The sequence below is a fragment of the Pteropus vampyrus genome, unplaced genomic scaffold (assembly GCF_000151845.1).
Source record: "Pteropus vampyrus isolate Shadow unplaced genomic scaffold, Pvam_2.0 Scaffold434, whole genome shotgun sequence".
Classification (NCBI taxonomy): domain Eukaryota; kingdom Metazoa; phylum Chordata; class Mammalia; order Chiroptera; family Pteropodidae; genus Pteropus; species Pteropus vampyrus.
In genome coordinates this window covers 1,275,490-1,347,578 of record NW_011889215.1, presented here as the reverse complement: position 1 = coordinate 1,347,578, position 72,089 = coordinate 1,275,490, and the positions used below count along the sequence as shown (strand labels likewise).

Here is a 72,089-nt window from a genome sequence, read left to right as displayed (position 1 = left end):
GTCTAAGCACAGTCTTGAGGATATATTGACAGGATTTAGGTCTTCTGAGCTTCATCACTTTTAAAATAACAACCCCATTATCACTCGCTACTTTAATAATACACTCAAAGGGATTACTCTGAGGATAAAACAACTGTCTCTATATATACAAGCACACACACTCCCTCTAAATTAAAAACCATCATACAATCCTGAGGCATACACTGCTTTTTAAAAAGGGATAAGAGTCAGAAATGACTACCAAGTTTCAAGCAAAGGAATAATGGGGTGCCATTAAAAAATAGAGAAAAAAATGAAATAATTAAAAATGAACATGCCTGAGCAAGGTTAAAGATGATCTGTTTGTTTTTTTATTTAAGGTGTCAACACTGAGCTGAAGAACTTTTCAAATGAATGATCTAAATGCAAGTCATTAAATATTTAAGAAAATATATTCAATTATATATTAAATACAATCTTAGTGATATCAAAGATACATACATACAAACACACAGAGGATTTTTTTGTTTTCTACATTTTTCACGAAGTCAATAATTGTTTCTTTGAAAACAACTATCATACAAAAACCTATCTTTTCATAGAAAATTTAAAGAAAATGCATATAAACTTACGCTTCCGCAATGTAGAACAGTACCCTTTGAAATTTCTGCCCTTTCTTTCTCTTTTTCAATTTTCCAGGTACTAGAGAAAAATGGTAATGCACCATCTATATACCTTCTACTATCAGAATTACCTAAAATATAAGAAAAATAACGGAGCAATGTCAAAGTTTCAGTAATCTAATGTAATAACTGCTTCTTGCTATTCAAATTATTTTATGCAAACCTAATATTTAGTATTCTTGACAAATATACCAATTTGCATACAAGAGAAAATAACCATCAGTATGAGGCAACAGTAAACATGACAAACTGTTACTATACAGAGCACTCATTTCTAATTCTCAAATGTCTGATCAGAGCACAATCATTTGTAATATACAAATACAGATTATAATATTTCTAATAATACCAATGTACTCAGGTATTATTAAAAGCTGTTTTGAAACATTTTAGGCTTTTTCATGATTTGAGGGGATAGAAGGGTTAATACGTGTTAAATCATAAAAAGAATTTTTTTAAAAAAATGCAAAATTAAATAGAGTTTAAAAACAAAGGAATCATATTTCAATACATACTGGTCCCAGGTAGACAAACAACATGGTCTTCCTCAGACTCTCTGTGGGTTGTTTCAGAATTTCCCGAAGAGTGCGAGCCATGGGAAATCAGACAGTTCATATTTTCTGACTGAGATTTATAGTTTAAACTATAGTTTTCATTTGCCTGTCAAAAGAATATCTTGGCTTTATTAATTTTTTAAGTTAAAAACAAACATTTTGAGAGGGAAAACATGGAGAGCAGAGAAAGTCTTTTGTATAGAAGGATGCCAACTAGTTAATGTAGAAGGAAACGGACAAATCACCATTGTAACCACCAATGTGATCGTTATTTCTGGAAAGCCTCAGCAATGATACTAAACCCAGTTCATGAAAGGTTGCTGGAGAATCAGATGTTCACAGGACCTTGATGTATCATCCCACAGATGACTTACTGATAACAAAGGGGTAAAGAAAGGCACCTTTGCAATAAGATATCTGGCTGACACCATGTTAACCAAGATAATCAAACACACCATCACCAATAATGGGACAAACAGACTTATATGTCTCCAGACATGATGCAATGAGAAGTACACAACATCACCTACATTTAATCTGTTCATGAGAAAAATGTTTAAACTGAATTCTTGACCAAATGTTTAATCTAGCAGGAGGGAGAAAACTGATCAGCTATATCTAGCTTATGGGTCATTTTACAAAACAGGCCTAGATTTTATAAAAGGTTTAATGACATAAAAAAAACTACTCCAAACTGAAAGAATAAAGAGACATGACAACCAAATTCAAGTGTAATTCCTGATTAAATCATGAACCAAAAACAATAAAAGGACATTTTGGAGACAACTGGGTAAATCTGAATATGGATTGCATATTAATATGAATTAATGTGTCAAAGTTAGATAACAGAATTATGATTATGTAGGAAAATGTCCTTATTCACAGGAGATAAATACTGAAGTATCAGAGTAAAATGTCAAAATCTGCAACGCACTTTCAAATGTTTCAGGAATGAAGTACTCATGGAGGGACAAAGAAAATGCAAAGATGGCAAAATGTTAACAACTGGTCAATCTGGATGAGGGGTATACAGATGTTCATTATACTATTACTTAATTTTTCTGTAGGTGAGGAAAAGAGGAAGCAGGAAAGATCTTTCTCATCATTTTATATTAGGGAAAAAGAGTCCCAAGAAAGCCAAAAGCTTAAGTTTTATGTTACTATCCAATGAGACCAGTAATAATTTTTTTAATGTCAAATTTCTGAAAAACCGTAACAACTGGAACATACCTGACCAGTATCACTTGTAGGTAACTTAAAATCTTTTTCTGGGGGTTCCTGTCCTTCTAGGTCTTCATATATCATTCCTGGAATTGCCAGTTGCTCAAAATAAGCCTCCAAATGATCATCATAAAACTCTTCATCATCAATATCATCATCTATTGGTAAATAGAAAAAAATATAGAACAGGCTTTAAAGCAGCGACTGAACTATAATCAAAGGCTGATAAAACATAAAAGTCATGCAATTTTGTTTTAACATATGACATGAGAAAAATAATTTCAGTCTATAAATCATTATGAGTATTCCAATACAAATTAAATATGGAAATTAAAAAATTCTTTGATAGGACAGGACAAAAATAAATCTTGTTGTACATGGTAAGTTAGGATATAAGAAACATGGCATCAAAGATCAGTGGAAAAAATGGCAGATTATTCAGAAAATGGAGTGGCAAATGGTAACTTTCAAAAAAAAAGGATAGATAAACCCAACATAAAAGTAAAAATAAATTCTAGCGGAATTAGTAAATGTAAAATAAAACTTCAAATATCTGATCTTGAGAAAGAAGGAACTAAAGAAAAATGATATAACAAAGTTGAACACTGATAATTATGATTAAAAAATGTTCAACCTCCAAAACCAAAAAGTTACAAAAAAATAAACAACACTAGTAGTGGTTTTTAATGTTCTGACACCCAACCCAGCAGGGGCAAGCAAGATAAAACTAGAACTCTCAATCACTAGCAATGGTATTGTAAGTTATCACTGCCTTTTCAAGAGGATAATTTTGCTATCAATATTAAAAGCCTTAAAAATGCTCATAACCTTTGACTTAGCTATTTTGCCTCTAAGAATCTAGCCTACTAAAACAAAGATCTATATAAATTCAAATCAATAATTCCTTATCCATAATTCCACCATCAAAAAATATCTAAAACCTCTGGCAGCAAAACCTGTTCTGAATTTATTTATATTTATCCCACTCAGCCCAAGAGCCTGGCCTTCAAAGCCATGGAATATTTGCTACCTGCCTACTTCTGGGTTTGTTCCCCAATTCAGCCACCTACAGGTGCTGTAAACATGCAACACAAAACCACTGGCTATTTCCAAATCATGGTCTATACGCCACACAACACACCGCCATTAAAGACCTCTGCTGAAACTGTTTCTGTTTCCTGAAATGTACTTCTCTGCCCTTATCTATGTTAAGGCCTATCACAGGCCTTTTCAAGAAAGAGGACAAATTGTATCCTCTTTCAATAAAGCTTCACAGATAGCTTCCTCATTCAGAATTTGTCACCTTCCTATGATTCCTGCACAATTTGTTCTGTTAAGATATACTTAATACAGCTGAAGGTTTAGTTATACATCTTTTCTCACTTAGCAGGTCTTTTAGGGAGCAGAGGCTAAATATTTCATTGTCCCCCCAATTTCTTAACATAGTGCTTTATTCTGAGTGGAACCTAGGGTGACTACTTTGTACCCTTATGATACTAAACTAAGGGATGAGCATAATTATATCAAGATACATAGAAATAAGTTTTAAAAATTCTATCACTTAACAGAATTGGCCATTTGAGTGCTGGAAGGTAGGAGGTAAAGAAACAATAAGCTGGCGTATGAACTACTACAACCAAGAACAGAAAGTCGTGGAGTGGCAAGGTAAGGGCTAGGAAAACACAAGTTACTTTACTTTACAGTACCAGAAGAATCTTCCAAGCTTGTCAGTGACATAAGTTTCTCATTTTCTAGTAAACTAGTATGGCTTAAGTCATTGTTTAAATTCTTGTCTTCAAAATGTTTTCCAGCATCAGGAACAAAAATCTATGAGAAATATAATGCATGTAAGAGAAGCACACTCACTGCTTTGCAGACCATAGCACAATGCTGCAGAAAGGACTGCCAATGTGCTCTGTGTGTGTAATTCACAATTTAGGCAATGAAGTGCTAGTTGTTTTATATGTGTCAATAACTTTCTTCCTCTCTCGATGTCACCTCCCTCCCCTGACCCACCCAATGAGACATCCTTAAAATTTAAGGTCTCAAATTATACACACACTTGGAAGACCTAGCAATATAGATGGTATACTAATACATAACTGAATTTGAGCAACACAAAGCTTGTGGTAGGAAATGAAGATAATAGCAAAGTTGAGCTTGGCACCTCCATCGGAACAATTGGTTTCTCTGCTCCTCAACCCAGAACCATATAACCCTAAGAGCACACAGCAGTCTGCTAAGGACATTCTGGCCCTGAACACCACATTTCCTTCTAAATGTTGATCTTATATCAAACATTACCATCTTAACAATTAGACTGCAAAATGCACACTAATTTTTAAGATAAAAACCTGGGCTCTCAATGCAATTATATACTTGTAGAGGGCAGTGCTGAGTTATTCTCATAAAGATCTAATGTGCCAGAGTCTAATGTTGTGGAATATAAGCGCTGTGCATTGAAATTTTTCCTCATAAAAAACTGGGGGAAAATCTGTATGACAAAGAACAATATGTAAAACACCTCTGCCTTTTTGGTCACAAATGCTGAGAACTCCATTCATTCTGCTATGCTTGGTGCCTTACACATGAGCCAACTGAACTAGATACTGGAAAACATCTCTAGTCTGCTAAAGTGGTGTAGCTCTTACAGTTTAGATGCTGAGACCTAACAAAACATACTTCTTTCACTGTTTTGACTACTGAGACAAAGCCAAATTAAAAGTCAAATACAGTAGTAGCTGGCTCTGGTCTAAGTTTTTTAATACATTTATTTTCCTTCTGCTCTCATCCTCTTTTCCTCAAGTATCTCATGTTTCTATACTTGTTCTGTTGCTTTCCCGTTTTATGGTCCCTCTTCTTTTTAATCAATGATTTCTAATATTTTTCGGAAGTCAATTCTTCAACCTTCTTAAGAAAATAAATTACCTATCAAAGGGAAGAACTGTTCTCTCTCTTTAGAAACCACTTTTCTCTAAACAGTTGAAGAAATCATGCTTTCAAACTCAATTTCAATTTGACCATATCTGAACTTCCTATAAAAAGCACTTCTCACACTTGAAAGTTAATAGTGGTTATACCCAATGAGCAAGTTTATGGAGCAGGGGTCAACAAACATTTTCTGTAAAGGACCAGATAGTATATTTCAGGGTTTGCCAGCATAGCCTCCGTCACAACTTCTCAACTCAACTGTTGTAGCTATATACAACGTAGAAACAAATAAGCATGGCTGTGTTCCAATATAACTTTAAAAAAGCAGGCAGCAGGCTGGATTTGGACAATGAGCTACAGTTTGCCAACCCTTGGCATAGGGAAATAACTTAAATGCTTTTGTAACCGTTTTATAAAAATTATCTTTTAAGTTTTTATGAAAGTAAAACCAAAATCACATCTCCTTTTTATAAGTTCTAAAAATACTTAGTTTATATGTTTTAAACAAGTCTTACACATATGAGATTATAGGCCTAAAATCCCAGTTCACTGTTTATGCTAGACAAACTGTTTATCTGCTCAGCGTCCCTTCCTCTGAAGAACCCATCTTTTTATTTCATGTGGTCCTGGTGGGGTTGTCAGTCATATTGCTCGATCTGTGCATGTATAGACACAGATGCACATATACACACGTACACACACACACACATACAAAGTAAACATAAGATGCAACTCATAAATCAGTGTTTTATCCCAACTCATCCCTTGGCTCAGTGATTTGCATAGGGGAGGACATATGACCCAAGTGAGCTCATTAAACTTATTCTCCTTTTTTTTTTTTAAACTTATCCCAAGAAAAACCATGCTCTTCTTTTTTGATCACAAATGTGAAAGAGTGTAGGCTTGGGCTGCTTACAAATGAAAACAGCTTCTCTATCATTCAACAAATTACTGAGTATGTGCCAACTATGTGCCACTAAATGAAACAAAGAGAAACCCTTACCTTCACAGAGCCAACATTCTAGAGGCAGCCAGCACAGAGAGCAGCAGAGCAGAGGGGGCAGTCAGTTCTTCTTGACAGAAGCAGCCCAGGAATAGACAGCTCCTGGACCTGGACCAGCACTGCTCTCAACTTCCTATTTACTTGAAGCAGTATCTTATTTTTACTATTTATAAGTAGAAGATGTCTAGCAAATATCAGTTCTACTTAGCACCTCACTTACATATGTGAACTAGGAAATCTCACTCTAATAACTCTAGATATTGGTAACAAATATATCAATGATTACCTTATTCTCATTATTCATCCATGATTGTAAATAAAAATCAATAGGTGAGTCTGTTTAAGAAAACAAAAACAAAAACTGAGACCAAATTATTTTATCTAAATACTCAATAATATCTAAAAATAGCAAATCAATGAACTAAAAACTTTTCCCTTTGAACAGAACACAACACTTTTAAATGATGCTCTGGAACTCATCAGTGGTCAGTTAAATTAAAAAACTGTTGGGGTGGGTAAGCATAAAAAATGACACACATGCCAAAAACACTTGAATATGAATATAATCAAAACTTTAAAACTAGCTTCTGCTTGACAGAGGATATGGGGAAGAGAGAAATAACACCATGAGTAAGCAAACAGACGAATCCAAACAGTGGGACAATCTACAGGGTGACTGATCTGGCCTATCTCAGTAAGGCACTGACTTAAGAGATACGATAAATGTGCCATAACATAACCTTTCTTAGACCCAAAATCAAGCAAACCAGCTGAGATAAGTAGTAACTGAATATGGACTAGACTACTACTTATTAGCGGTCTTAATAGCACTTAGTAGTTATGTAAGAAAATGTCCATATTTTCAGAGATGCATACTGAAATATACAGGAACAAAATGACGCCTGGAATTTTTTAAAAAAAAAAATAATAATAATAAAAAATGAGAAGAGATGGAGCAACTATGACAAAATCTTATACTAACTGAAACTGTGGGATAGGTGTATAGGAGTTTTTTTTTTAACTGATACAAAATTTGTATATCATAAAATCACCCTCTTAAAGTGTAAAAGTCTGTGGCTTTTAGTATATTCACAAGATTCTGCAACCTTATTCACTTTCTAGTTCCAAAATATTGTCATTACTTCAGAAAAGAACACTGTACCCATTAGCAGTCACTCCCCATTCTCCCCTCCCCCCAAAGCCCTAACAACCACTAATCTACATTCTGCCTCTATTCTTTTTGCCTATTAAGTATCTATACATTTACCTATGGATAAATAGAATCATACAGCATGTGGCCTTTTGTGTCTATCTCCTTTCACTTAACGTGTTTTCAAGGTTCATTCATATCAAAGCACTTATCAATACTTCACTCCTTTTTACGGCTGAATACTATTCCATTATATGGACATACATTACATTTTGTTTATACATTCACCAGTTGACTGAGATTTAAGTGTTTCCACTTTTTAGCTATTCTGACTAATGCTGCTCTGAACATTCATGTACAAGTTTTTATGGACATATGTTTTCATTTCTCTTGGGTATACACTTAGAACTGGAATTGCTGAATCACATGGTAATGCTGTGTTTAACATTTGAAAGAACTGTCAAACTATTTTCACAGTTGTGCCATTTCATATACCCACGAGCAATAGATGAGGATTTCAATTTCTCCATATCCTCGCCAACACTTGCTATTTTCCATCTTTTTGATTATAGCTATTCTAGTAGGTATGAAGTACTATCTCTTGGTTTTGATTTGCATTTCCCTGAGGACTAAAGAAGTTGAGCATCTTTTCATGTGTTTATTGGCCATGTGTACAACTTCTTTAGAGAAATGTTTATTAAAATCCTTTGCCCATTTACATGTAGTATTGGATTATCTTTTTTTTTAATGAGTTGTAAGATTTTATATACTCAGAATGCTAGTATCATATACAAGATTTTCAAATATTTTCTCCCAACTTCTGGTTGCCTTTTTGCTGTCATGATAGTGTCTTTTGAAGCACAAAGTTTTCAATTTTTGTGAAGTCCAATTTCTTTCTTTCTTTTATTGCTTGTGAGTATAAGGAGTTAATGCTATTCTACATTCATACATATTTTTTTCATCAAGAGAAATACAAACAACCCTTAAATTTTTTAACTTAAACATATAAATGTGCATTCATTCATCTATCTTATAACATGGGCTCAAGTAAGGCCTTTTGAGTATTGAACCACAGTATGGAGTTACACGTTATCTTTGCTACATAAGCTTATATTACACAGTTTTCAATTTCTAGTCTTGATTTCTCTGGAGAACATAAAGTATTTAAAGCAATCTGACAGAAATTTGTAAATTTATTATTTTAAAAATTTCCCCTCATTTTTGTAGTTTCTTTCCCAGATCTAATTTGGTAGCAATTTTTCATACTACTCAAAAGTGTTCGACTTGATTTTCTTAGGAAAAATAATTTAAGAATTTATAATTCTTATAAAAAGTTTAGGAACAAAAAAGACTTAATAAGAATATAAATTAACTGGTGGGGAGAAATATGAAAGGTATATTAGAAACAGTTTCCTCGTCTTGAATATAAAGTGTGCTGTTGCCAACAGACAGCATGGTTTCCAAAGGAAAGATTTCGGCTTAATCAGGAAAGAAAATTAAGAGACCAATGAAGAGACCTTTTCCTATAAAAGTATTATAAACATGATATTAATAGCTAAATGCCAAACCAAAGCATTTTCAGTTGACAGTATCACAGCTTAAGATCAATACCCGTCCAAAGACAGAGAAATGAGAAAGGAAATTAAAATATATACATTAAAAAACAATTTCTTATACTTCAGTACCTTGCACTTGTTCCAGTGGTAAAATCCTAACACAAGGATCTTGGCTCTGAAAGGATTCTACAGTTGTAGCCTCCTCCTCTTCTGTTTTTGCTAGATTGCTAGGAAAAGCTGATTCTCTGAGGACAGCATCTGACAAATGTTGGCCTTCTATATGGATCTTTTTCCTAGAGACAGAACTTTTTTTATTAGGAAACAGAATGATGATGGAATGTTAGTTGCGTAGGGTAAATCTCTAAAATATCCATTAATCAGTTATGTATTTTATCTCTCAAAAAGAAAAAAGTGGATACAGTGAAAAGAAACATTTCTGGGACTAGCCAGAAATCACAACTGGTAACATCCTAAGGACTGCACAATTATTTTGGATCCAGTGATGGACAGTCTACCAAAATCAAATACATTATCATACTGCTACTGTGCCTCTCAACTGATAAGGTTTTTTCCCCCCAAATAACTATCTCTGAAACCATCACTTCTAGAGAAAAAGTCAGTTTTCTAAATAGGACAGACTTAAAGGATACTTGTATATTTGCCAAATAGCTAATTGTCTGAATTGCTAAATGCTATAAAAGTTTTACTGTTAGTCCTTGCTACTGTTCTTGTCCCTATCTTTCTATCTACCTCTGTTATTATGTATGGATGAAAATGTTTTTCCTTAAAAGTAATTTTCCTCCCAAACTACTGGGTCTATTGCAACTCAATGAGCCATTTCACCAGCAAGAGGGGTAGGCGATTGAACTGCAGAAAAAAAGATTCTAAATGCAAATTTATCATTTGACAAACTGACACCTAGACCCAAACTCAGATCTAGCCAATATGGATGAAAAGAAATTAGCCTTTCCATAATTTACAAATTCTAATCCTTTGTGTCTAAGGCAAATCTCGAACCCTAATTTACTTCCCAGCTTCTCCAGTTCTTTATTGGGGATGTAATACATAAAAAGCCATTAGCTTAAACCAAAGGTGCATTCACAGATAAGTATACAAAAGTTTACACCAAATAGAAGCTGAGTAAAAGAGAGGATAGGAGTAGGTGGAAAGACTATAAATGGATACGAAGTCATGTGGCAGAGAAAAAAAAGAAAAAGGGGGGAGGGGCAAGATGGTGACATGAAATAAAGAACAAGTCAGGACATTCAGGTTCATTTTCAAATTTTAAAGCCCTCCCCTATGAAAAGCATATAATGTGATCATTAGAACTTTAGGATAACAGACAGTTAAGGGCACTCTAACCATCGGCACCACCAAAATCTACTTCCTCAAACCTATAGGTATCCCTTTTTATTAGGCCATCAATATTTCTCAAATTAAGGCATAAGCTTCAAGTAAAAATGTCAAAGCAACTTCCAGGAGCACATTAAAATACCAGTAAGCCCACCTATAAAAGTGAAGCAATCTGGATAGGAGCCACCAGTCCTAGCACAAGCTTACCTCAGACTCTAGAATCTGAAAAGCAGATAGGCAAAGCAGGAGAAAAGAAAGATGGTCCAGAATGAGAACACAAGGGCCCAGAAGCAAATCTGCCTGAAAGAACCACGGTAACGTTTCCTGACAACAGTCGGAAGGAGGGCAGAAGACTAGAGCAAAAGAAAGGGGCTGACTGAGACTCTGTCAACCATGCCAGGCAGTACTCCACTCCTGCTCCCCAACCCATACAAACTAAACAGCAGTGTCAACATGTCACTAAACACCCAGGAATAAGGCTCTTCTCCAGACGAGTCACAGGAAACATCCATGCAGAATAAAGCTATGGTAGTAACAGCAGCCTAGAATAAAGCATTTAACACTCAGCATGAATTTAAGACATACTCCCCCACCCCAGCCTGCTCACCATAACGTGAAGCTGGCCAGGACCACTGCCCCACTCACACAGAGGTCTAATGGAAATGAGACCTAAACACCCATCAGCTGAGGACGCCCACACTAGCAACCTAGAAGTAGCCACAAATCAGACATAGTTCGAAAAAGAACAGCTCAAGAGATAAAAAGATGAACAAACTACAACCCAGAGACAGGGAATAATTAATATAAGTTTTAAAAAAATCTCAATTAGAATACTCAGGAACATTTAAGTGGCTATTTCATACATCCACAAAAAGGAGCCATTATAAAAAAACAAAAGACCAGAAAAAAGAGCTCTCAAAATTATGATTGCCAAATAATTTAACAGAAAGATGAGAAAAAATTAGGAACTTATCTATTTTTTTTGCACTGAAAAAGAAAAAAATAGGAAAAACAATGGAAACAGATCAAAATAGTAGCTCCAGAAAAAGGGAGAAAAATAGAAAAGTGCCAAAACAATAATTATCTAGAACTAAAGCACAGAAATCTCTGGGTTGATGACAATTAGAATTTAGTGAGTGGGAGGAGAGGAAATCCCATCCAGCAGGCACTCTGAGAGGATTGTAAGTTTCCAGAGGGGAAAAAAATAGTTCAGATACAAAGGATCAAGTATCAAAATGACATCCAAGTTTCTCACACAATGAAGCAATCCCTTCAAAATTCTGCGAAAATTATTTCATCTTTAAATTCTATACTCATCTAAAGTATTAATTCCAAGGTTAGAATAAGGACATTTAAAACACACAAACTCTGTCCTCCCCCAGAAAGGGTCATGAAGCCATCCCTAACAAGGGGACTAAGCGCATGGCTCTACAGGCTGTGGACCCTTCATCACAGTAGCCACAGGAAGCCCTTGCTCTTAGACTAAACCCAGGTCTTCAGATTACTCAACAGAGGCAAGGGCTAGCCACAAAGCACTCTGCCCCACCACCCCAACAGAAGTCAAGAGTGAGGCCAGCAGGTTTCCTATCTTCTGTTAACATGGGTCAACGAGACTACTTCCTCATACCTCTGCACTTCTATCAGAGCGTCAAGAGATTACTTCCAATATTTCTCTCCCCTCTTCTCACATCTACTGTCTTATCATCAACATCAGCTCACTGAGACTAACTTCATGATGTTCTCTGTCCCTATTTATTCAGTCCCTACAAGTTCAGGACTCCTTACTGCTGGCATCCTAAGCTCCACAAGACTGCACATCCCCTCTTTCCTTCCCAACAAACCAACCCTTCCACGGTACCTTACAGTGCAGAATCAGCAAAATCTTGCTATTCCTGCACCCCTTTTCTAACATTCCTTTCACCTCGTTGCTTTAATGAAAGCCTGGATGTCCTATAAGGACTTTACTCTCCTTAAGCTCTGTCATAGGGGGACAGGACTGTTGTCTCTCCCACATTAGTATCACTGGGTGTGGAGATGAAATTCATGGTCCACTAACTATGCCCCTCAGTATCACTTCCAGATCACTCTCCCTAAAGCCTCTCAGCTTAGAACCACCTACTAAATCCTCATGTCATCTACCCTAATACTGCAACTCTATAATCTTTTAACCCCCTCAAGCCTCTAATCCATTCACACTACTACATTTCACTCTCCCTCACCCTTTTGATATCCTTTTCTCTTTCTTAACCTAAATCCCATGGCCAGTTATCATACACCTCAACTCCCTTGTCCCTCACCGTGTTCATCAAAATATAATCCCAGTTAATCCTAAATCTCTATTTATACCTTGCCAGCACACCTACAGCTTCATGTGGTTGGAGAAAACATCACAATCATACTGAGCAGTCTCACACTAAATTCGTGACTATAACCCTCAAGTGTCTGACAATCCTACTATTCCTTGTCCATTTACTTTCCGACATTCCCATAGGATTGTTTACATTTCTTTTCAAATCACCAATTCCTCCTCCTCCTCCTCTCTCACCAAGCTGATGGCCATGCCTCCTATTTCACTGAGAAACCTGAAGCACTGAAAAGACAACTTCCACAGACTCTTAATATAATATGTACCCACATATTCTGCCTCCCCATCTGTTAATACAGAGAAACTATCTATGGTCCAATCCCTCTAAAGTCATTCCCCACAATGGACATTAGATCCTAATCTCTTATTTACACAAAGACATGGCAACAGTCAGTCTCTTCTACATAATCAAATTTTCCCTTTCCAGATCATTCTCATTACCATCTAAGCATGCAGTAACTCATCCCATCACAAAAAGAGAAACTTGTCTTGACCCACCACCCCTACCAACTATCACAGTCCTATTTCTCTGCTCCCTTTTGCAGCAGAAGTCAGTGAGAGAAGAATTCAAGTTGTCTGCTCTCACTGACTCCAATACCAACTCTCCATTCTCTTAAATTCACTCTGTTGGGCCACTATGCCTCCCTGTACTTCCACCAAAACTACCTGTCAGGGTTACCAATGGTGATGTCTTAGACTTCATTTATTTGACACAACTGAATCACTCTTTTATAAATGTTCTTCACACGACTTCCGAGACACTTTGTTTTCTTTCTACTTCTGAAGACTAATTCTTAGTCACTAGGTCTCTTCCTTCTCTCCCCAGCTTTTAATATTACAGAACCTAAACATCAAGTCTTAATGCTCTTCTCTTCTCCAACTATCTCACTCCCTTGATAATCAAACTTCCTAAGTGATCTTCCTGCTTTTAGTCTTCCTCCCAACAGTCTATTCTCAACAGAGTAGCCAGAGTGAGACTTTTAAAACACAACTCACATGGAACCCAATGGTTTCCCATTTCAAAGTAAAAGTCTTTGCTCACCACTACAGCCTCTTTTCTGCCCTTTGAATATGTTGGGTGTGTTCCTACCTTAATGCATTTACGCTGGTTGCACCCTCCACCTGAAATCCTCTTCCTCCTAATGTCAACATGGCTAACGCCCTCCTTTAATGCCCTCCTTCAAGTCTTTGTTCTCATCTTATACCTCCTCAATGAGACTCACACTGACCATTCCCTTCAGCCTCCCTAATAATCATACTTACCATGTTCTATTTTTCTAGCACTTTTCCCTTCTAACATGCAATAAAATTGGTATATTTTAATTTTTAGTTTGTTGTGTTTAATGTCTGTTTTGTTCACTGCTATATCCTAGAAATATCTGGCACATAATAGGCAATCAGTCAAAAATACACACTGAGTGAATGAATATACAGAGTTAACTAACATTTTTGACATATAGTGCTTATATCTAAACATTATCAAGAACCAATTCGCAACAGAAATAAAATGAATAAACATTAAAGAATGTTCAACCCATAAATATTCAATTATGAATTCAAACAGAACACTTTTTTTAAGACTGCCTGTATTTCCACCATTTAGATAATCAAATAGATAACTACCATTTACACTGTGGTTTACAGACTTGCAGACTTGTCTATGCATTTATGCATGTGTATAAATTTTTTTACTTCTAAAATCAAAGATTAAAAATAATACCAGCAAATGCTGGGGAAAACTCAAAAGAAGGAGGCATTCTCAGCTACATTTTCTAGTGAAAGTGTAAAATGATACAAATCATCTAAAAAGCAACTTTTCTTAAAAGTAATTTTTAATTTTTCAAATACGGCTAACATAAAGTATTTTATGTTTCAGGAGTAGGACATGATGATTACACATTTGTATAACTTACAGTGATCACCCTGATAAATTCAGTACCTAAATGATACCCTACCTAGCTATTACAATACTACTGATCATATTCCCCATGCTACACCCTACATCTCCATGACTATTTTGTAACTACCAATTTATAACTCCTAATCCCCTCCCTTATTCTCTCATCCTATTCCCAATCTGGCAACCATGAGAATGCTCTCTGTATCTTTGAGCCTGTTTCTGTTTTGTCTGTTCATTTATCCTGTTCTCTAGATTCCAAATATAAGTGAAATCACATGACATTTGTCTTTCTCTGTCTGACTTATTCTCCTCAGCACAATACCCTCCAGCAGGTCCACTCATATTGTCGCAGATGGCAAGATTTCATTCTTTTATATGGCTGAGTAATATTCCATTGGATGTATGTAAACCTCTTGTTTATCTGTTCATCCACTGATGGAACAACCAGGTTGCCTCCATATCTTGGTGATAAACAGTGCTGCAATGAACATATGGATTCACATGTCCCTTCAAAGGCGTATTTTGGGTTTCTTCAGATAAATACCCAGAACTAAGATTATTAAGTCCTTTTTTATCTCATTTTAAAGTCTGTCTGATATAAGTATTGCTACCCAGTTTTTTGTTTTTTCCACTTCTATTTTCATGAGATATCGTTTTCCATCCCTTTACTTTCAGTCTGTCTCTTTCAATGTGAAGTAAGTCTCTTATAGGCAACATATGTAAGCATTTTTCACTTATCAAGACGCCTTATGTCTTTTGATTGCAGCATTTCATCCATTTACACTTAAAGTAACTGTTAACAGATGTGTAGTTCCTGCCATTATTCATATTTTTGATTTTTTTCTTCTTCTTAAAGAAGTCTCTAACATTTCTTGCAATACTGGTTTGGTGGTGATGAACTAATCCTTTAGCTTTTTCTTGTCTGGGAAGTTCTTTATCTGTCCTTTGATTCTAAATGATAGCTTTGCTGGGCAGAGTAATCTTGGTTGTTGGTCCTTGCTTTTTTTCCCTAAAAACATTTTATTTAAAGTACCAAATAAAAACCCACATTTTCAGACCATAGGATGGTTTTTTTAGTATATGTGCTGCCAAAGCAAGCACCACAGGATATTAATACAACTTATATTATCTTACACGATGAATTTATAGAGTAATAATCCAGATTCATTTGATTAGATGGTTGAAATACCCTTCCTAGGTTAGTTTACAAACATCACAAATCCCTTATAATAATGTTGAAAAACACCTTTCCCAAAAAGGTGAACTTGAGAACTTCAGTCCACTCTTTCAGGACTTGCATTTCTTCATAGACTTCCTGATGAGGAACTACTGCTTCTTGGTCACTAAAGAGACCTGGATCTTGATCTTGACCTCGACCAGGATTGGAAATACCTTCATCTTTTTATAAAACCAGACCTAGACCGTCTGAGTGAAACTGACTGTATTAAGAGACACAGATCTTAATCATCAAAGAAATGCTGATCCTAACCTCCTTCCCCTGTTCCTGCTTCATAAGTGAGAGTACTGCCTACATCTGAATCTCGAATATGATCTAGACAGTGACTTGCTTCTTCGCTGGCTATAGCGATGACAATCAAGCATAATGTCCCTTTTCACCATACTCATAGCATCTATTATTGGGATTAAAGGGATGTCGGGCAGGGGTCTATCGAAATAAGAACTCCAAGGCTTGCCTGTTGATAGTTCAACCCTTGCCCAGGAGCCACAAATCACTTTGCCATCCAGGCCTCGCACTGCATCTTCTACATCTCTAGGGTCTTCAAATTCTGCAAAGGCAAAACCTGGAGGATTTCTTGCAATCCACACAGTTCTAAGAGACCATAATAACTGATAGCCCCTTCTAACTCTGCTTTGCCAGCACCAGTTCCCAGGTTACCAAGATACACCATGGCTTCTCCTCTGTACTGCCCGTACCACAACACTGATGTGCTAACAGCAACCAAGGATCAACTACAACCGGAGGGTACCCACAACCCACACAAGAGACACACCTGGAGCACTTGGCTCAGTTGAGCAAGGAGCCTGCACAATTGGGTCTCGCAGGACACCTACCACATAAGACCACTCTGCCAAGACCGGGAGACACAGCAGTTCTTCCTACTACATACAAACACAGGGAGGCATCCAAAGTGAGGAAACAAACATATCTCGAACAAAAGAACAGAACAAAGCTCCAGAAAAAGAACTAAATAAAATGGGACAAGAATCTACCAGATACAGAGTGCAGAACACTAGTTATAAGGGTGCTCAGTGATTTCAGTGAGAACTTCAACAAAGAGATAGGAAATATAAAAAAAGAACCAGTCAGAAATAAAGACTACAATAACTGAAAAGAATACGTTAGAGGAAATCAATAGATTAAGTGAAGCAGAGGACTGAATCAGCAATTTGGAAGATAAGGTAGCAGAAAATACCCAATAAGAACAGCAGCAATAAAAAAGAACCAAGAAAATGAGGACAGTTTAAGGGGCCTCTGGGACAACATCAAGCATCCCAACATTTGCACCATAGAGGTACCAGAAGGAGGAGAGAGAGAGAAAGAAATTAAAAAGCTATTTAAAGAAATAATGATAGAAAACTTCCCTAACGTGGTGAAGGAAACACACAACCCCAGAATGTTCAGAATCCCAAACAAGATGAACCCAAAATGGCCTACACCAAGACACATCATAGTTAAAATGTCAAACATTAAATTCAAAGAGAGAATCTTAAAAGCAGCAAGAGGAAAGCCATTAGTTACATACAAGGGAATGCCCATAAGACTGACAGCTGATTTCTCAAAAGAAACTATGCAGGACAAGAACCGCTTGGCACAAAATACTAAAAGTGATGAAAACCCAGGACCTACAAACCAAGATTACTTTACTCAGCAAAGTTATTATTTAGAATATAAGGACAGATGAAGAGCTTCCCAGACAAGAAAAATCTAAAGGAGTTCACTACCACCAAGCCAGTATTACAGAAAATGGAAGAACTACTTTAAGAAGAAAAAAATATGTATCAAAAGCCTAAATGAAGAATGGCAATAACTACATGTCCATCAATGAGTACTTCAATGAAAAAGAATTAAATGCTCTAATCAAAAGATAGGGTGGCTGAATAGATAAGAAAACAAGACCCTTACATATGCTGCCTACAAGAGGCTCACTTCAGATTAAAAGACACATACTAAAAGTAAGGGGACAGAAAAAGATATTGCCTGATGGACCTAGAGGGTAGAGTGCTGAATGGAGTAAGTAAGAGGAAGACAAATGCCATATGATTGCATGGATGTGTGGAATCCAAAGAACAAAATAAGCAAACAGGAACAAACTCATAGATAGAGAACATTTTGAAGGTTACCAGATTGAGGGGGGAGGAGTTCGAGGAGTCAGTGAAAAAGGGAGAAGGGATTAAGAAATACAAATTGGTAGTTACAAACAGTCATGGAGATAGAAATTACAGCATAACGTATAGAGCCAATAATATTGTAATAACTATGTATGGTGTCAGAGGGGCACTAGATTTATTAAGGTGATGGATCACTTTGAGTTACACAAGTATCTAATCACTGTTACACACCTGAAACTAATATAGCATTATATGCAGACTATAACTAAAAAATAAAAAATTATTTTAAAAAGTGAATAGAGACTAAGAACACTGAAAATATTTACGGGTGAAGCAGATTAATAAAATGAAATAACAAGTCAAATTTAGAAACTCCTCTAATTTGAAGGAAAGATCCCAAAATACATGACTATAGTTTTTGTCCCTGCTATACAATAAGTGGCTGGAATCTACGAAATACTTTAGGAGTTATGAAAAAGTGACTTTATTTCTTCACACAAATTAAAATCCAGCAAATTATTCTTTAAAAAATAAGACTGGTTGATTTGTGTATCAGATGGCAGCATTTAAAAAAACCTACACATACAACAGACAACTGAAGAATGGCTAGTAATCATTCACTATGAGGGGCAAGGTGACAGGAAACATTACCATATAAAATGCAAAATAAATAAAGCACAGGTATTAAGAGGACTCTGCCCAGTCATTGCTATTTAAAGAAATAAAATGCAATTTCTCAACTAGCAAGTAAAAATTTGAGAGTAAAGGAATATTATATTAGGCAAAACTATCATAACCTCAAAAAACTGGAATTAATTTTTTTAGGAAAAAGAGACATGTTTATCATAAAAAAAAGGGAAAAAATAAAACTTTCTTTGATGGCTGTGGGTGTTTTTTTCTCTTGAAAGCAACATGTCAGAAATACCAATGCCTTTAACAAAAACCTTAAATTGTACACTATACAATCTACAAGAAGGAGGTCATACATCATATATGTTGAAAATTAACCCTGTGGTGAAGTTTTAAAATGTCATATTATAAGAAATAATTAAAAAACAAAAAACAAAAAAACCAGCCTCTGGGATTTCAAACTACAGAAAACTTATAATACAGAATGAGAAGCTGTGCTTGCTATAGACTCTTTTATATTTTATGAATCACATGTGCAATGTCATTTCTAGTGGCTGTTGAAAAAAATAAAAAATATAAAGAAAACTCTTAAAGATTTTTATGATTAGACTTAATCAGAGACACAATCGCATTTTCATTTTCTGCAAGGCTGAGAGTGACACACTTTTAACAGAGTAAAAGCAAAATGGAGATACAAACTTACTCATCACCCTGGAAGCTAAGCTGTAACTTCTTTCTTGGTTCAGCTTCACTCTGGCTACTGAGAGATGACTCAGATGGAACTGAAAACTTCTCTTCTACTAAATAAGATGCCTGAATATCAGAATACCTACACATGCACACACACAAAAAAAATCTGTTTAATTGTTAATAATTAAATTATAAACATTTAAAATTCACTGTGACATAGAATTGCATGACTGTGAACCACCAGGTGGTAAAACAAATAGAGCCCTAGCGTTCAAAACTATCATCCTATGTGCAGAGCACTGAAACGGATCAGCAATGGGGTGTGTATGTGTTAAATAAGAGTCACAGTAATCCTACAGGATTAATCTAACCCCTTCATTCCAAAACTAGGGATAATGCTCTTTAGCAAATGTTAGGTTGGGAGGATGAATAAGTGGTTAGATATTTAAGCATATGCAACTGTACACATACTTAGAGACATAATTCAAATTACCAGCCACCAATAAGGCAGAACTAATACAAAGCCAAAACAAAGGACAGAAAAAATAATTAGATCAAAAGATCATTGGTACCCAATCTCAAACCCACCCACCCAAAACTGATAGGGAAATGGAATAGGGAAAAAGACAGTTTTATCTTTTTCCACATTAATCTTACATATATGGCCAGATAAAGCAAAAACTCAAGCTTGAGTGAGAAATTTTACAGAAAAATTCAGTATATTGTAGGCTTTATGGATCTAAAATCATCATTTGTTCAAGCAATTCTTACCTGTTATCAGTGCTGTATCCATTTCTAGCAAGTGTTGAAACAGCAACAGGCAAGCCAAGATTTGAAGAAAGCGTGTCATTTTCCAAAATCCCACTATTACCAAGTAATGAATTGGTTAAAAAGTTCGGAAATGACTCTTCAGCTATACCTCGAAGATCTTCCATCTCACTGCAACAATAAGTTTTTATAAATCAAATATTATTATAAAACTTTTTTAAATGATTAACAGTATAAGATCGTAAATCTTAGAAAACTAATAAATCTTAGGAAAAATCGTATTTTTGGAATAGCACTAAGAGGGGATACTATTAGCAAGCATCCTGAGGTAATGAAAATCTCAAAATACTTTGCTACTTTATAGCTGAGAATATAAAAATCAAACTATCTTCTTGCAATTAACATAACAGTGAAATACAACACAGCTTTATTTACTTTTAGATTGCTGTAGGAAGTAATATGAATTACCACAAACTGACCCAGTCAAGAAGCAAGGAAGACACAACACTGATGACTTTAGGATGTAGTTAAAAGTTTACCAGTTGGGTGCTTATTCTAACCTAGAATAGGAAAAAAAAAAAAGAAAGAAAAAAAAAAAGAATTAGCAAAATCCGGCCCCTAATTTCAGAGATTATTATTAAGGATGAGTTAATGTTTTAAAAAGTGGGTCCATTCAAAGAAAAATTTTAAGTTAAATAAAGTATATTTGGCACATGGACAAGAGTAAGTCTGGAAAGCAATGTCCAAGAATCTGTACTACTGATAAAGAACCTCTGGCCCACATTGGCCATTGGTTCAACTTGACCTTGATCACAGTACTCAGAAGATGTTATTCAATCTCAAAAATATTTCAGAGTGCTTATCATGTAATGGCTGTGTGGATTTCAGTAAAGAAAACCATTACATCAGGAAAGTCTCAATAAATGAGAGGGTATTGGTCCTATACCTTGAAGATGAGGGAGCTTTAATTTATTTTTAACTTTTTTATTGGCTAAAACGAAAATTTATTTTCTCATAGTTCTGGATGTTAGAAGTCCAAGATAAAGGTTCTAGCACAGTTGGTTTCCAGTGAGAGCTTTCTTCCTAGCTTGTAGATGTCTGCCTTCTTGTTGTGTCCTTACATGGAGAGGAGCAAAAGAGAGAGTGGGGGGGGGGGCTTTTAAAGATGACATAAACATAAGCAAAGGTGAAAGAAAAGATTTCTTGCATATCTAATTCCTTAACTCGTATATCCCCATTTTACAAATGAAGAAACAAACTCACGGACTAAATTAAATTTACCCAAGGTTATATATGCAATTAGTAAGATTCGAACCTAGATCTAATTCCAAAATCCACTCTAAATACTTAGTATGTAGTGGCAATAGCAAGTGAATCAATGTATTTTGGCAATGGGTGTATAAAATAACATGGTGAATAAAACCATGGAGCCAGATCCTAAAAGCCTGAGTGGTATATTACGAAGCTGGGACTGTATTCTGCAGCCCATGAACCTACGGAGGAAGGGACAAGGCTTAAAGCCTGGAAGGATATTTAAAGAGCTATCACAATTGGTAAGATGGACAACAAAGAAGGACTGTGCAAGGACTAATTTAATTACTCTATAAAGCAGAAAAGGTTTTAGGACAACTAGAGAGCCTATAAAATTTATTTGATTATGGATGAAGTATCCATGTTCCTTTCAGAAGCCCATCTCTCCACTTTGCATTTAATCCCAACCCCTCTCACCAATGCAATGATAATCACTCTAGCAACTGGCCCTTCTCTTAAACATGTCACATCTTCTCTCTGTGCAGTCATTCCCACCTGCATGCTGTTAGTTCTCCCATTTTTTAAAAAAGACTTCCTCTATCTCATACCCTGCTATCCCTTGCAACTGCTGCTACCATATCTATCTGTGCTCCCTTCAGCACACACTCCTCCCAAAAGGAAGCACTGCTGGCCATCCAGTTCCGCTCCTGTCATCCTGAACCCACTCCAAGCTGGTTTTCATCCCACCACTCCACCAAAAGGCTTGTCAACATCACCACTGATACCCCTGTTGCCAAACTCCATAATCCCATAGTCAATTTTCAGTCCTTATTTTCTTTAACCTAACAGTATGGGATTCATATGCCCTCACAGAAATAAACTTTCTTCACTTGCTCTCCAAGACACAACTGTCTGGGTTCTCCAACTTTATCAGCTGCTTCTTTTCCTTCTCCTTGGCTGGTTCCTCCTTATCTCCTAGACCTCAGGGCTAGATCTGGTGACTGCCTTCAAAGTTTCAAATACCATATGAAATTATATCTCCAGCCTGGGCCTCTCCCCAGAATCTCAGATATTCAACTACTTACTTGACATTTTCACTTAGATATCTAACAGGCACCTAAACCTGAATCTTGATTCCATTTCATTCCAAGCTCCTCAAGAAAAGCCTGCTCTTCAATCTTCCCCACAAGAGAAAATGAGAACTCCATTCTCTAGTTGCTCAGACCAAAAAACCTTAATCATCAGTGACTGTTCCCCCCTCACTCCCACTCACACACACACACACACACACACACCCTTTATGCAATCCCTAAGCAAACCCCAATGGCTGTACTATAACAATATAACCAGAACCTGCCATTACTTAGTACTTCCACTTCGTCAAGCCATCACCTCCTCTCCCGCATGGATACTCATTGTAATAGCCTTCTATCTCCATGCCTCGACTCTTCCTTAGTCTATTCTCCACACACTAAAGTTATCCCTGTAAGATAGGTCAAATATCACTCCTCAGCTAAAGCCCTCCACTGGCTTCCCACCTCATTCAGAGTAATGTCAGTCCTTATAATGGCCAACAGGGACTAAATAATCTCTCACTTTGTTTCCTACCACTCTTCTCCCTTGATCATTCCATATCAGCCAATGACCTCACCACTGTCACCGAAACACACTAGGCTCCTGCATCAGAACCTTTGCCCTTGCTTTTACCTCAGCCTAGCACTGATGCCCCAAATAGCCTCACATCTTGTGCCTTTGCTTCTTTCAGATCTTTTTGTAAATGTCCACTGATCGGTCAGGTCTTCCCTCAGAGACCTACACAGTGTAGCATGGCACTCCAATCTCCTTGCCTTGTCTTTTTTTTTTTTTTTTTCCTTTAGAATGTAAGGTCCATGAGGGCAGGGACTTGGCCTGTTTTACCACTGAATTCCTATCTAGAGCAGTGCCTTGCACAGAGTAGACCCTCAATAAATTTGCTGAATGAATAAATGTTTTCGAACTATGACCAACTATCACATAAGCACTCTCCACTCAGATCATGCTCTAGCATTTCCTTCTCTTCAATTTCTAGTTCTTCTTCATTTCTAAAAATATGTTCAAAAGTCTTCAATTTTAGGATGGAGGAAGTGGAAAACTTGTTCCCATCCTTCATTTGCACTTCCTACCACCACCTCTCACCTTCCCTTCACAGCTAAGTGTCTTAGAAGAATCCAAAACTAATACTTCTACACCTCACCTTCTGTCCGCTCTGTATGTGAGTCATATCTGAGATTCTGACCTGGAATCTGACCTGCAATTTGTATCTTATACACCAGGAATCTCAAACTTGAATGCCTAAGGCATAAATACTATCAGATATCAGAACTCTAAGGGCTAAGATCAACTGAAAATAATAGGCCCCCTTGAACCCATTTAAATTCAATAAAAACCAATGGTGCCAAAAAAATCTACTAGTGGAGCCCATTCCTAAGGGTAAAACATGTCTAAAACATACCCTTAGTCATCTCACATCTTTCTGTCTCCCCTACTACCACCCTACCCTACTGAAAAGCCAACCAGTCTATTCGCTTCTCTTCTTTCTACTCCACAATCAATTCCTCACACAGCAGTCAAAGGGACCACTAAATATAAACCAGGTACCGTATACCCTTACTGAAAATTTCAGTGAGCCACATCATCTTCCACCCCACTTGGGCTCATTCACCATATACTCGCTTTTCTGTTCCTATAACATCCAAGCCCATCCTGACCTTGGAGCCTAGAATACTCTTCTAGATCTCTGCTCAAATGTAGCCCCGCAGTCTGTCATATTCGTTTTAATTTCTTCCAGCACTTATCACTGTCTATTTATTTTTGTATTTTTCTTCTTCTACTAAAAAGATTGCTCCATCATTTTCCTAATACCTATAACAATGCCTAGTACATAGTAGGTACTCAAATATTTATAAAATGAATAAATGACTGACAGTAAGTGACCTCATCTTTGACTTTAGACTATCAGTTTCTTGGGGACATGTCTATCTTATTTACCCATATATTCCTAGTACCTGATACAGAGCTGAAATATAAGCTGAAAAAAAAATAAGCTGAAATAATTTATGTCCCCTAGCTACCTCGCTGAGATATAGTGTCTACTCTATTATCAAGTAATGTGCTACATATTCTATATACATTTCTCTAATCTCTGCACCAAATTTGCAAGGTAGCCATTACTACTGAAAAACTGAGGCCAAGAAAAGGAATTGAGACTTTTCCAGGCCACACAGTACAAGAGGGAGCAGAGGATTCACACCCAGGCAAGTCTGGCCCCAGAGTATTCTTTCTTCTGTACTAATGCCACCTCCTTCATCTTTAAAATCACCTTCAGCCCAGACCTCTATCATGAAATCTAGATTCATATTTCCAAATGGCTCTTTGACATCTACCTTACCCTTGACTGCCTCCCAAGTAGTGCAAAGCCAACAGATATAAAACTAAACTCATTACCTTTCCCCCACGCACTGTTATCTTTAGTTTTGATTTATGTTATCCATATTCTCTTGCTATACAAGCCAGACACCTAGGACCATCTGATCCCTCTTGCTCTATTAGTTACCAAATTCTAATGCTTCTAATTCCAAATATATCTTTGGAGCTGAGACCCACTTCTGTATTCCCAACATCTGAAGCCCATCACTTTTTAATCTAAACTATTGCACAAGCCTTCCAACTAGCCTCTACATGTCTAGTCTTGTAATTACTAAATTATTTATTTACAGGTCTATAAACCACATTAAAATATATACCAAACTCTTTAAGGGTCACTCTTATTTAGAAGGAGTTGAATCCAAGAAAACTCAGATATTAAGCAAAGATCATTCATGCAACAATCATTATCAAACATAAACCACAAAAGACACTCTACTGGCATTGGGAATGCAAAAACAAGGCAGCTCCCCTCAGATTGCTGACAATCCCTATCAATTGTGATACACAGATTAGGTGCTCAGATAGAGCTTTGTTCTCAATGCAATGGTAATACAACCCCGTGGAAGATTCCCCAAGATGTAATCTAATATCTAGTATCTCATTTTCAGAAAGGATTACACTTGTTCTACACCATCCATAGACATACCACATTCCTATAGCTTTCCCAGAAGGGAAAATTCCCTAACTTTCCTCTATACTGCATTATCCACCCGTCTTCCGTCACCTAAAATGAAGAAGATATATTATCTTTCCTTTACTGTATTTGAACTAAGTAACCACCTCTGGGATTTCTCTTACTATTTCCTTAAAGCAGTGACCTCAAAATATTGCATTTGAGTTTACTACTATTTAATTGCTTTAGTTACATTTCTGAATATATAACATAACATCTACTGTAGTCATTAATTGGAGGTCTACGTGTACAATTAAACACATTTAAAAGTACATGCCGTGGAAATAAGACATAGTCAAGATTCCCCAATATTCATCATTTACTCTTGGCATTTTAAGGCATATCTTATAATTAGGTAGTCATTTAGTATACTACTTTTCAAAGCTTACCGCAAACTTTGCCAACAAAACTGAAATTCGGAGAAAAAGCTGATCTTGGAGCAGTAAAATTTTCAGTCGAATAACCTCAAAATGGTAACAAATAAAAATACTATCATAAAAACAGCTGTCCTCCAAACAACGACCTCGAAAGGGACCTAATGTTTTACTAAACAAAGTCGGAAATTAAGAGAAAGCAAAAGTAGAGTGACATTAAACATTCTTATTTCACGTTTTTTTAAAAAGGAAATCAGATACAAGGAATTTAGGAAAGGTATTAGGAGTAAATGTGAACGACGCCTAGAAGGAACCAAAACTAGTGAATAATGAGAGACACTGGCAGATCCCTCTGTATTAACAATGTGATTTCCTGGGTCAGAGTTTCAGACAAAGAGAACCAGAATCGCTCACCACGACACACCAGATGCACACACCGCGCGGGTCAGAGTCAACTTCCCACGCTTGGCCAAGAGCCTCGGGCACAAAAGCACAATTAAACTTACTAAGCGGGATTCGGCGTGGCGGCCGGACCGGTGCGAACGGCTGGACCCGGAGCTATGGCGCGACTCCGGCTCGCGTTTCGCTAACCACCAGCCCGGCCCCTGTCCAACCGGCACTGCCCCGCCGGCGCGGCAGCAGAAACGCCGGCCAAGTGGATTCGCCTGGCTCCCACCGAACCGCACACCAAGACACGGAGCGACCCTCCTCACCGAGCCCGGGACCCCAGCCTCAGGAGTCCCGCACACAAGCACACAACCAAAGGTCTGAGTCCGAGTCGCGGCGGAGCTGTAAATGCGCGTGCGCGTAGCCTCCGCACGCGCGGCCGCCCTAACCGACCGTACCGCGCACCGCCCACGTTTACGGCAGTTTGCGGCATGAGCCGAAGGTCGAGGACGGCTTTGAATTGGACGGCGCGAGGGATGGGGCGAGCAGGAGCCCGATGATTGGGTGAGAGCGGCGCGCCTCGGGTTTGAAGCGAGGAAGCCGCGGTCGGCAGGTCTGGAGGAGGAGTTCGGCATTGCCTGAGACCGGGCGGAGGCCTTCTTGCTACAGCCGAACCCAAGGTGCCGCGTGGAAAGCCTTGGCCAACTTGCAAATAATGCTTACCTTGAATCTGGGATTCCAAAGGGCCGTCACTCGCCATCTACATGAAGAAATATTTCTGGTGAACAAATCGTGTGGTACTACCACCAAGTTCGGTGTCGTTGCCGCTTTCTTGTCCTTACATGAGCGAATGCAGATCTTTTTTACTACCGTTTGGCAGATATTGAAATGCGTTGTGATTTGCCTTATGTTACACAGTGCTAATAAGCTCCAATTAGGAAATCATTCCTCGGGATCCAAGCTGCATGGTAAGTAGTTTGCTACACCTAATAGCCTTTGTGAAGTAAGCTTGGTCTGGTGTGGAAAGTGGTGAGGCGACGAGACATAATTCATCCCTAGCTAACTTCCTGCGTTTTCCTATCCTCAGCACAAATCCTATCACCCACAGCTACTCAGCACAAGGCCTTAACTATTACTTTACTGAAACCATATAGGTGATAGTTTCACACCTTTCACTCTCCTTTATGTCAAAATTTTTTCCATAGCGTTTCAGAGGGAACGGAGTCCCTCTTCTCCAAAGCTAACTCTAACTTCATTCATTCAACTATTATTCAATGTTTAAGATGCATGGTGCACCTGGGAGGAGAGAAAAGGAAAAACACAAAGTCCTACTCCTAATTTTAGCCTGGTGGGAAAAACATGTTCATTTGATCACTATCTCCTGCTCAACTATCATTCCTGGATACCCACTGGTTCCTGCCTTTAGAAACGCTGCATATCTCCATCCCAAAAAAAAAAAAAAAAAAAAACACACCCTTTTTTGATTATGTTCTATCATCGGAAGACCATTCTGTCTCTACCCTTACCTGCCTCCACTTTCACACCTTGTCACTCATTTCATGTTATCAGCTTGGTCCTGAGCACTTGTTTTATTAGGTCTTCTTGTCAAACTCAGTCATGTTTCCACAGTTCTCTGGACATCTCTTCTTGAAACCTTCCAGCCTTGCAAAGTGTAATTACCCCTATTCTACCTTTGACCACACTCAATGAACAGAGTGGAGAAAACTCAAGATTTTCTGAATCCTGAAAAATAAACCAAATACTTAACTGAAAGGATGCCATTTGAATATAATGAGCAACCCTTGCTTCACAGGGTATTTTAACTCCTCTATCTATATCATGGCCACATATAAGGGGTGAATTGCTGGAATGTATCTGTATGTTCCAGACTGTCATTCACCCTGTATCTCTTGTATCCAACTCAATAAATCTCCTTCATAAAAAAAAAAAATCAAGTGACCAAAGCTCTCTCCACCACACCCAGCAACCTGGCAGGACTTTAGGGAAAGGGATCTACAATCCAAAGTATCTGCAGGCAAGAGAGCCTAGACTCTAATGCCAGACTGCCTAGATCTCAATCCTGACTCCCTCCCTAGCTGTGCAGCCTTGGACAAATGACTTTAACCTGCCAGTTTCCTAATCTGTAAAATGAGGATAATTTGAAAACTTACCTCAGGTTTGCTGTCAGAATTAAACCAGTTAGTTTGCATAAGGTATCTAGAAAAGCACTGGCACATGGAAGTATTCAATATTAGCTATTATCTAATCTTACTTGCCAATTGAAAAGGAATCGAACTCCCTCCAAATCTCCTTAGACACTGAGTAGAGCTTGCAGAAGCCCCATGGCCAATGGTGCCTTCCCGGGAATTAGAAATGATGCATACCCAGTTAAGAAAAAGCAGACATCTCCCATAGCTCCCTTTACCAACTGCTTTAAGTGGTAACACTTCAGCTGCAACTGTCCAAAGCCTTCTACAATGTAACCACAGGTATGATTCCAGATTAATCTCTCACTAGCCCACCAAATGAACCTTTCTCTTTCATCAGACTAATCCTTCATTTTGTTGCCTGAACACACACGCTTGTCCTCTATCAACTCTAGACCATCACCCTAAACTCTTATCCTCCTGTTTCAATAACTCCACCTGTTGAAATCTCACATCCCTTCCAGCTCAAACAAATCACTTCTTTTTATGCCTACTATACTGTTTCAACCTTATTAAATTCTCATTATCTTTTGTAAATTCTGTAAATACCTTCTCACACTAAGTTTGTGTGCAGACTACCTATTTTTTACATATCCCAATGTTTAGTACAGTATCCTGCACACAGAAGATGCTCAATATTCACAAAATTGGAGTGAGAATCTGTCTCAATTCATTATCCCATTCTAACCTCAGACACCTCTATGACTGAAATCTCAAAGATGTAAATTCTTAATTTTGAGCTAGATTCGGCCCTTAGTTAGACCCATTGCTCTGAACCTAAGCAAGTCTACAAATCTACAAGTCCTTTAACAGAAGGAAGACCTTTTGAGAATTATTTGGAAAGGATTCTTTTTCTTACATTGGAAAGCTAAAGTGCTAACTTAACAGACAAAACATTTTAACGATTAGACACCAAAAAAACCTCAAATGTATCTTAAAATTAATACAATATATCTTATCAGCTGTTTATCCTTTGCATGTTAAGCTCTAGAGGTATGACACTATTCACAGGAAAGGAGTCTTTGAAAATTAGATTATAAATTATATGGTTATAGCAATATCTGATAAATACATTTGAAATGCTGCTCAAATTACATCTTTCTCTAGCCCCAAAGTCAAAATCCTTGACAATTCCTGAAAAAACTAAACTGAAGAGAACATTACTAGTTCATGATTTTAGTCATTTTACCATTATTTCCAAGTATATTATTTTCAAATTTTAAAAGTATCATTTTAGAAAGTAATCTAATGTTATCTAATTAGATTGAAAGTCAACAGCTGTCAGTTCTACATTTTAGTTTACATATTGACTTTCTACCTTTTAAATGTCATACCCATTCCTTATTTTTTGTTTGGATTTTTTTTTTTTTTTTTAGCAACATGATATTTAAGGAGATACAAGCTTTACCAACAATCAAACAATATATTCTGTTTTTATAAGACAACATATTCATATATTTTAAAATATATTTTATTAAATAATCTACTTGGAGAATAATTACAAAAGCTTTAAACAGTTATTTCAAGTAGTGAAAACAATTTCTTAAAAAAAAAAAGACCAAATACTCCATATTATGTTTTGCTGCTTTATACACAGGAATGATTTATTTTACAAACTTGTAAATTTCAACATTAGCCTGTAAAATTAAAAACATTTCTTAATATGTCTCAAAGGCAGAGTGAACTTTATAATGATATGCTTTCACATTAACCAGTATGACAAACTATAAGAAACTTAACACCATGGTAATAGTTCAAAATAAAATTTACAGAACAGGCACTTTGAAGCTCCTGGGTGTAACTCTCACAGTTAATGTAACATGTACATATCTTATTTCCTCAAAGGTTACCAACCAATAAAGAAAATGTTCCTTTGATGCAGAAGCACAAACATTTAGGTTCCAAACACTGTGTTCTGGTTGTAATACATGTAAGACAGGCCCTAAATCAGAAAAATCTTCTGAAAGAAAATGAAAAACAAAAAGCCAGGAATGAAAGCATCTACAAAGCACTGGAATAAGGCCTTTAAGTGTTAAGTCAGTTTTAAACCCCTTCGTTCTCAGGTAAGGGATTAAGAGGCCGAGAGAGAGATCGTCTGCGAGGGTGAGGATACTGGAGGTTGGCAGTGTCAGCATCGCAAGAGTGCTCTACCAGAGGAGGAGGAAGAGGAGGAGGAGGAGGAGGAGGAGGAAGGAGCTGGGCATAACTGGACCATCTCGATCCAGCCTGTGGGGAATCCAGAGGGGGAAAGAAATACCTGAAACAATGAAGACAGAAACAAAACACCAAAACAAAACAACAGATAACAAAAAAGAAAAAAAAACCACAGAAGAAAAAGAGAAAAGTAGTAAATACAAAGAGAACCAAAGAGGAGAAAACACATGCTGGAAAAAAAAAAAAAAAGCTTTAGTATATTCATGCCAAAACTAACAACATAATAGCAAAAATCAAGACCCTTACTCAAATCAAGCTTGCTTAAGCAAGCATAAAAATTTGAAAGAAAAAAATACAATCTGTTAAACTTAAAATGTTTAAAAAGTTACCAGTATGTTACAAAAAAGACATTAATTTTATAATTTAAGACATTTTTCTAACCTCTCCAAAACATTTGATAGTCCTGTAAATTTATAAATCTAATAAGCTTTTTCTTTATTCTAAGCAATGCTCGTTTGTAGCAGCAGCAGACGTACATTTTTTAGTGCAAACATGATACTAAGAACCAATTCAAATATACTTTTACATAGCATGGCCAGATATTGCAATATGCTTTTGAAGAAATACAGTCTTTGAATACTCTTAGCTATTTTTCTGCAAAACCTTAGAACAGAACAAAATTTTGATAACTAAAAAGGCTCAAAGAATATGTCCTATTATTATTCTACCATTTTATAACTTACCCGTAATACTTATGCATTTTAGTAAAGATTTAAAGCTTTGTTATCGAGGTCAGAGTTCTACAGGTTATGAACTAAATGAAGCAGCCAACTAAAGAAAATCCTGGGACATGGAATGTGGAAGTGAATGTGCATGCACAATTTCAGCAAAATTTTAACTGCTGCTCTTATAGTATGTTTCCAAATTTTGACCTGAAGGAAATCTTAAGCCATGGAATCACACCACAAAAACATATAAGCACATATTAGAAACATTTATCTCTTTAGTGAATATAAACTGAAAACTCCCAAAAGTATTTTCATTTTACTACCAAATTATAAATGAAGCAATACCAAATATTTAATTTGGCTACAAACTGTACAATTTAATTTTACTACTACTTCCCTCACTTCTGTTACTTTACTACTACTTCTCTCCATGACTAATACTTTTAAAATATTACAAAGAAATGACAGAGTTGTACTGAATATCATCTATAAACCAATTCTACAAAAGGTAAACTAGCACTCAAAACAATCTTTTTGAAAAATATTTAATCTTCAAATTAAAATTATAAAAATTCATCATTTTAGCCTGTTTTAGAAAACAAAATAAGCCTATATTCTCCAAATAGAATAAAGTGGTATTTTCCCTCCTCCCAACTACTTATAAGGATGGTAACAATTCTTTTAATCTTAAAACCCAGGTAAATTTCAGGAACATTTCAAAAAATTGTTTTGGTGACAATGTCTCAACAAAAAGCCTCTCCATTTATATTTTCAAAGGTTTCAAATAGTGTCAATAGACTGGCTAGTACAAAAAAATGATATACATTGTATTTTTAAAGGCCTTTTGGATTGCGTTTAGTAGTAAGCAGGCTGCTGGTGTATCTTGGGAGAGGTCAAATGGCGCTGGGGAAGGGGAAAAGGAGCTCGCTCTCCATTCCTGTGTGCATGCAACAAGCAGCAAAACAGCAAAGTTACTCCAGTTAGCTGGTACTCAGCTGTGCTTTCTGTTAAAGGACATAATACAAATGGAGAAGGGAAAATGCATCACAGATCTAACACACATGGTTACTGGCACAATAAGAATACAGATCAAAACTTCAAAGCTCTTTAGAAAATATGCAGTATAGGTAACAACCAAAAAACAGTTTTTTTTCTTTTTTAATAGTATCCTTTGCTTCATGGAACCATCTCTATAATCTGATATCTTCTATGGGAACCTGAAATAGTTTTCATGCAAATACTTAAACCTCAAAATCAAATAACAGGACTTCTTTATAAAAATATAACAATATAAAGACAGTTAAAAAAAATTTAAATACAATTCTTTTATTTAAGAGGACAGTAAGATAACCACAGGACAATTAAGGTTGTGCTTTGAAGTTTCCTGATCGTATTCCAAATTACTCACAAAGGTATGTTAAAATAATTTTATCTTACAAATTCACATATTTAAAATTTGAATATGAAATCAAAAGCATGACTTTTTAGAGCACATCAAACATTCTTTAAGTAAGAATTTAAAATGTTAAAAATTCTAAAAAATCAAGAGCTCAGAATTTTCCATTTCTTCTTATGATCTCCATTAGTTTTAAACAAAAAATAATAATTTAACTTGTTCTCTTCTACAAAGCCTTAACAAATGTATTTTATTTTAAATTTCAGTTTAACCCCATTCAAAGGCTACAATGCCAGCACTAACACATTAATAATCTGAAACTAAAATCCTCAATATTATCTCATATTTCCTCTTCATCTCATACATCAAAAGAAAGTAAAATCTTAAAATTATAAACATTTCTGATCACTAAATTTCAGAATATAATTTAGTTTGTTTAATGGCCTTATAATCTACCTGTAAATATGACTAAGTAAGGCAAACACAGAACTAACAAAGTGAATGTGAATTGAAAACTTTTTCTAGTGTCATAATTATGGGTGGAATTTCTTCATTCAATCTTAAAATCCATGAAATAACACAACTTTATTATGGTTACCAGAATGATCTAAAAAGGAAGATAATTTCTAGTTTTCCCATAAATCAGCCTACCTGCCAACAGAAGATCCATTTGATGAATTTTGAAGATTTGGGATATTTGAACCTAGGGAAGGATTTGAGTTTCCCTGCTGAGAACTCCCACTGACAGGGCTCCCATTACCTTTCAAAATACCAGTACACTTCCAATTGTCCATATAATTAGCTGAAAGGAAAATGGTCAAATACATTAACACGACTAATACCTATGGACTAATACCTATGGTCAAAGGCACTAATCTATGTTCATGTGCTTAAACGACAAAGAAACGAGACCTATAAGGTTACATTTCTTTCGAAATAAACGATAAAGACATTCATATATATATATATATATCTTAATTTTAATGGTTATTTTTTAAAGTCTGAAAAGAATTACTAATTTAAAAAACAAAGCTTTCACCATCCATTTCCCTTCCTTACGAGATATATATTAACAAATTCAATTCTCTAAGCCGTGGCATTATACTGTTCGTATCAAAATAAATTCTTTGTCTCCATTATAATGAAATTCAATTACTTGTATATGTAGAGTAATGGAGTTGTCTTCTTGGTTATGTAAGTATAAGTCATGTGGGTACCTAATGTCCTCAGAGATGGATATAGGTAACAAAACCTTTGGGTTTGAGTGGCTTATTCAACAAGGCCTAATTCTTTGAATGCAGAATTAATCACTGGAGACACTGAGCCCAGGAAACCCAAGTTATGGAACCTGCTAGGGTGGAACTGCATGGTTCACTAAAGCCCAGAGGCAGGAAAGGGCAGCAAAGCCCACGAAATCAAGTTACACTGAATGGAATCTGGGGCTGCTGCTAACACAGCCAAAAATTGACCAGGGTACTCCACCAAACTGCATCGTGGAAAATAATAACTGCTTAGGGTAAATAAACTAATCTATAATTTTGAATCCTAAGTATGGGATACACTGATTATTGTAGTGCACAAGGACACCTCTACCAGGTGGATAAACATCTGTGCAATATAGCAAACAGTTATCTTAAAGATACTGCATATTCTGTTAGTTTTAGTTTTAAAAGTTGCTTTGTTTGACATGGGAACTTGAAAAAATAACTCAACTGGTAATTAACTGCTGTGAACTAGGTAAAATGATGAAAGTTCAAAATAACATAAATTAATATAAGATATAATTTGGAAGTAACTGTGGAAAGATCATCTTTTTCAAAATACTTAGTTTACATTTCTGAGTGAAAATTCTAAAACAGCAATATAAGGCAATATATGTGAAATCTTACCTTTCCACAATCTTACACAGCCATCATCGCCTGAAGATGCTAGCACTGTTCCTGTTATATTCCAACTCACTCGCCAGACCTGAGAATTATGATTATCAAACTGAGCCACTATATGGATTTCAAATTTTGTTGGCCCACCAGAGGAAGTAAGTTCTTTCCTGTTAAAAAAATTTTCCTGAAGAATTCTGCGAAAAGGTTTACACACACACACACACACACACACACACACACACACACACACTCTCTCTCTCTCTCTCTCTCTCTCTCTCCCTCCCTTTCTCCCCCTCCCATTGAAACAAAAAACATATATATAAATGGTCTCACCTACTTATTATTTTATAGTAATATGCATATCCATACCACCACCCCCCATTAGCTCATTGGGCCATTTCATGTTCATTTGACTCCCCAGTACCTAACATGATCCTACCACTGAATAAAAGATAATCAGTGACTTTCATAGAAGAAAGCTACAAGAGGATTTTATTCCCCCAAAGCTGAGGAATAAAATAGATAATACATTTATTTAAAAAAAAAAAAAAAAGAAGAAGTAAGAAGGGAAGAAAAAAAGGAAAGAACTAAAACTCACAATTCCACAATTAAAGCTAAAAAGAATGTCTTTTTCACAAGACATTTCACAAGAATGTCTCTAATTTTCCCTTAGATTGCCACTTCTCATCCATTCAAACATGTATAGAGTACCAATTATATTGAGGATATAATTCATTGTTAGTATAAGTCTAAATAAAACACAATTAAGAAAATATGAATTTCTCTTTACTCAATTCCTCATGCCCAATAGTCATATATTTATAAATGAAATGTTCATTAACAAACCCATTCTTCAGATCAATTGCCTCTTCTACATTCTCCTCCACAAATGAAAATAATCAAGAGTTAAGAACACTTTCTAATTAGTAATTTTTGAAAACTCACCTCACAGGCTTTAATGTAAAAATTCTCACATCTTTGGTTGCTATGGCCAGAATATGGTAAGACCTTCCCAGGTTTGGAGCAAATGCAATATCATGGACAGGATCTGTAACTGTCATGAGGGTTTCAGCTTTTGCATATTTCCTAACAAAACAATTTACATTAAAAATTGCAGAAATAAAAAATTTTTAAATCCACATGTTGAGGTACTTCAACTTTTTTTATATTGCTCACAATGAAGTAGTGTTGACCTCTGCAGTATGTAGTATATCGAAATCCTAACATCTGAAACTGACCTAATTTGGAAAAAGGATCTTTTCAGATATAATTAAGACCTCAAACTGAGAACATCCCCTGGATTTTCAGTAGGCCCTAAATCCACTGTTGAGTGTCCTTATAAAAAACAAGAGGAGAAACAGAGACACAGAAAAGAAGGTCATAAGAAGACAGAAGTAGAGACTGGAATTAGCTGCCATACACCAAGGAACTCCTGGAGCCACCAGAAGCTTGAAGAGACAAGGTAGGATTTCAGAAGAAGCACAGCCCTAACAATACCCTGATTTCAGATTTCTGGCCTCTAGCAAGGTGAGAATAAATTTGTTTTAAGCCACCAATTTGCAGTGATTTGTTACCACAGCCCTAGGAAACCTATATAAGCAGCCAGGTTTCTTCGGCTGATTTTTTAAGTTTAGCTCAAAACACTTTAACAAAAACTAAATTAGAGTAAGATCTTGATTTATCTTTTTTAAGAAAAGGGTAACTGAATTTCCTGAGTATTTGAGTGTGAATAAAAAAGCAGGAACAGAGCTTTTTAGTGGTTAAAAAGTAATCTATACCAAAGTCTACTTTCATCATTACAATTCTATTTTTATATCTGCAAATAGAGAATAAGAAGACAATTGAGATAGCAAATCAGAGTTTTCCATTATGTCTTTCTATGTCTTCAAGTGACTATGTGGACAGAACTGAAGCGCTGCGTGTTGGAGAGGGGGTTAGAGAGATGTTCCTATCTCACCTTTCCACCATCCTCCTCCGAAATACTAGTGTTCCCAACATTCTCTACTTGGCCTTCCTTTCATCCCAACATTCTTTCTGAAGTATCTCCAAGCTAGTATGCACCTCGAGGCTCCCTTCTTGACCTCTTCTCATCCTATACATCACCCTGAACAATCTCATCTACACCCTGCTTCTACTATGTGGTCTTGACTCCTCTATTTGACCTTAGACTAGTCATTTTACCTTGCTGGTCTCACTTTCTTCATTTGTAAAATAGTGCTAATATAAAAGCTACCTACCCTACTCATGATTGTTAACATTCAAATTTCATAATATATGTGAAAATGCCCTGAAACCTACATAAATGCAGGGTACTTGTATCATTATCAAGTCGCCAACAAATAATATCCAATATTGGTTAATTTGACCAATGATTCCTGTGTATTAAAAGGTGTCACTACTTTCAAAAAGATCAATTAGTTATAACTGAATGCTTCATAGTCTACTATCACATATCTTCCACGTAACATGTTCAATCTGTTAAACAACTTACTTCAAAGAATCAGACCAAACAAAATCCAATAGGTGAACTCAAAAAGGTCTAATAACTTCCTAATCCCTCCCCACCACACACGCGTGCGCGCACGCACACACACACACACACACACACACACACAGTTACCTAACCAATGCCACTTCCCCGTCATTCTAGACTCAGAAAATGCCAGACGCATGCTGCCTGACTCCCTTCCAGCTAAAGCATGGGTAAGTGACCCAATTCTGGCAAGAAGGACCCAATGTAAAAGACTGCAAAGATGCATCTAGAAAAGTTTCTCTTCCTAATACAAAAAGATTTATGAAAGGCAATGTCCTTCTTTATATTTGCACGTGAAACCTGAAACTCTTGGATCCTAAGAAGGAACTGTTGCTAACACACTGGATGACAGCAAAAAAAATGGAAAACAGAAAGGCCCTTGATAACATCACTGAGCAACTGAGACACTTAACTAACCCCAGAACTTCTCTGGGCTCTTTGTTATATGAAATAGTACAGGGGATCCAGTCCCTAATCTAGATTTATTCTCCCAGCTCAAATACAACTTTAGATTATCTTTATCACTGGATTCTTTTAAGTATTTAGGTACTTTCTACCTGCCCTGTATTTTCTTCAGAACTAAATGCAAGTTCTTTATCCTTTCATTCAAATATTATTGATGAAATACTTTTTATTCTCCTATGTTGTTTTAGAAATGGTCCACCTTTTAAGTTTTAGATTTATGGCTCATTATTCACTCTGTTCGGCTAACGCTGAAAGAAATTAACAATAACAGCTCTTCATGAAGCCTCTTTAAAATGTGCTGGTAATGTGGTTCATAGCTTTGGTATCTTAAAAATAGTTACAGAGGAAGGTTTCTATATTCTAGAAATGTGCTGGCCAATATAGTATCCACTAGCCACATGTGCCTATTTAAAATTAAATTGATAAAAATTAACAAATTCAGTTTCTCGGTTGCAGTAGCCACATTTCAAGTTTCAATAACTGCATGTGGCTAATGGCCTCTGCATTAGATGTGCCAATATGGACCATTTCCATCATCACAGCAAGTTCTATTGGACAGCACCACTGTAGACAGAGCCTCTCTGAAAAATTCAAGAATCTAGGAAGGTAGAAGGCAAATATAAGAACCCCCTAAAAACCCAAGTAGTAACATTCTAAATTACAGAGCCTATGAGAATTATAATTCTCTTCTATTTCAGACCTCATCCAGTATCTGACAACTAGACCCAAGAATTTTGTCCAGCACATGTGAAGCCCACCCAGTCACCTGATAGGTGCTCTTTTCTCCCATAAGACTCTGAGTATACCTCTGACACAATGTTTATGTCTCTGAGGTGTTAAGAGATATCTTAACATGACCAAAATTAGATTTTCCCATGCTAATACACTCTACCCAAATCTACCCTCTTTCCAGTGTTCCTTATCTCAAGAAATTACACATTATCCATTAACTATTAAGCCAGATCCTTGGAAATCATCTGGATGGCTCGCCCCTTCTTCTTCACTTCCCAAATCATTAGACCCTACTGATACCACTTCTTAAATTATTCTCCAACTGTCTACTTCTCTCCATCCCCACTATCACTACTCTATTCCAAAGCCACTATAATCTCCCACCTGACTATTATCACAGCATTCTAGTCCTGAATCTACTCATGTTCCCTTCCAAAATACTTTCCACATCTATAGAAGAATTAAACTATCATTTGTCCCTGTTATTCTCCAACTTAAATATCTTTCAATGGCTTCATATTACACTTAAGGAAAAACCTAAACATTGAACACTAAGTCTTGCAGATATAAACTTTGTATATTTCTCATCACACTTCTTTTTGCCTGTTATGTTCCAACCACAGTAAGAAATATATTGGCTCTCTCTTATTCATGGACCTCATGCAGTTTTCTCCATCTGGAATGTTTTTACCCTCCTTGTCTGGCTAAATTCTACTCATCCTATAGGTCTTCCTTTGGGTGATCCTTCCCAGCCCCCTCCCCGCCAGGTATAAGCTGTTAACATCCCAATTCTCCTAGTTTATAAAATTTATCACCATTTTTCACTTTTTTGTATTTGTTTTTCTCACAAGATGGTACATATCAGGAAATCAACTACCTTGTCCTCTATATCGTTCAATTCTATATTATCACAGCCTATTACAGAATGTGGCATATCATAGAAAAATCAGATAATATGTAATGAATACTACATAATTCAGTTAATAAATAAAGCAATAACGTTTTTAAAAATTAAATGCAATTTGGAGCAATTTTAAAACCAAAGCAGTACTGACCTGGTGTTTTCATTATATTCGAAAATCTGAACCTTGGCCATTGCATTTGGACTACTATCATCACTTCCTACAGCTATCATGGGGGAATGAGCACGAGAGCTAGAAATAAAGAGTAAAAAATGTTTTACATAATGATTAAACTAATATACATTTAATTCAGAGAATTAAAAAAATACTGGCATTAAGCAGGTCTACAATCCGCAAGTCAGCAAGACACTACTAGTGTGATTAAATTCCGCCATACATCCAACACAGCAACACCTTGGGAGGGTGTATCCTTGAGAATGCTCAACATGGAGACTGAAGATACCATCCTTTTGCATTGTTTTTACCACACTTTCTTATAGTGGAGAAAGAAAGTAGCTTTTTTCACAAAAGATTTTTTTTAAAATAAATAACCCACCTATAAGGCCTTCAAATTTTTCTTCTGGAAAGATTTGATCATTAACCCTGGAATGAAAAGGTAACCCTACGGTGACCGAATTCAGGACAGAAAAGATTTTAAGTGCTTTGTACAAAAAAAAAAAGAGAGAGAGAGAAAGAGAGACTCTGATGAAAGAAACGTAGAAAAAGAACACTCCTCAGAGAGGCATGCTCCCCACATGCCATTCTCTTCTTTAGACTCATTTTTAAAAGGCAAAAGATAAGCAATAAGAAGATGAATTCTACTGAACTCTAGGTTAAATGATGTTTTTTGTTTCTATGCCTAATTACCTAGATATTGATTTCCTTTGCCTCCCTCATATAGATTAAGAAATATCTCTGATTATGACACCCTTGTTTAAGCTTTGACCTTCTTGGTACTGTGATCTGCCAACTTGTAAAGCTGAAAACAAAATATGGTAATGAAAAAAGAACTAGTTTAGTTCTTTATTACTAAAGCTTTATTACTAAAGCTTCTGATAATAAATCAAGTCACTGTGGGTGTTCAGAATGAGTCACCCCGAGATGCATCTCTGTGGTATGCAGACTGTTTTGAGCTAAAGGCAACTTTAGCCTCTGGCCTAAGAGAAACTTCTTCCCCAGCTACCTAGAAGAATGTGAATTTGAAGAGATAACTTCTTTTGATCTATCTACAGGCAGGGCAAACTTTTATTTACTATTTACTTCTTCTCATCATTCTGCAATGATACTTTTAAGTACTCAAGGCACCTGCCTCATCCCTACCTCAGGATGTCTTATATACTCATGTTTCCTTTTCTATCTTTCAATCTCTTGTACATGTGGAGTCTCTGACTTGCTCGTGTATGTGAGGTTCCCATACATATGTATGTAATAAATTTGGTTATTTTGTTTTGCTAATCTGTCTCATGTCTATTTAATTATTAGACCAGTCAGAAGAGCCTTGAGGATGGAGGAAAGTTTGTTCCTCCCCTATGTCACCTAGTATAAGAAAAATCTCAGGTAAACTGCAAAGTACTATAGTAATAAAATAAAATTACAAGTTCTTTATAACAATTGTTGGTCATTTAAAGAGATGTAATTCCACAGCAGTTTCTATATCTCACAAATATAACTTTCTAACAATGCTAAATATTTGAGAGGACCAAAGTACATTGACAGTAACATATTCTAAATTTACTGAAAATATCTTTTAAAACATTTCAAAATCAAATCATAAAACATCTAGGTAACAACTGAATTGAGGATTACCTCATTCGGACATCCAGAAATAAGATGTTCACATTTAGACCATTTTCCACATGATTCAAACCTAAACAGTGAGAAAAACCATCCAACTCTCTTTATATTATAGTAGACAGCACCTGCGTTCCCTTCCCCTAAGGTTCCATGGAAATGATGAAAGAATACCACAACAGTGCTAGAAATCAGAGTGTATCATCAGAAATCCAGAAATTTGGAAGAATTCCAAGGAGACAGGAAGCAGGAGATGAGAGAAAAAATGCAAAGGAGAAAAGAGCATATGTCACTATCAGTAAGGAGGAAATTCCAGAAGCTCCAATCTCTAATCAACAAATGCAAAGAACAGGAATGAGTCGTGAGGTAATCATGAAGTGATTCATTTAAAAGACTGCATCCCCTGAAGATTGGAAAGTGACTACTCTAGGCTAAAAAAAACTCTGCTGAAGAACCCTAGTCAGATGATTTAGAACTTAAGAGGAGTGATATGAACTTGAAATAAAGTAGTACTCCAAAACTGGCAAGGAGAGGAACAACAAGGAGCAAAATACATTAAAGTGCTCCATCCCCAAAGTCAAGTCCTCCTGACTTTGGCAGTTTGGGGGTTCTCCAGCCTGCCAGGTCCTTCTTGGTCTACACTCCCAACAAAGAAATCTTGCTAACCCATACCACTTAATCAGATTAAACACAGCCAACTCTCTAGGTAAGAGAGTAAGCTGTTAAGAAAACATAGCACCTAACAGGAGAAAAATACCTATACCAGTTTTCTCTACTAGCCATAATAGTCTCTTGTTCATAAACACAAATAGATAAGTCAAGACTAATACCTACTTAAGGAAAACAAGAAGCATGAAAGATAAAGACCAAGATATACAGATCTTTGAGAAAACAGATATAGCCAATCCTCCTCGTTTGCAGATTCTATATTTGTAAATTGACCTATATTCTAAAATTTATTTGTAACTCCAAAAATCCAATAGTTGGGGCTTTCACAGTCATTCACAAACATACCTGAAGCAGCTCTGCAAAAATACTGAGTTGCCTGACATACGTGTTCCATGCTGAGGTAGAAGAGAGCAAGGCTCTGCCATCTCGTCTCAGCTCTCATACTGAAAACAAGTCTCTTTTATCACCACGTTTTCTGCATTTTTGTGCTTTATGTTGGTGAAGGTGTAATCAGAGAAAACGACATCATAACAATTAAAAATGATTGCCAATCCCCCACTGCACCCCAGCCCCTAAAAAATGAATAGATGGTATAAAAATATGTGCCTGGAGAAGAAGCTGGAGATCTGGGAGATAGAGTAGTAAATCTCTAAACAATTTTAAAGAAATAGAGAGTAAATTCAGGAAAAATCAAAGATGAGTTCCAGAAAGACAAAACAGAGATAACAGAAGAGAATAAATTATCAAAGAATCATAAGATATCCCCAATTTGAGACAAGATCTTTTATTTTGAAAAGAACCATTAAGCATCAAGCAGGATGAATCAAAAGAAACAAACACCTAAGAGTATACATCTAGATTTACTTTAATAGTTTTTCGGGGATGGAAGGGACAGAAGAAGGCATGTATATATAGATAAAATACGAGTAGCTCTGAGTTATTATAGCTGGCTGATGCATATTTGAGGATCTATTGTACTTCTACTATTACTTTTGGTATATCTGAAACTTTTCCTAATAAAAAATGTTTTAAAAGAAAATATACCCTGGTTAAATTTTTAAATTCTACTACCTCAAACAACCTACAAAGCAATCCCAGAAGCTTAATGGCCCAAATGCGAAGGGCAAAACCAACAACCTTTCAGAATACACTGGACAACCTCAAGGTGGAAAAGAATTTCTCAAATAAAACATAAAACAACACCATAACAATAAAGGAACAACTAATAAACGTGGCTACGTTAAAATTCAGAACTTTCTGTTGACTATAAAAGTCATCATAGTGTCAAAATGATAAACCACAAACTAGAGAATATGCTTGCAACAGATTTCAAAGTATAAGACAAAAATCCTAAAAACTTTCAGAAAGAACAAGATATCTACAAAAGAACCAACATCTGACTGACCTCAGACTTCTCATTAACAACACCTAAAGTTAAAAAGATACAAAACAGTATCTTTGAAATTCTTACACTTTGAACTTAGAACTCTAAAACTAGCCAAACTACAATTAAGCATGGCATAAAATGAAGACATTTTCAGGTATCTAGAATTCAAAGAGTTTCCCATCCATCCTGTATGAAAAAAATTTACTTTAGGAGGTATGCCACCAAAATGGAAAAAAAACCCCACAAAAACTAAAGACATATGTGATATGAAAATTGTGACAGCCAAGTATAACTCAGAAATAAACAAATCGAGAAAGAAAAAAAGCATTCATCCATCAGAAGTTAACACCAGATTATTCTGTGTGAACAAATTTTCATAAAACAGATTACATTTGCACCTATAATGAGTATTTACATAATCTAATACTGCAAATTTGGTTGTTACTTAATTTTTAGAATCAACTTACAATCAAAACATAACATAAACATTAAATGACAGAATGTAAATACAAATGTTGTAAATCTTGTCAATATACAAGCAACACAACAAAATGTTAGGAAATGGAAGGGGTGAGGTAGAAGTAAAATAAGCTAATTTCCTCTTTTAAAAAGTGAGTCCATATATAGCCTAAAAATTGATAAATCACCAAGTAGAGCAAGACTTCATTTTGAAATTATGATTACCAATATAACTAAAACAACTATCAGCATTTCCACAAACAAGATAGCTAGTGACACCTTGAGAAGTGGAACACTTTATAAATGTGCTAAATTTATCTTTCTTATAGTAAGTATAGATGTATAGCAAGAACCAGAGATAAAAGTAAATCATTAAAAAATAAAATAGTGACTACCAGAATTAAAATCTAATAACAGTACTATTACAGCATTTGTTGTTAGAGGATAGGGGAACTTTTACTTTTCATTTTGTACTCTTCTAGATTATTTGAACTTTTTTCTTTACCAAGTGATTCATTATTCAATTTTAAAAAATAGCTTAATAAAAAGCAACTATGGTATAGTCTTTGGGTCACATTCTATACAGCAATTAAGGGAATAAGGTAGGACTGACTAGATATACCAATATATGGGAAAATGCCCATATTTGTTAAGTTAAAAAGGCAAACTGCAAGGAAAAAAAAAGGTATGTCTATAAATGTCTGTGTTTTGTGTTTATCTGTACATGACAAGATATATCTGTGTTTATTTGTACTTATTTGTTTATAAATGCATTAAATATGTATTTGTACATTCAGGAGAAAAGACCAGAAGGTATACACCAAAATATTTTAAATGGTTAGCTTTTTCTGTTCAGTAGAAATAGGTAGACAAGACTGGTTAGAGGAGAGAGAATTTTTATTCTATGTATTATATATTTTTAAAAAAACAAAACTAAGAAAAGCATTTTTAAGAAAATAAACCATCAAATACTTAGCTTAGCTTAAAAATTACCAATTTATTTTACTAGAATTACATTATCAGTTTCTTCTGTAAGCTTACCTTGAAGGATTCCAAGAAATACAACTACAGCTTAGCTTACATGATATCTCATGCTGCAGAGACCACTGGCTGAGATTCATGACATCTGGTGCCTCATATATTCTTACTATACCATCTGCTGAGCAGGTTGCTAACATAAGACCCATATGCTTAGGAGCAAATTTCACATCGGTAACGGATGTTCTGCTATCCACTAGAGTTGTCCTCTTAACCTGAAAAAAAAATTAACAATTTAAATTATATACAGTAAGTCCACTCCAGCCCCCCACCAACCCTGATCTGAGGTTTCACTACTCATAGTTTCAATTATCAGTGGTCAGCCACAGCCCGAAAATATTAAATGGAATATTCCAGAAATAAAAATTCATAAGGTTTAAATTGCACACCATTCTGAGTAGCATGGTTATCTCTCACCATAAGGCTCAAGACATGATTCATCCCTCTGTCCAGCATACTGACCTCACTTTGTATCAGTACGTAGGCATTGTGTTATCTCACATCATCACAAGAACAATGAATATAATACAATAAGATATGTTGAGAGACCACACTCACATAACTTTTATTACACTATATTGTTATAATTGCTCTATTTTATTGTTGTTGTCAATCTCTTCCTGTGCCTAATTAATATATTAAACTTCATCAAAGGTATATATATATATATATATATGAAAACCCAATATACATAGGGTTTGGTACTACCAGTTTCAGGCATCCACTACATATCTTGGAATGTATCTCCTGCAGATAAGGAGGGACTACTATACAAAAAAAAAAAAAGGATGGTACAGGCCCTAAAATCACACAGAACTCCTCTGTCATTTACTAGGTATATTACCATAACTTGGACCACCACTATGTACTTTTAAGAGAAAGCATTTACTAGAGGCCAAGAGAATGGTACAAAGCTGGCTTGGTGATAATTACAGAATTCCATGATAGCATTTATAAGTTATTTTCTGGTACCTAGATGATTTTTAATTGAAAACATCAATAAAATTTGGAAACCAATAGCCTACTGTCTATCTATGGTTACCAAAATATATCTTAAGGACTCTCAATATTAAAAGAATATTACATAAACTTCAAAGGTAGAATCTTTGCAAATTTTTGTCTACAAACACCACTGAATAATTAATACCAACACAAATGCTGAACCATTAAATGTATTAATGGCAGTTAATTTAATGAGATATAAATAAATATATCTTTTAAGTTCAAATAAAAATCCTTTATATGCCACCACTCCTAAACCTAACTGATCCACCTCAGACTGACTGCTAGAAAAATGACTTCTATAAATTTCCCTTCTTTCCTCTTAAGCAGTTGATTTGTCTTAGAGAGGCCCTAGTACATAGGCAATGAGAGCAATCCCTTCTATCATTAAAAAAGAATTATAAAACAATATGACTAGCATGCAAACTACAAACCTACAGTAATTAAAACAGCATGGTACTGTCATAAGGAGAAACGTATTAACCAACAGAATAGAATAGAGTCCAGAAACAAACGCTGCATATATGGTCAACTGATTTTCAATCGAGGTCCAAGACCATTCAATGGGAAAAGGACAGTCTTTTTGATAAAAGGTACTGGAAACACTGGATATCAAATGCAAAAGAATGATTGGACCTTTACCTCAGACCATACACAAAAATTACCACAACATGAATCAAAGACCTCAATAAAAGAGAAGCTAAAAATATAATGCTCTTAAAACTTTGAGAAAAAGTCTTCATGACATTGAACTTGGCAATGATTTCTTGAATATGACACCAAAAACATAAAAAAAAAGAAAAAAAAACAGACTTCATGAAAATTCAAAACCTGTGCATCAAAGGATACTATCAAGAGAGTGAAAAGACAACTCACAGAATGGGAGAAGATATTACAAATTATATATCTGATAAGGGATTAACATCCACAATATATAAAGAACTAAAACTCAACAACAAAAAATAAATGCCCCAATTAAAAAATGAGCAAAGGACTTGAATAGATATTTCCCTATAGAAGTAACAATTCCAATGGCGGGGGGGGGGGGGGGGGGGCGTACCCCTACACCAACAAACAATTCTCAGACACCAACAAGTCTGAGATGAATTCAACTAAATTCAGGTCAAGGGGCTCAGTCCTACAAAGCTACTCCCACCCACCCATCACTTCAGATGCCAGTCACAATCCCAGGTGGTTACCTGTGCTGCTAACTGATTGGCTATAAATTAGAGGTTCAAGAGCTCCTCCTTAGGTTCAATTTGCTAGAGCTGCTCACAGAACCCTAAAACATTTTACTTACTAGATCACTGATATATTATTATAAAAGAATATAACTCAGGACCAGCCAGATGGAAGAGATGGAAGATACAGGGAAAGGTCAAGGAGCATCCATGCCCTTTCTAGGCATGTCACTCTCCCCAAATCTCCACGTGTTTGCCACCCAGCTCTCCAAACCCTGTCTTTTTGGGGTTCTATGAAGGCCTCCTTTCATAGGTATGATTAATTCATTGGCCCCTTTACCTAGGAACATCTGATTAACTCATTGGCCCCTCCCCTCTTCCAGGAGATTACTGAAAATTCCAACCCTCTAATTGCATGGTTGGCTCCACTGGCAACCAGATCTCATCCTTAGGTGCTTTAGAAAAGTCACACAGTAACATAACAAAATACATCTTTATCACTCTCGACACTCAGCAATTCCAAAGGTTTTGGGAGCTATGAGTCAGGAACCATGAATGTAATTATAAATCACAATATCACAAGATATACAAATGACCAATTAGCTCATAAAAAGATGTTCAACTATTAGGGAAACTGCAATTCAAAACCATAAGACACCACTTCACACTCACTAAGACTCAAAAAACAAAAAGTAAGAAGCACTGGCAAAGATATGGAGTAATTGGAACCCTTGTCCATTACTGGTGGGAATGTAAAATGGTGCAGCCACTGTGGTAAACAGTTTAGTAGTTCTTCGAAAAGTTAAACATAGAACTACCATATGACCCAGCAATTCCACCCCTAGGTATATATCCAAAAGAATTAAATGCAAGGTCTCAAATAGGTGTCTATATGCCAATGCTCACAGCAGCATTATTTACAATAGCTAAAAAGGTGAAAACAACCCAGCATTCCATCCACAGATAAAAGGATAAACAAAATATGGCATATACACACAACAGAATATTATTCAGTCATAAAAGGAATGAGGTTAATATATGCTACAACACAGATGAACCTTGAAAATATTTTGCTTAGTGAAACAAGACAAATATTGTATGATTCCACTTATATGAAGTACCTAGAGCAGTCAAATCCAGAGACAGAAAATAGATTACCAGGGGCTGGAGGAGATACAATTTAATGGTAGAGAGTTTATGTTGGAAATGATGAAAAGTGTGGTATGGATATCACATAGTATTATGTACACAGCATTGTGAATGTAATTATTAGCACTAAATTATACAATTACAAACATTTAAAATTATAAGTATTATGTTAGGTATATTTTATCATAATTTTAAAATGCAGCAGGAAAAAAAAGGTATTGTCAGCATACTGGAATTATGTGAGGAAAAGTAGGAAGGACTGGTAGGAATAGAGAGGAAAACACTGTATTTATGTCCTTATAAAGACATGGAATATCTCCAGAAGGATATACAAAAACAAAAACAAAAACAAAAACAAAAACAAAAAACCTGTAACAGTGATTGCCTCTGGGAGAGAACTATGTGACCACAGAAGAAGAAGTTCTCACTGCATACAGTTTTCTGTATCTTTTAAATTTTATACCTGTGGCTGAATATCTATTGTGAAAAATAAAGAGGAAAAAAAAGAAAACATAGGGATGGGTCTTAAAGGTAGCCTAGTTCAATTCTCTCACTTTATAGACAAGAACCTGAGCAGCAAACACATTATACTCTTGCCTGAAATTCAAACGCCCAATCAGGGAAGAGCTAGAGTTAAAGCAGCAGCAGATAAAGAAGAGTATCTTTTGTAAAAAAAAAAAAAAGAAAAAAAAAGAAAAGAAAGAAAGAAAAAAAGAAAAGGTAATCACAAAAGAGAAAAAAAGATTTTTAGAATTTTAGAGTATACTAAGTATTTGACAAAGCGAATACTCTAGATTCATCATGAAAGTCACAATTAAACAATGCCATGGGTATTCCTGAGTACCATTTCAGGCCCAACACAATATCAAATAAAGAAGTAGGAGAAAAACATGTTAGAAACAAAGATGGAATTGACGAACATAGAGGGAAGTGGTAACACCTTATCAAGTGCCTGAAGTGTTCTTGAGAAAACTAATGCTCCTTGGATGATCGTGCCCCACCCAAACCTTTTCCCCAAAAAATGAATGAAAATGAACGAATATCTCACCCAATGACTCTGTCCTCGCAGTTTATCATTCGATTCTCCTACTATTTCTTCCCATACGGCAGCTGTTCGGTCAAAAGAACAGGAAGCCAAAACCTGTCCAAATTCAGGATGTGCCCATGTCACACGCCACACAGACCCACTATGTGTCTAAGTGATTAAAAATAAAAAACAAAAACTGAGTTTACTCATATTTCACACATATAAGGTTTTACTTGAGGAAACAGAATAGATATGTTTACTTCAGTAAGAAGAGAAAGCGATTCAATTTAACATTTAAATAAAAAGTTAAACTAGAACTTTTTAACTTAAAAATATTCTACATTTAGGACTGTAGCCCTTCTGGAATGAAGTTCTTCTAACATTTTACTGATAAAGAAAAACCCAGGTGGATAAAGTTGACTTTTTCCAGTGCTAATAATTACAGAGATCGGCTTCAGAGTTTAGCCTGACCAAGCTTTTAAACAGATTCTACAAGTCCGCTATTTTTTTTTTATTTGTAAATTATCTCTACAGGAAACATCCACCTAGTAAAATAAATAAAAGTAAAATAAAATAAATAAGCAAATAAAATTATTTGCCTAACAGTATACAGAAACTACAGCAACAAAATGCTTAAATGATTCTGATGTCTGTCTCAATAAACTATTCTAGGAAAAGAAGGAATGGGTGAGCAAATACAGAGAAGCCCAAATCCTTATATTCTGAGAAAATAAAGCTCAGTAACAGTATCCTTATATGTGAAAAATGTCAAATTACTATTCAACTCCTCATATTGATAAAAAAAGAAAAAGAAAAAAACATCTTAAAGAATTTCACATCAACTGAATTTCATTTCTGCTTTCCAGTAAAAATACCATTTGACAAGCATCAGCCCACCAATTATGTTCACAAAATCTGTTTCACGCTTCTGCATATCTAACACTTTTACACTCAACAATCTCAGAATACTTCCATAATTTATTAATTTCTACATGGTAACAATGCCATCAACCAAAGATAAACTTTACACCCTTATTTTTTATCCTTTGTCCATTTTTTCTGGTTTCGCCTTTAATTCTTGTTTATACAGACTATCAAGTAAAATGCACTAGGGCAGTGAGATTTTGTTAAATGTCAAATTCCCAGTAAAGCACAATCTAACAAATAAGGGTTACAGAAAAATGTTCATCGCAATAAAAATACAACTTAAAAATCCATTAGTTAAGCAAAACAGAATACATTTGTTGGTATAATTTGAGTCTTATTGCTATATTTATGTTTTTAAAGAGCCTTTGAAAACATACCAAAGTACTTATGAAATATTTTGTTAAACTGAAAAGCAAGAAATAGGGGTTTCTTTTTGGAATGATAGAAAGTTTTGGAACTAAATAGAGGTGGTAGCTGTACAACACTATCAGTGGAATAAATGCCACTGAACTGTTTACTTTAAAATGATTAACTTTATGTTGTATAAATGTCATCTCAAAAAAAGGAAGCAGGCAAAAGATTTAGATAGACACTTCACTAGAGAAGATATATGAATGGAGAATAAGCACATGAACACATAATCAACACTGTTAGTCATTTAGGGCATACAAATCAAAACCAAATGCAATACCACTTCACATGCACTAATATGGCTATAATCAAAAAAGAGAGAAAATATCAAGTGTACAGGAGGATACAGAGAAACTGGAACTCTCATATATTTCTTGGTGGAAATATAAAATGGTACAGGCACTTTGGAAAACAATTTGGCAGTTTCTTAGAAAGTTAAAACATATACAACTTAGCAATGCCACTCCTCAATATCCACCTAAGAGAAATAAAATGTAAATCCATCTACACAAAGACTTATATGACATGTTCAAAACAGCATCATTCATAATTTTCAAAAACTAGAAACAGTTCACATGTCCATGAACTGGTTAATAAACAAACAAAACGTGGCTTTTTAATACTCTTCAGCATTACAAAGATTTGAACTATTGACACATGTCACGACATGAATGAACCTCAAAAATATACTAAAAGAAAGTAGCCAGGCACAAAGGTAAAAATATAGAGACAGAAAACAGTTCAGTGGTTGCCTGGGGCTTGGGAGGGGAATGAGGATTGACCACAAATGGGCATAATGGAAATTTCAGGGTTGAAGGAAGTATTCTAAAAATAGATTGTGGTTATGATTGCATAACTGCATAAATTTACTAAAACTCACTGAACTGTACATTTAAAACTTATGACTCTTAAGGTATGTAAAATTCTATTTGAGTAAAGTTATTTTTTAAAAAAATAAAGAAATAAAACTACATATGAAACATCACAGCTATTAAAAGTATATAAATAAGAAATAAATAGTAAAATGCTAAAAAGAATTATGTTAGAATGCTACAGAATTACAAATTTTCTTACTCTCAAATTTTCTAAATTGTATTTCTGTCACTTTAGCAGTGAAAAATGTTAAATATCTTTTTAGGAAAAAAAGTATAAATTATATAATTCTCTCAAAGTTGAATAACAAGTCACTGATACTACCAAATAAACAATAAACATTTCAATTTTTTAAAAATTCACTGTAAAAAAACTAACCTTCCAGCTAGCAGTACAATGCCAATCTCCACTTTCACTTTTATCCCAAACCTATAAAAAAATTAAAACAGATATTTTATGCAAAGAATTCCTAAAAATTAATATGAAAAACTGAAGACAGAATTAAGACTGAATCAATATTAGGGCAAAGAAGAAGAACATGAATTCACAGAAGAATACAACCAATAAATAAACATTCGTTTTCATTCAATGAAATACTTATTGAAAACCTTGGATGTGCCAGGCACTGGGTTAAGCACTGAGGGGTCAAGGAGTCTACACTCTAATATGTAACAAAGTCAATTACAATTATAGTCAAGTCTTGTTATTTGCCATAGTTATGTTCTCTATGTTGCTGTGAACACTGAATTAACAAATACTGAACCACTGCTCTTAGGAGAAATATAAGGTGAGATTCACAGGAGTCTCTGGTCACAACATATTTGTCAACTAACCAATACATAACCTTTTTGTGTTTATATGTGTTTAAAGAGACCTTATTTGGCATATATTATTGATTCATTAACATCTACTTCTGGGTATATACCCATAAGAGTTAAAAAGCAGGATTTCACAGTGACATCAGCATCGTGGCAGAATGAGAAGACTTCTTGGTCTGTCCCCTTAAAGTTACAAGTCGGACAACTACAATTTAACAAAGCATCTCCTGTTCAACACACAAACATGTCTGAGATTCACACATTGAGATATCTGAAAGTAGGCATATGGGAGCAAGCAGGGAAGGAAGGATGGAGAGAAGGATCTGCAGAGAGACTGGAGCTGTGGACACAATCTAGTAGGTGCCTGCAGTGAATGCAGCTGATACAGTAGCAGTGGAGGGCCGGATCTCAGTCTTCACTTGGCAGCCTGGATAGGGCCAGCAGGGCAGAGGCAGCATTCCATACTGAGTGGCCAATACACAATGCAGCTAAACCCTAAACCCAGTGGGAAAAAACAAAGCCACAGCCTTGCAAATCCACCTTCCCTACTCCTTCCCCACCCACTGCAGGAGAATCCAGTATTGGCAGCTGGGATACCTCAGATAGTATAGTGCAGCTAGCAGCCTATGGCTGTAAGGAAGCAGTGCTGGAAAATCATAAGCCTGGAGTCCCACTGCCAACCATATCCCATCACAGGGGTAGTGACCTGAGACCAAGGTGACCTAGTCACTGAAGGGATGGCCACCTCCTTGGGGAATACTGGGCATTTTCCACAGCTGAGGCAACACTACACCACCATGATCCCACAAGTCCCTGCAGTGCAGGTCAAACAAAACCTTAAGCTATAACACTATCTACTGGAAAATAAAAGATCTCTACTTATCGATCTGCTAAATTGTTAAAGCAAAATAGTACCTAAAAAAGTAGTTTTCAATTTCTCAAATGCCCAGAGAAATAATCTATCAAATACCACAAATAACCAAGGCAACAGGGTAGCTCAGAAAGAAAATGAATAGTCTCCAGAAAACAAACTTAAAGGCATGGAAGACTGGGATTTAAATAACAGCAAATTCAAGATTGTAGTTTTTTAAAAACTCAACCAACTACAAGAAAATTCAAAAGCAGTTCAGTGAGCTCAGGACTAAAGTCAATAAACAGAAGGAGTACTTTACCAAAGAGACTGAAACTATAAAAAAGAACCAACCAAATCTAGAGATGAAAAACTCAATATATGACATGAAGAATGAATTAGAGAGCTCAGAAAATAGAGCAGACTACATGGAAGAGTTACTAATCTTTAAGATAAAAATAGAAATGACTCAGGTGGAAGAGAGAGAATTGATATAAGAATTCTTTGACTCCATCAATAAAGAGCAATATTAAGAATGAGTATACCCAAAGGAAAAAAGATGGAGAAGTGAACAGAGAGCCCATTCAAACGAATAATTGATGAGAACTTTCTAAACCTATGTAAAGAGCTGGACCCTTGAATCCAAGAAGCTAACAGAGCACATAGTTATCTCAATGCAAAAAGACCTTCCCCAAGACACATTATATTAAAACTCTTGAAAGTTAATGACAAAGAAAAAATTCTCAAGGCAGCCAAGGAGGAAAAGACTATAACCTATGAAGGAAACTCCATTAGGCTATCATCGGATTTTTTTTAGCAGAAATCTTACAACCTAGGAGAGGGTAGAAATAAACTTTCAAAATATTGAAAAAAAGAAATCACCAGCCAAGAATAATATATCCAGCAAAGTTCCCCTTTAGATATGAAAAAGAAATAAAGGCTTTTCCAGACAAACTAAAGCTGAGGGAATTTATCACCACAACACCCGCATTACAAGAAATGTTGAAAAGAGCTCTTCTACCTAGAACAAAAAGAAAGAAGGAAACAAAACTGTGAGTAAGATGATAGACAGAAGTGGAAAACTGCAACTCTAGTTTGGAATAAGGTATTAAACAATTATAATATAAAGGTCAAAAGGAATAAAAGCATTTTTTAACAAAGACTACAGCTTCTGCAATTTGGAAATGAACACACAGATTATAAAGGGGTAACGTAATAACAAAAACATAAAAGGGGACAGCGAAAAGGACTGAATTTGCACAGGTGAATGTAGAGAAGATGCAATCAGAAAAAAAAAAGGACTATTATACATATGAAAATATTTTTTGCATAAACCTAAAGGTAATTACAAAAACTCTACAAACAAAAATCTGAGACAAATGACACAAAAAAAGGATAGCACAGGAAAAAAAAAAATCATAGAACACCACCAAACTAAAATAGTAGAAAGAAATACAAGGGAAAGGAAACAATGGAGATAGAACAATCAAAAAACAAAAACAAAAACAAAAGATAAAACGGCTGTATTATGTCCCTATATGTCAATAATAAACCTAAACGTAAATGGACTGAACTGATCAATTAAAAGGCATAAAGTAGCGGGATAGGTTAAAAAAAAAAAAAAAACAAGACCCAACTATATGCTGCCTCAAGGAGACCTATCTCAGCTACAAAGTCAAACAGATTCAAAGTGATGGGGTAGAAGATGATATTCGAAGCAAATGGCATCCAGAGAAAAGCAGGTGTAGCCGTGCTTGTTTCTGACAAAATACATTTCAAGATAAAAAAGTAACAAGAGACAAAGATGGACACTGTATAATGATAAAGGGAATATTTTATCGAGAATACGTAACACTTATCAATATATATGCACCAAACCTGGGAGCACTAAAATATATAAAACAATTACTAACAGACCTAAAGGAAGAAATTGACAAAAATACAATTGCAGTAGGGAACTCAAATACCCCACTGACAGCAAACAGAAAGTCAATAAAGAAATTATTGGCCTTAAATGACACATTAAACCGAACAGACATAATCGTCATACAGAGGTATCACACTGTCTGACTTCAAATTATACTACAAAGCTACAATAATCAAAACGGTATGGTATTGGCAGAAAACTAGACACACAAACCAAAAGAGCAGACTTGAGAGCCCAGAAGTAAACCCACACATGAACAGGCAACTAATTTTCAACAAAGGAGCCAAAAATATACAATGGAGAAAGGGAAGCCTCTTCAGTAAATGGTATTGGGGAAACTGGAAAGCCACATGCAAGAGAATGTAACTAGACTGCTAATGACCCCATACACAAAAATCAACTCAAAATAAATTAAAGACGAATATAAGAGCTGAATTAAAATACATAGAAGAAAACATAGGTACTAAACTTATGAACCTTGATCTCAGATGTTTTTTTTCTGAACTTGACCCCAAAGGCAAAGGAAGTAAAAACAAACGAGACTACATCAAACTAGAAAGATTCTGCACAGCAAAAGTAACCATCGAAACAAAAAGGCAACCAACCAACGAGAGAAGACATTTGCCAACAACACCTCCAATAAGGAACTAATACCCAAAATATATAAAGACCTCATATAACTCAACAACAAAAAAGCAAACAAACCAATTAAAAAATGGCCAGAGGGCCTGAACACTTTTCCCAAGAAAACTCACAATGGCCAACAGGTATATGAAAAGATTCTCAACTTCATTAGCTAAAAGGGAAATGCAATCAAAGCCACAGTAAGATACCACCCCACAGCTGTCAGAACAGCAACTATCAATAACGCAAGAAACAACAAGAGTTCCAGAAGACATGGAGAAAGGGAACCCTCGTACACTGCTGATGGGAATGTAAGCTGGTACAGCCTCCATAGAAAACAGAAAAAAATTAGGAATGGAGCTACCATATGACCCAGCAACCCCTCTTCTGGTATCTACCCCAAAAATTTGAAATTACTTGTTTTTAAAACTATGCGTACCCTTATGTTCACTGCACCATTCATTACAACAGCCAAGACATGGAAACCTAAGTGTCCTTCGATGGATGACTGTATAAAGATGTGGTACATACATATATTGGAATACTAGTCAACCTTAAAAAATGATGAAAAAGTATCGCTGGCGACAACATGGATGGATCATGAGAACATCATATTAAGTGAAATAAGTCAGACAAAAAAGAACAAGAACATATGATTTCATTCATATGTGGGATATAAAATAGAAAGCAAAAAATGAACAAACAAAACAAACTCATAGACACAGACAGCAGTATAGTGGTTACTAGAGAGTAAGCAGGTGAGAAAGAATAAAGAGGGTAAAAGAAGGGTACAGTGACAGAAATATCTTGACTTTGAGTGGTGAGCACACAATGCATTATACAAATGATGTATTATAAAATTGTACTCCTTAAACTTATAATGTGATCAACTAATCCTAATCCCAATAAATTTAATTTAAAAATAAATAAAAGGCAGGGTTTCAAAGAGATATTTGTACACTCACATTCATAGCAGCATTATTTACAATAGCTAGAATGCAGAAGCAACCCAAGTCCATGGACAGTGGAATGATAAGCAAAATGTGGTATACACAATACATAAAATGGAACATTCAGGCTTAAAAAGAAAACTGACATATGCCACGTGTACAAAAGTAAAAGAAAACATTAAACTAAGTTAAACAAGCCTGTCACAAAAATGATAAAATGTATGATTCCACTTAAATGAGGTACCTAGAGTAACCAAATTCATAAACACAGAAAGCAAAATAGTGGTTGCCAGGGGATGGAGAGTTTAATGGATACTGAGTTTCAGTTCTGCAAAATGAAAAAGTCCTGGAAATGGTGGTGATGGTTGCAGAAAGATGTGAATGTACCTAATACCACTTAACTGTACACTTAAAAATGGTTAAGATGATAAATTTTATTACGTGTATTTTATCACATAAAACTTTTAAAGAAAAATTGTAATGATAATGCCCAACATGGAAAATGATGCTTTCAAATCAATACTCTCACTGGCAGTGTAAAACAGACACCTTCAAAAAGGCAATTTGCCAATTACTCTCAACAGCTTTTAAAATATTCACTAATTTCTTACTGGAATGAGTCTAAGGAAATGATACAAAATATATAAAAAGCTAAACGAAGATCTTCATTGCAACACTACTCTGACAAAATCTACAAATTAAAAGATTCAGTAATAAGTGAACGATTAAAAAAAAAGTACCTCTTCAGCTAACACATTAATTAATGCAATATTCACAATAGCCAAAAAGTGGATGAATGGATAGACAAAATGCAGTGTATAGATACAAAATATTATTCAACCTTAAAAACGAAATTGATACATGCTACAAACTTGAAAACATCATGGTAAGTTAAATGAACCAGACACAAAATATCAAATATGATTCCATTTATATGAGGTACCCAGAATAGTCAAATTTATAGAGAAAAAGTGAGAGCTGACCAGCAGCTGGGGGAAAAAGGGAAGAGGGAGCTACTAGGTACAGAGTTTCTGTTTAGGATGAAAATAACTTTCTGGGGAGTATAGTGGTGATGGTTGCACAGCAATGTGAATACTGTGCTTACTGCTATTGAACTGTAACATACACTTTAAAATGGTTAGTTTACCACAATAAAAAAAAAAAATGTTTTTATGTGATTCCAAACCTTTTACAGGTAAAAGCACTATTTGATGAATTTGGCGGCACAAATCGTTTTTAAAAAGAAAAACTAGTTATGATTATCTATGAGGGATCGCTGATATCATACTTGTGAAAAACAATGAGTAAACACTGTCCTTCGGATTTTCAGCTATTTCGAAGTTGTGGAGAATGCAAATACTCCACACACCAGCCTTCAAGTCTGTTACTGTTTACCCTGCATCTTTGAGGTTCCTAAATCCCAAATACCCTCGTATAGAAGAAATTCTGCTTGTCACGGACGTTTACAGGAACTTTATTAAACACACTCCAATGCCTCTATAGATGAACTTCACTGGATGTAAACGGATTGGTACTTTTCTTTCATCGCGAAACAAAACGAGCCTCCTATCGCTACACAAGGAGAGAATTATCTCCCCAGGTGAGGTACCCAGAACTCAGAACACAACGCGAACTGACTGCCTTACAGGAACCAGGGGTCAGTCCTCTCACTGAGCAAGCACGGTTAACGCAGGACAGCTGCTGCCAGAACTCCGCGGACGGGCACACGCGCACTGGGCACAGGGCTGAGAGAGCTCCCCGGCTCCCGCCCACCGGGACGCGATAGCGCGAACTCGGGAAACCCCCTACTCCCAGTTTCCCCGGCGGCGGCAGCGGCAGCGGCGGGAGCGCGCACGCGGCCAAGACGCTCTGCGCAGGCGCACGGCAGCACGCGCGCCGGCGGCGCCCGTGACCCCAGGGTGAGGGGCCGAGCATGGCGGAGCAGGCCCCCTACCGGTGCTCGCCTGCTTCCTTTGGGTCCAGGCTTCGTACCTGGAGGCGCGCCTCGATATCAAAAGTGGTACCCTTTCAGAGCGCCGGTCTCTCCGCTCCGCGTACGCTCCCACTCCCCTGCTTCGGACTCCGCCCCGCCCGAAGGCTCCCCGCGTACCTTGACACTCTGGTCGCTGGAACAAGTCGCCATCCGCCGCCCGTGAAAGTCGAAAGAAACATCATGAATAAGATCCTTATGGTCCGCCGCTATGCTGCGTGCCACAAACATGACCTCCGCCGGGCCCGTGCTTCCTCCGAATGCCCCTCCCCCCTCAAAAGTGGGACACTAGCCACCAGGACACGGGCCACCAGGACGTGCACGGAGCGCGTCGCCTGCGCGCGCCCGCGCCCCGCCCTTCTTCCCATCATGCCCCGCGAGGCCGCCGCGACAGCGACTGCGCCTCCCCCAGGAGTTCTGTGGTGCATGGCCGTGGTCCTCCGGTCGGTTGGGTTTGCGGTGCTTTGATAAAAGTAAAAATTAATCGTTGAAGTATTGAAATTGAGAGAAACGCTAAAGTTAAAATTGTCATACACAGTCCTCGAACTTGAGTCAATTCTGGTCAGCGTTTCGATCGATTTACCCCGAGACGGGGCGAATGCTAGGAGCGAGTAGAGAAGGCGGACTTGGATTTGGTCAGGAATCTTCGCTGGGACAACTAAAGAGCAAGGGAAAATGGAGAGATGCCTGAAGATGAGAGTAAATAGTCCAGGCTCAGTAGCCTATAAATGCAGGCAGGAGGATGGAGTCTGGAGGAAGAAAAGTGAGGGGTCATGCGGGTCCAAGAGCAGGTATTAAGGGAAAGGAGGTGGAAATGATCAGAAGGCGTCAAAATGTTTTAAAGATTTCACAGGTAGAACAGGCTTGGCGGTAGAACGAACAGGAATCAGGACATATGCAATGAGATACTAGGAATTAGAAAGTTCTACATGTACCAACTTAAAGCACCTAGGAGAATGGCAGGATCCAAAGTGAATTGGAAAAATGACTCGCCTGGAGCCAGAGTTCTCAATGAAGAAATAAGTCAAATGAGGAAAAAAAAAAAAAAAAAAAAAACACTGGGAAGAAGGCCAGTAAAAAAGAGTCCTCAAATCAAGGATTGAATCAAACCTAGTAAGTGGAGGAATAATCTGCAAAGACATTAACAGTTTACGGGATTTAGTTTATCAGATATTCCAGAGAGCTTAATGATAGATAGGAAACAGTGGAAGATTGGGTGTGGGGAGTGAAAGTAAAAAAGAGAGAAAAAGAAGAAAGAAATGAGCCTGCGGAAGGGGTTTGTATTTGGATTTTGACCATGGTAAGATTAGCAAATTAGAAAGTTTTCAAAGCAAATAGTCCTAGCTGTCCCCTGATGGGTTACACAGAAACCAGCAAAAGGAGGTGTAGCAATAACCTAGTCTTTCTAGAATTTACTTTCCTTTTTTTGCACTGAAAAAAATATAAGATTTTATTGGTGCTTTAATTGGCAGACCCCAAATCTGTGAGTTGCAGGTGTGATAACTAGTAACTAATTATTTTTAAGAAAGTACTATGTATAAAAGTCCGATCAATTTATAAAAGCTCCAAAACTTAAAAATCTTCTTAATTTAAATATTTTTTAAATTACGTTTGGAAGACAGTAGACAGAAAGAAAGGTACCAGAGATTATCTGGGCGGGGGGTTAAATAGGTGAAGCACAGGGGATTTTTAAAATAGACCATTTTTTAGAGCATTTTAGGTTCAAGCAAAATTGAGCAAAAAAATATTAGTTCAGATATATATATCTACCCTCTGTGAGAGTTCACTCCAAAATGTGCTTTAATAATATGTGGATTATTTTGAGCTAAAGTCAAAAGAGACATTGTGGGCTCAGGAGAAACTTCTGCCCCTCCCCGCCATTAACTATTAGAGGAATTTGAGTTAGGAGGCTCGGCCTTACTAAGAGATCAGAGAGAACTCATCTACATGGCATGGCAAACTACTGATTACTGGACATGTGTTCTCATTGCATTTACCTTCTGAAGCCCCAGAGTACCTTAAATCATCCTTAGTCCAGAATGTCATGTATACCTCATTTTTCCTTTCTGTTTTTGAAATGTATGTGGGAGTCTCTAACCCTCATGTATGTATGAAGGGTTCCAATACATACGTATGTAATAAAATTTGGTTATTGTTTCTTATTAGTTGGTCTCACCTCTATTCGATTGTTAGATAAGCCAAAAGAACCTTCAGGATAAAGGAAAATTCCTTCCTCTCCCGCAACTCCCTTACTGGCCTCCACCACTATCAATATCTAACATAGCGGTACATTTGTTATAAATGACAAACCTGCATTGACACATCATACTCACCCAAAGTCCATAGTTTACCTTGGGATTCACTTTGGGTGTTGTAATTTCTGTGGGTTTTGACAAATGTGTAGTGACATGTATTCACCATTGTAGTGTTGCAGAAATGTTGCAAAAATCAGATTGGCGAGAAACCAAGCACCACTCTGAGAGTTGGAGAACTCAGGTTATTATGCCAGTAGTCCCAGAGGAGCTAGCGCTCTGAAGATTTGCGCCCCCAGCTCAGTTGCGACTTTGCTTATATAGGGCTTATTTTGGATGGGCCGATTGGTTAATTTGTCCTCAGACGGTTACAGAGCGTGGTAGTTGCTATGGATACAGGCAGTTACATTTGTTTTTTAGACAAAACAAGCAAAAGGGAGGATGAGTCTTTAGTTAATTTCAAGGTCACCCTGCCCTATGGCCTATGCAGCAAGCATATCTGCAGAAGGAGAACAAAGAGCTGATTATAAGGTTAACCTTTTGAGTGAAAATTCCTCTTCATGCAGGATAGTTTTCACTGCCTTAAAAACCCTCTGTTCTCCACTTATTCATTCCACCCTTTCAATCCCTGAAAACCACTGATTTTTCCACTGTCTCCATAATTTTTCCTTTTCCAGAATGTCATATAGTGAGAATCATACAATATATAGCCTTATCAGATGAGCTTTTTTCACTTAATGTGTATTTAAGTTTCTTCCATGCCTTATTATGGCTTGATAACTTTTTAGCACTGAAAAATATGTTATTGTCTGGATACCACAGTTTGCTTAGCCATTCACCTATTGAAGGACATCTTAGTTGCTTCCAAGTTTTGATGATTGTGAATAAAGCTGCTATAGACATCTGTCTGTGGGTTTTTGTGTGGACATAAATTTTCAACTCCTTTGGGTATATACTAAAGAATATGATTGCTGGATCATCTGGTATATGTTTAGTTTTGTAAGAAACCACTAAACTATCTTTCAAAGTAGCTGTACCATTTTGTAGTCCCATCATCAATGAGAGTTCCTATTGCTCCACATTCTTGTCAGCATTTGCTGTTGTCAGTGTTCTGGATTTTGGCCATTCTAAAATATAGGTAGTATATCCCATTATTTTAATTTGCATTTTGCTGATGACATATGATGTCAGGCATCTTTTCATATGCTTATTTGCCTTCTGTATATCTTCTCTGGTGAGGTGTCTATTCAGGTTTTTTGCCCATTTTTAAATCAGGTTGTGTTGTTTTCTTATTTTTGAGTTTTAAGAGTTCTTTGTATATTTTGGATAACAGTCCTTTATCAGATGTGTCGTTTTGAAATATTTTTCTCACTCTGTGACTTGTCTCCTCATTCTCTTTTTTTAGATAATTTTTTATTTTTCAATTACAGTTGATATACGATATTATGTTTCAAGTGTAAAACATAGTGATTAGACATTTATATAACTTATAAATGTTATAGTACTGATAAATCTAGAACTCGTATGACACCATATTTAGTTATTACAATATTACTGTCTATATTCCCTATGCTATACTTTATATCCCCATGCCCATTTTGTAACTACCAATTTGTACTTATTATTCATTTCCCCTTTTTCACTATGCCCCAACCCCCCTCCCATCTGGCAACCATCAAAAAGTTCTATCTATGAGTTTGTTTCTGTTTTGTTTATTTTGTTTTGTAGATTCCACATATAAGTGAAATTATATGGTATTTATTTTTCCATGTCGGATTTATTTCACTTAGCATAATACCCTCTAGATCCATCTATGTTGTTGCAGATGGCAATATTTCCTTCTTTTATGGTTAAGTAAATTCCATTTTATATATTTACCACTTCTTTATCCATTCATCTATTGATGGACACTTAGGTTCTTTCTTGAGTGTAAATAATGCAGCAATGAACATATGGATGCATATGTCTTTGAATTCATGTTTTTGGTTTCTTCTGATAAATACCCAGAAGTGGAATTACTGATTCCTTCCTTGTCTTTTTTTATAGCCTTTGCTTTAAAGTCTATTTTGTGTGGTATAAGTATTGCTACTCCAGCTTTTTTTTTTTTTTCACTTCCATTTTCATGAAACATCTTTTTTCATCCATTTACTTTTAGTATGTGTGTGTCTTTCAATCAGAAATATCCTGTAGGCAACATATGTAAGGACCCTGTTTTCTTAACCATTCAGCCACCCTATGATTTTTGATTGGAGCATTTAAACCATTTACATTAAAGTAATTGTTGCTACACATGTAGTTATTGCCTTTTATTCCTCATATATTTGATCTTTTTTTTTTTTTTTTTTTTTTTTCCTTAAAGAGGTCTCTTTAACATTCTTGTAATACTGGTTTGGCTTTTTCTTTTTTAAAAAAAATTATTTATTTTAATTAGTTTCAAGTATATAGTATTTTGGTTAGACATCTATATAGTTTGTAAAACGATCCCTGCAATTGCATCCTCCCTCCCCTCACCCTCCACCTAGCCAATGTATTAATGCTAACTGCATTACCTATGCTGTGCTCACTAACCATGTGACCATCTATCAGCTACTAATTTGTACTTCTTTAACCCTTCACCCCATTCTCCCATTCCCCCAAATCTGCCTCCCCTCTGTCCGTCACTAAATTGTCCACTATATTTGCAAGTCAGTTTTTGGTTAGCTTGTTCTTTTTATTCCTTAGATTCCATGTATAAGTGAAATCATATAGTGTTTATCTTTCTCTGTCTGACTTAAATACCTTCTAGGTCCGTCAAAGCAGTATCTTTTTTCATCCCCTTCCTTTTAGTCTCTATGTGTCTTTTAAACTGAAGTCAGTCTCTTATAAGCAGCATATGTAGGGATCTTGTTTCCTTATCCTTTCAGCCACCCCATTTTTTGGTTGGAGCACTTAAATCTTTTCCATTTAAGGTACTTATTGGTAGGAATGTAGTTGTTACCATTCTTTATTCCTGTTTTTGATACATTTTTTCTTCTTAAAGAAGTCCCTCCAACATTTCCTATAGTACTGGCTTGGTGGTGATAAATTTCTTTAGCTTATTTTTGTCTAGGAAACTCTTTATCTGTCCTTCAACTCTAAATAACAGCTTTCCTAGATAAATTATTCTTGGTTGTAGATCCTGGGTCTTCATCCTATTGAATATTTTGGCCAAACCCTTCTGTCCTGCACAGTTTCTTTAGAGAAATCAGCTGCCAGTCTTATGGGTGTTCCCTAGCAGGTAATTATCTGTTTTTCTCTTGCTGCTTTTAATATTTTTTCTTTGTATTTAACCTTTGGCATTTTAATTATGATGTGTCTTGGTGTGGGTCTCCTTGGATCCTTGATTTTGGGGATTCTCTGAGCTTCCTAAGGTTGTAAGTCTATTTCCTTCACCAGGTGAGGGAAGTGTTCCATCATTTCTTCAAACAGCAGTTCAGCATCTTGATTTTCTTCAGTTACACCAATCAGATGGATATTTGGACCCTTAATAGTGACCCATATGCTCCTTAAATTATTTTTATAGTCTTGGCATCTTATCTCTTGCCATTCTGATTAAGTGTCCTTGGCTTTCTCATTTTCTAGACAGGGCATTTGATCCTTTTCTTTATTCATTTTGTTTATTCCATTCAATATACTTCTCATCTCAGATCATGTGTTCTTAATTTCAGACTGGTTCTCTTTTATAATTTCCATTTCCATTTTTATGTTTTTTATCTCTTTGTTGAAGTTCTCACTGAATTTATCTACACTTCCCAAAAGTTCATTGAGCATCTTTATACTCAGTGTTTTGCACTCTGCATCTGTTAGATTACTTGATTCCATTATATCTGGATTTCTGTTCTATTCTCTCATATGGTTTCTGCTTCTTTTCCCATTTTGGCTGCCTTTCTGTGTCTGTTTCTATGGACTAAGCAAAGCTCCTAAGTCTCCCAGTCTTATTAGTGTGGATTTGTGAAGTAGGTGTCCAGTGGCACAGTCCTGAGAGGGATGCAGCTGCAGGCCAAATTTAGTCCAAGCCTCTATCCCTCCAGGGGCCACCTGTTAAGATTCAGCAAGCAATCCACAGATGCTGTGCTTATAATTGCCTCAAAAGGCCACACCAGAGACTGAGGCCAGTTGGCTCCAGTGTGAGTCTAGGCGTTGCTCAGTAAGGAGCACCTGACTCGCTGAGGATATACCAGGATGTGGCTTGGGTGGAGCCAAGAGTTGAGGGAAGCGGGGTTTCAGGGAATCCTCTGGGCGACCTCTGTTATCCAGTTTGATGACATCACGGTTATGGTGGGGCTGTGTCTGGCGCACTGGGAGGTGGGAGGGCTCAACAGGGAACAATGGATATCGCCGGCACCTCTGTACAGAATGAGTCTAACCTAAGCCCTCATTCTGACAATGTCTCCCTGTAAGTCCTTAGTGCCCGCTTCATGCAACCACATCAGCACTGGTGCTCAGAGCAAGCAGCTCCATCACTGCGAAAATCTGCTCGCAGACACAGCCCATTTAAGAGGCTTCTGCTACTGCTGCAGCCTCTGTCTCACTCAGCTGCTCAGGACTAGGCAGCCCCACATCCTCGCCCCAACCTACCTTCTACCATTGCAGGGTGCTTTCTTGGATTTCTCCCTAGTTGTATGGCTTGTTCATCTAGATCCCAGACGATTTTTCCTTGCTGCTGCTCCTTGTTTCCGTCACAACTTTGATTTGGTCGCCAGAGGTATGAACAGAGCCTCTATCATCTATGCCATTTTTTTTTCTGGTTTAGCTTTTTTTTGTCTGGGGTGTCTCCTCATTCTCTTCCCCATTTCTTAAAATTAGATAATTATTGTAAGACTTTACTGTAAGAAACTTTTTAAAACGTATGTATATATAAAGTAAAAGTTAATGTTCCCTTTCACCCCACAATCTAATCTCTGTTCTCAAAATATATGATTTACTGTGTACCCCTACACATATTTCTATGGATTTACAGGATATAAAACATATATGTGTACCTAGTATCAGAAAGTTTGTTTTTTAAGAATATAGTTACAAATATTATACCAATTTATGCTTTTAAAAAATATCCAATATGTCTTGGGGATTGTTTTACATGGGTCTAGTTCATTATTTCATTCTTTTTAACCTATGCATTTCAAAATGTGGTTGAATTGTGGTTTATTTAATCATTCCCCCACTAATGTACTAACATGTAAAGATCATCATAAGCATGCTTTATTTTTTTATTTATGTAGGTTTTCTTATATGTGCTTTATTATAGTTCTAAAATTTTTCTTTATATAATTTTATGTGCTTCTCATTAGGTTTATTAAAACTTTTTGTCTTTTTATACTATTGTGGATGGGCTCTTTTTCTATATTGTCATAAGAAAGCTATTAATTTTTGTATGTTTACTTTATATCTATTCCCTTATTGGACTCTTAGATCATTTAGCTTCTACATTGATTCTCTCGGGAATATAGGTTTAAAAAAAAATCATACCAGCTGCAAATAATGAGTATAGATATTTTGTATCAGTCAGTATTCAATCACAAATATGATATCCACTCCATTATTTGAAATAGAAAATCTAGCACAGGAAATTGATTATAAATGTATTATAAGCATAAAGAGCAAAAAGGAAACATGAGGTTTCCCAGAGATTAATAACTGTGGAAAACCATTTCCAGCCTTAGGGCAGGAAGAATGAAAGGGAAAATAGAGTCTGCCATCACTGACCCTTGCTTCTTTGATTGTGGCTGCCGTTGGAACATTCACCACCAAAAAGCAGGAAGCTGGGAGCTAACACTCCAGCTGATTATGCAGGTGTCCAACGGCAGCCACAATCAAAGAAGCAAGGGCCACCAGCTGTGTACAGCTGAGGTCCTAGAGCCTCTGCTGCAACTGCTGGAGCCAGAACAGAGTGCTGCTGCTAATGTTGCTGTCAGAGATATACAACTGAGCAGGAAGCCATACTTGCCCATTGTCACCACTATGCAGCTATCTACATGCCTCCACAAAGATAGGAGAAAGGCTTCTCCCTTTCTCCCACATTCCAGTCTCCTACTAGTGTCTCTAGTAGGCAGAACCTAACTAGAAAGAGAGAGCTGGTAAGAGAGTCTGGGAAAACTAGTTTGGAGGTTTCAGTTCTCTGTGTAGTAGAAAGGAAGAGAAAGCCAGTGCTAATTCTAACATATTGTTGAATAATAGCTATGGCCATACTTATCATGTTCCTAATGTTAATGAAACTGCTTTTAATGTAAAATTTCTTAAAAGATTGAATTCTATTTCTAACTTCTGAGGAGTCTTTATTAGGAATTAACGTTTTATTTTATCGCCGATTTTTTATTTTTTTAATATATGGCTGGTGATTCACTAATATTTTATTTAGGATTTTTGCCTCTGTATTTATATGGAATATGGGAAGATAAGTTTGTGTATGCTTTACATACATGCTCTTTTATGGCTTCTGAATTATATTAACCTACAATGAGTTAAGAAGCTTTTACGTTTTTTTTTCCCCTGCTCTAAATAACATAGGAACTGCTATTCTGTGAAGATTTTATAGATGGGATCCACAAAACTATATAGGCCTAATGCCTTTAGTAGTGAGAGGTAGTCAGTTTTAACTGCCTTAAAATTCTTTAATTGGTATCTCCAGATTTTTTGACTTTTGTCAAGTCAATTTTGATCATTTATAATTTCCTTTAAAAATCAATTATTTCAGCAACATATTTAAATTTATCAATATAGTTATATATGGTAATTTCTTATACTTTAATAAATTTTCTCCATAAGTGACATAATGCTTTTTCCTTGTTTCTATTATTTTTTATTAACATTTTACTCTTTAATGCAGTAAAATGTACATTTCAAAATGTACACATGTCATTAAGTGTACAGCTCACTGAATTTTCACAAACTGAATACATCCATGCAACCATCACTGAATCAAGAAACAGAACATGACCAGATCCCAGATGCTCTCCTTATGCTTCCTTTTCTGGTCATTATATCTCTGCCCCAAGGGTAATCACTATCCTTATTTCTAACAGCATTGGTTAGTGTGATGGTTAATTTTATATGTCGACTTGCCTAGGCTATGTTGCCCAGTTGTTTGATCAAACACTGGTCTAGATGTTGCTGTGAAGGTATTTTGTAAAGATAATTAACATCTAGTCACTTTAAGTGAAAGAGATTACATTCAATAATGTGGATGTGCTTCATCCATTCAACTGAAAGCCTTAAGAGCAAATACTGAAGTTTTCCAGGGAAAAAAGGGAATTCTGCCTGAGTTTTCAGTCTACCTGTCTGTCTCACGGATTGCAGACTCGAGACTACAACATCAGCTTCCATTTAAGTTTCCAGCCTGCCAGGCTGTTCTGTGGATTTCAGACCTGCCAGTCCCCACAATCACATTAGCCAATCAGTCAATCAATCAATTAATCAATCACTTATTGGTTCTGTATCTCTGGAGAACCCAGACTGGTAAAGATTTTGATACCAAGAGTGGTTCTAAAAGAAGAGAATCTTAAGGATGAATTTTCTGAATTGGTTCTGTGATTTCTGGAATTGGATCTCTAATTTGATTAGAGTTAAAGGCACTGATGACTCTTTCCAGTGACAAAATGGGCACCAATATAGTCCATAGCTTGATGTGGCAATAGAGATATCCAAAATATCAACATTGGATGCTCCTAATCAAATACTTACAAGAAGTATGTTTTTCTAGGTGGCCATGTATTTGATTCTCTAGAATATTTTGTTAAACTAATGAGATTGGCTTGTTACTACTAATGAGATTGGCTTGTTACTACTAACTATACTGGAAAAGTAGGGAAAGAAAAGGATGAATTTGGGACTTTAAATTTCCAGCTTGAGCACCATGTAACTGACTGGAAAGTTTCTATGTCTGACCTGAAAGAATCGCTTACCTCCTATCACCACAGAGCTGAGATTTCTGAAAACCAAATCCCAATCTCATCCTGCAAGTGGCTGAATTCCCAGCCTTGCTATTAAAGTAGGGGCATGGTTGGAAAAAAACAAGACCCTGAAAGTTGGAATGGAAACATATGGACAGATCCTGAAGAAGCTGGGAACATTGAACCCCTAAATTCTGTGAGTCTCCTTTGCCAGTAGAAGCAACCCTTCCACCTTCATCTGAGAATGTTGACTCTGCTTTGCCTGAGGAGCCTGTAATGGCCTCTTCTCAGGTAGTTGCCTTTCAAGAACCTGCTGGTTCTCATGACTCACTCCAGGCACCCCTATTTGCTTTTAGAACTATAGCAAAACTTAAGTTCCAGCAAGCCCCAAATGGTGAGATACTAAGTTTGACCCATGAGGTGTTGCACTATGCTCCAGAAGAACTGCATTATTTTTCCAACTTATACAGCCATAATTCTGAGGAATATGTGTGGGAATGTATGTTAAAGGTGTGGGATAATGATGAAAGGTAAATAAAATGGAATCAGGCTGAATTTATTGATATGAACTGACTAAGCAGAGTCTGGATTCAGTGGTATAACTCAAGGGGTTAGAAAGGACTTTAATTGGTTGTTTATTTCACTGGTTGGTTGGTTGGCTGGCTGGCTGGCTGAAACATACCCAAAAGGTGACCTATACTAAATGAGTTTGAAATGCTAGACCTGCCTTTGTATACTATAAAGAGAGGGATCAGAAGGCTTAGGGAAGTTGGAATGTTAGAGTATATGTACTGTATGAGACCTGCTCACTCATTCCACTTTTTCACCATAATAGAAATTTCATCCTTGAACTCCTGTGGTCTCTCTTCCCTATAGGTCAGAAATTACAGTAGGAACTGTTGCCACTGAACTGGGATCCTTAAATGCAATGGGAATAATTGGATCCTAGGGATAGCAGCATAATTGCCAAAGACAAGATGCCAATTACCATAATGTGCAGCAGGTTCAAAGCAGTAATCAAAATTATCTTACTGGCATTGACTAGTTGATCATGGTGTTCCTAGAAGAGAATAGATGGGTGATCTACAAATTATTACTTGATCTGTGTAAGTGGAAGAGTTCTAGAACAAGTTCACAAAAGTCTTCAATCAGAAAAACAATCACAGCCTTTCATTCAATTCTAGACTTGAGCCAGTTTAAAGACCCAGAACCCCTAGAATAAAGGGGAGGCCAGATCTAATTTGGAAAGGCCTTGCTGCACTGCCAAAAATATATATTGTTAATCTTTCTCTCAGTTTTCCTTTAGGGACCTAAGGCCTTTAACCATACCAATTATGCTTGAGGGAAAAGAAAATAATTAGACTTTTCAGGAATTACTAAACACCAGCTCTGAACGGACATTAATTCCTAGAGACCCAAAACATCACTGTTGTTTACTAGTCAGAGTCAGAGTTTATGGAGAATAGGTGATCAGTGGAGTTTAACTCAGCTCCATCTCTCAGTGAGTCCAGCGGGTCTCCAAACCAATCCTGTGTATATTTCCCCAATTCTGGAATGCATAATTGGGATAGACACATTCAGCAACCGGCAGAATTACCATACTGGTTCCCTGACCTGTGGAGAGAGAGCTATTATGGTAGAAAAGGCCAAGTGGAGGCCACCAGATTGCCTCTACCTAGGAAAATAGTAAACCAAAAGCAATACTGCATTTCTGGGATTGCAGAAGTTAATGCTACCATCAAGGACTTGAAGGATGCAAGAGTGGTGATTCCTACCACATCTCCTTTCAACTCACCTATTTGGCCTGTGAAGAAAACAGATGGATCTTGGAGAATGATGGTGGATTTTTATAAACTTACCCAGGTAGTCACTGCAATTACAACTGCTGTTCCAGATGTGGTTTCATTGCTTGAGCACATTAACATGTCCCCTGGTAGCTAGTTTGCAGCTATTAATCTGGAAAATGCTTTTCCACAATACTTCTTAATAAAGACTTCCACCAAAGGCACTTTTAGTTGCCAAGGCCAGCAATATACTTTCACTGTTATATTAGTCAGCTTGGACTGCCACAATAAAATATCACAGACTGGATGGGCTTAAACAACAAAAATTTATTCTCTCACAGCTCTGGAGGCTAGAAGTTTCAGACGGAGGTGCCAGCAGATTTCATTTCTGGTGAGAGCTCTCTTCCTTGCTTGCAGATGACTGCCTTCTCACCGTGTCTTCACATGGTCTCTCCTCTGTGCACTCAAAGAGAGACTGCTGGTGTCTCTTTCTCTTCTTTTATAAGAAGAGACACAAGTCTCTTCAGATTAGGTCCCACCATTATGATCTTATTTAACCTTAATTACCTCCCTACAGGCCCTAACTCCAAATACAGTCATAATGGATCCCCCAAAATTTGTATGTTGAAGCCCTAACTTCCAATGTTGTTGTGGCTTCAATTGCAACTGCTATAATAGATGTGGCAACATTGCTTGAGAAAATTAATACAGACCCTGGTACCTGGCATGCAGCTATTGATTTGACAAATGCTTTTTTTTTTTTATACCTGCCAATAGAGACTACCAGAAGCAGTTTGCTTTCACATGGCAAAACCAGCAACACACCTTCACTGTCCTACCTCAGTGTATATCAGCAGTCCAGTCTGACGTCATAATTTAGTTCACAGGGATCTTGATTACCTTTCCCTTCAAAATATCACACTCCTCCATTACATTCATGACATCATGCTGATTAGACCTAGTGAGTGAGAAGTAACATCTTCTCTGGACTCATTGGTAAGACATCCATGTGTTAGATGGTGGAGAATAAAGCTAACAAAAACTCAGGGAGCTTCTACCTCAGTGAAATTTCTAGGACTCCAGTGATTTGGGGCATGTAAAGATATTCCTTAGGAGATGAAGTATAAGTCATCTGATGAAGTATAAGTTGCACCTGGCTCTTCCTACAACCAGAAAAGAGGTACAATACCCAGTGGGCCTTTTTAGATTTTGGAGGCAACATAGTCCTCATTTGAGTGTACTACGCCAGCCCATTTACTGAGTGCCCCAAAAATCTGCTAGTTTTGAGTGGGGCCCTTGGCCTTACTACACTCTTACTATACTAAGTTCTCCATTGCAACCCTAACCTATGGCTTCATGGGGAATTCCCTACAATCAGTTAACTAAGGAAGAGAAAATTCAAGCCAGGTTCTGCTTTATGGTTCTGCCTGATATGCAGTCGCCAGTCAAAAGTGGACAACTACAGGACTACCACCCAGGGAAATCTTCTCAGTGTGTAGAACTTTGAGTAGTGCACCTGGTTGTTCATTTTGATTGGAAAAAGAAATGGCCAGAAGTACAATTTTATACTGATTCATGAGCTGTAATTTGATGGTCAGAGACTCAAAAGGAACATGACTGAGAAGATAGTGACAAGGATATTTAGGAAAGAATATCCTTCTCAATGAGGGGAAAAACATGAAATTGTTTGTGACATACATGAATGCTCACCAAAGGGTGACCTCAGTAGAGAAGGACGTTAATAATCAAGTGGATAGGATGGCCCATTCTATAGAGACTGATCACCCTCTTT

The 72,089-nt window shown here is 36.4% G+C and overlaps 2 protein-coding genes and 1 pseudogene across 21 annotated transcripts in view; all 3 read right to left on the bottom strand.

Annotated features, from left to right (window-relative positions):
- CEP192 (centrosomal protein 192) overlaps positions 1–26,710 on the bottom strand; it is a 130,202-nt gene extending 103,492 nt beyond the window's left edge. For 6 of the 18 annotated variants that reach the window (XR_002777456.1, XM_023523963.1, XM_023523964.1 and 3 more), the window contains exons 1-9: positions 26,611–26,628; positions 20,138–20,305; positions 19,380–19,505; positions 9,207–9,382; positions 6,658–6,707; positions 4,144–4,264; positions 2,447–2,595; positions 1,178–1,322; positions 612–733 (exon numbers count right to left, since the gene is read on the bottom strand). Coding sequence is in view for 17 of the 18 variants with exons in the window: in XM_023523963.1 (XP_023379731.1) it covers positions 612–733; positions 1,178–1,322; positions 2,447–2,595; positions 4,144–4,264; positions 6,658–6,707; positions 9,207–9,382; positions 19,380–19,505; positions 20,138–20,301 (1,053 nt within the window). In the remaining variant the exon portion in view is untranslated. Of the gene's footprint in view, positions 1–611; positions 734–1,177; positions 1,323–2,446; positions 2,596–4,133; positions 4,265–6,371; positions 6,578–6,657; positions 6,708–9,206; positions 9,383–19,379; positions 19,506–20,137; positions 20,309–20,613; positions 20,695–26,403 lie in introns of those variants that run through there. The other 12 variants (XM_023523965.1, XM_023523966.1, XM_011381317.2 and 9 more) reach the window with 11 other exon arrangements.
- LOC111732197 lies at positions 15,296–17,615 on the bottom strand (annotated as a pseudogene).
- A 3,353-nt stretch (positions 26,711–30,063) lies between the features above and the next one.
- On the bottom strand, positions 30,064–58,702 carry SEH1L (SEH1 like nucleoporin). Of its 3 annotated transcripts, XM_011381313.2 has the most exons (9): positions 58,475–58,700; positions 51,574–51,624; positions 49,006–49,152; positions 44,629–44,840; positions 39,435–39,533; positions 35,595–35,735; positions 34,659–34,816; positions 33,421–33,571; positions 30,064–32,377 (listed from the first exon to the last, which is right to left on the bottom strand). In XM_011381313.2, the coding sequence occupies exons 1-9, from the start codon at positions 58,583–58,585 to the stop codon at positions 32,365–32,367; spliced, it is 1,083 nt and encodes a 360-aa protein (XP_011379615.1). In that variant the 5' UTR covers positions 58,586–58,700; the 3' UTR covers positions 30,064–32,364. The 3 variants fall into 3 exon arrangements, with proteins under 3 accessions (XP_011379615.1, XP_011379616.1, XP_011379617.1); XM_011381314.2 differs by lacking the exon at positions 51,574–51,624 and having other exon boundaries at positions 58,475–58,701; XM_011381315.2 differs by lacking the exons at positions 49,006–49,152; positions 51,574–51,624 and having other exon boundaries at positions 58,475–58,702.
- Positions 58,703–72,089: the final 13,387 nt, after the last annotated feature.

Coding starts and splice junctions, on each gene's coding strand:
- SEH1L (XM_011381313.2), bottom strand. CDS start 58,585: ATGTTTGTGGCACGCAGCATAGCGGCGGACCATAAGGATCTTATTCAT. Junction 51,625..58,474: donor CCAGCGACCAGAGTGTCAAG/GTACGCGGGGAG, acceptor ATTTTTTTATAG/GTTTGGGATAAAAGTGAAAG. Junction 33,572..34,658: donor CTGTGTAAGATTGTGGAAAG/GTAAGATTTCAC, acceptor TTTTCCTTTCAG/CTAATTATATGGACAATTGG.